We start from the raw sequence: 72,089 nt of genomic DNA on the forward strand, positions 1-72,089 counted from the left end.
AACGCTAGATTATTACTATTATGTCTCCTCGTCCATACAAGAAATGACCGTCGTAGGACCCCCCCCCCCCCCCCCCACCGCAGTCAACGGTAATAAGCACATACACCTAGACACAGATAGCTGTGATCGGGGTAGAAATAAATGTCAGATCAATGATCAAATTCATATATGATGTTCTTACCTTGTATCTGATGTAATGCAAAAGAGATAATCCAAATATCTTATTGCAATTCCAAATAATGCTTGAACACTACCGACCGTTTCACAATGACGGGCGGGCGGGCGGAGTTACTGATGCCATCGTTGTATAGAAGTGGCTCGCCTGAATATTTAAACCCGGCCCGCCCTGCTCAGATCGCCTCCTAAAAGACACAATCCCATTTTCAATGAGATGCAATAGCTCCGCCTGGCAGTAGAGGGCGGTGTTGACCGTCTGCCAGCTCAGACAGGGTCTGAAGACTATACCAGAGGCTGCAGCTATGAATTATGAATAGATATAGCGAATAAACTATATAACGATCCCAAAAACGAGTAAACTCATTATTGGCGTTATTCGATTGGTGGCCAATAATGAGTAAACTTGTTCTTGGCGGGGAATGTGTTAATGAGAGGATAACATTTTTTTTATTTACATTTCACCAAAAAATATACCTTAGCCACAAAGTAAAAGTCACAAACTCGCAAAACAAACACAACGTTCTTACATAATGAGAAAATCACAAGCTAAAGTCACAGTCTCACAGCGACAGCTGTTTATGTTTTATTATTAAGAGCACGTGTTTCTCTCTTTCTCCCACCAGAACTACATCCTAGCGGACGAGCTCCGTCGGGAGCTGCCCCCCGACCAGGCGGAGTACTGCATCGCCCGCATGGCTCCCTACACCGGGCCGGACGCCGCGCCCGACGCCCTCGACTACATGTCGTTCTCCACCGCTCTGTACGGAGAGAGTGACCTCTGAACACTCTGCCCCCCCCCCAGCCCCCCCCTCCCTGTCAGTCCTGACCCGGGACCACGCCCACCAGCCTACTCGCTCTCTCCTCCACCGCTGCCAGTTTGACTCCTCCTACTTCCCCTCCTCCCCCTTACTGCCCCCAGCACCGCAGACTTGCCCTACTACTACTACTACTACGCTCAAACGTGTTTTTGTACGTCTGGCCTTATCTTTTTACTGTCATAATCCTCTGTCTCTCCTCCTCGTCTCTCGAGAAACGGATGTGTCGTTTCTTTTTAAACATGCGTGGGTCTCTTCGAGGGGAAAAGGCGAAATTTGTGTCATTTTTCTTGACGCAAGTATTTTTTGTGTCGATTTGTTCTATTCCTTCGTGAGTGATGGGCTGAAAACTCACGTGGATAACTAGAAAAAGAGCCCTCTGTTTTGCACTCTTTCTGCTCCCAACACGCGGTTTACCTGAGGGCTCTTTCCGTCGGGTAAATTGATTACGTCGCTAGCAAACCTTCAACCCGAATTTGTGTTGAAAGTAACACAGGATTTGTGTTGTCGTTCCTAACGAGACACGCGGGGGATGTGCGGGAAAACGACACATCCGTCTTTAGACTCCTCCCACCTCTTCGCTCTAGCCCCGCCCCCCCCCAGCACTCCCTCACGCCGCGCGTCCGTTGTCTCCGCTTCCCCTCTGCAACGCAGCGACTCTCCGAAGGTTCCAAGGAGGGAGAGTAATACGTTTGTTTCAGTTTTTATTTTCTTGTTGTCATTGTTTTCTTCATAAAATGAATAAAGTTAACATATTTTATTATACAGAACGAAAAAAAAGAAAAAAAAAAGTATTTTTCTTCACCTGATTGAAAAAAAGAGAAAGATGGAAATTGTAATAAAGGAAAAAAATTGCAATCCTTTCCTCTCCTTACTAGCTGTTTGCCGTGTCAGAGATTCCTTCAAGGACCGAGATAAACGGCTCCCACCGCCTGCCTCACACCCCCGACCTCACATTAGGCTCAGTATGGGGCCCCTGGCGGCCCGCGGGGTCTTAAAACTCTTCGAGCAGACCGGGTACCATGGCAACCGCAAGTTCAGACCAAAAAAAGAATTGAGAAACGTCTAGATTGATGTTGATGAGATGAGGTCACGAGATGAGGTCACGGGGCAGTTGTCATGAACAGAGCTACAGCATTTTTTTTGGCAAATAGAGATAGAATCGAATAAAAAAAAAACATAATGCAATAAAATGTCCAAGCTCAGGAATTTCTATATACATGCCAACATATCCACAGAAATCAGCAAATAACCATGGATGTATTTAGGGATGTCCCGATCGGATTGGACAGATCAAATTCATATCATTTTTTTGTTAAAGCTGTGATGTAAGCTATTTATTTTTTCTTTAAGCTGAACTATTAATTTACCAAGCATATCTTACCTACATTGAAATTGTTTTACTAACTTTAATATACTTGAAGTGTGCTCTGTGCTGCTATGTGGCTTAAGAGTGGTCGTCTGGTAATCAGAAGGTTCCCGGTTCGACTCTGGCTCCTCCTGGCAGTGGGTCGAAGTGTCCTTGAGCAAAATCCTTAACCCCTAACTGCTCCCAGGATGAGCAGGTTGGCACCTTGCTTGGTCGCCTCTGCCGTTGGTGTGTGAGTGAATGGGTGAGTCAATGGGTGAAAAGCACTTTTGGACAGAAGTGCTACAGTAGTAATAATAATAATAAACTATTTGTATAGCACCTTTCATACAAGAATTGCAGCTCAAAGTGCTTCACAGCAGTAAAAAGACTGTGTATACAGTATTATGTAATTATACAGGATATAAATGCAGTCCATTTGCCATGTGTTGTGGAATTTCTTTTAAAGGAGCCAAGACAGTGAACTGTAGAAATGCAGATGAGTCAAATTGTATAAAAAAAACAGTTTTATTTCTGTGGCCACAGAAAAGTATCCTCGGTTTACATTCAGAGACGAGTGTAACACGAGCGTCTGACCAGAAAGTGAGAGAGAGAGCTCTGGTCAGACTTACAACAATTATACCAGCTGGGAATGACAAATGAAAACAAAGATGAAAAATGTAAAACAAAGATGGGTTTACGGGTTTTGTCGTGTCTCACACAAGACTGTGCGATTTTCGGCCAGTCGTGGCACCAAGACGCTGGTCGTACGTCGCACAGTGAGAGGTTCAAAGATGACCGACGTGCAAGTCTTGCGATCAAAGATGCCTGCGACAAATATCCGACAGTGCTTGATATCCTACGACCAGCGTCAACTACCAACCAATAGACCACTACACTTCCGCGTTACATTGAAATCGGGGAGGAGATTGCGGGGGGGGGGGGGGGGGGGGGCAAATGAATGAATGTGGATGAGAGCCTTGACATTAAGTGATTGCAGATACGGCTGTGGGGGTGCTAGAGACATGATCGAATAGACTTGTATGCGCCTGAATCTCCTGAACACGGCACGAGACATTCCTAATCGATCAGAACTAAATCGGCAGCGAAAAATACCGTTTTTAAGCATCGATTCCCCATGCACATGCGCAGATTGGCCACGGAGTGTGACGCAACGAACATCCACCCTGGAATGTTCCATTAGAGGGGGTGTTGTGTTGTGAGAATGATAAGATAGAATTAAATATACAGTAAAAGGAATACAGTACAAATATACAGAAGTCTACAGTAAGTGTAATATTGCACAGTGTTGTGCATTTATAATCAGTAGCTTAGGCTACATAGTAGGCTAATGACAGCCTATTCTAGTCTAGCAGGTGCTGGTATAGACGTATAATATATGACATACATGACATATATGAAATTTTTTGCCTAGATATACATAGATGACTGAAAATCAACATTACTAGTCTATACCAGCACCTGCTAGACTAGAATAGGCTGTCATTAGCCTACTATGTAGCCTAAGCTACTGATTATAAATGCACAACACTGTGCAATATTACACTTAATGTAGACTTCTGTATATTTGTACTGTATTCCTTTTACTGTATATTTAATTCTATATATATATTTTTTTTTATCCACTTTTTCTCCCATTTTCTATATTTTCTCCCATCCCAATTTCGTATCATCCAATTCAACCCTCCCCTGTCACGGACGCTGTTTCTTGCCTCCCACAAGCCGGCTGCAATGTGGACTAAGTCATACATAGCACAAGTCCCCTCCGGTACTTGAGGTAACAGCAGTCGCATCTTTTCACCTGCGCAGCTCGATCTCTCAGTGGCGAGGAGTAACGCGTGGGAGGCTCACGCTGCCCCCGACACTTCCTGATTCTACTGCGCAGGCGCACCAACCGACCTGTAGGAGTCGCTGTCCACAACGCCCGATCCCCACCCATCAGTTTCCCACCCCCTAATACGGCCAATGTGTATTAGTATGAACAACCAGCTAAACTGAAAGCAATGTGGAGCGCTGGGCTCGAACAGGCAAGCCCAGCGTCTCCGTCATTCGTGGCGAGCGCCTTGCCCACTACGCCACGTAGCCGCCCATATTTAATTCTATCTTATCATTCTCACAACACCCCCTCTAATGGAACATTCCAGGGTGGATGTGCGTTGTGTCACACTCCGTGGCCAATCTGCGCATGTGCATGGGGAATCGATGCTTAAAAACGGTCTTTTTCCCTGCCAATTTAGTTCTGATCGATTAGGAATGTCTCGCGCCGTGTTCAGGAGATTCAGGTGCATACAAGTCTATTCGATCATGTCTCTAGCACGCCCCACAGCCGTATCTGCAATCACTTATGTCAAGGCTCTCATCCACATTCATTCATTTGCCCCCCCCCCCCCCCCCAATCTCCTCCCCGATTTCAGAATCCCGGAAGTGTTGCGGTGGCATGATGACGTGTTATCAGTGCGACCGTACATGCCCGATAATGTGCGACCGTACAAATGCAATAATGCCACCTCGCAAAAGGAAGCAACTTGTGTGGGATCGTAACAAAGAGGAGAGGCTCGTTGAGTTGTGGCAACAGAAGCCTCGTCTGTACGACGTGTCCTCCAGCTGTTACCATGACCGCGGACAGAAGGACAAAGAATGGAAGGAAATAGCGGAGGAATTGCAGCTCCCGGGTGAGTAACGTTAGCGGCTAGCTAGCTAGCACACACACACACACTGATTATGCAAGTACAGTCTTGTTTCTGTCAGCCCACTTTCAGTGTACATGAATTAACGTAACACTGTTATTACGCTTCACAGTCGAACAGGTGGTAACGCATGCAGCGTCCCTGCGCACCCAATACTGGAAGCTATCGCATCCCAACCCCAGTGGAAGTGGAACAGAAGACCCAACCCAGCGACAGACATGGATACTGAAGTACCTAGACTTCCTCGAGCCTCATGTATTGCCTCGTCAGGCCTACAGCACCCTGGAGGTATGTGTATATTTGGAAATTGACAATATAATAACGTACTTACTGTACATACACTAAAGTTGGCAGACCGTTTATTTCTTAATAATGAATACTATTGTCTGTGGTGGTGGTCTTGACTTCTTAAATGTCTCTACTCTTAATTACACGTTTAAAATCAACTGGATAAACACGTTTCTCTGTAACCCAAATTCTATTTGGAATTTTATACCAAACTATATATTTTCTATATATATCTACAAACTATATACTCCGCTTCACGTCGTGGTAAAACACCCCCCCCCCCCCCCTAGCCGTTGTAAAATACCCTGTAACCCACTGCCTCTCGTGGTCTATTGCTTAATTATCACCTCTTTGTACTGTGTCCTACAGTTCACAGAAATGGTGTCACCTGCACAATCATTGTTGTGTGTGTATACAGTACTTGGTCAATAAAGATAAATCTGATCCTATATGTCCTTGTCCTTCGTCCAGCTAGATGATTCAATGCCAGTGACTGACAGCTGTGCTGACACTGCTGAACAAGATCCAGAGAGTGATGACCTCTCCAGTGATGAGAGTGATGACCTCTCCAGTGATGAGAGTGATGACTCAGCGGCGTCAGAATCCTCAGCACAGGACCCACCAACCCAAGTGTCCCGTAACCGTACATCCACACCCTCACCGGCGGGTGGTCAGGCAAAAGGGGTCCGGCGGCAAAGGAGCGAGACCAGGGAGAGAGGACTAAACCTTGAGAGAGAGAAAATTGAGATCCTCAAGCAAGCAGTTTCACAGTTTGACAACAATGACGATGAAGATGTGATATTTGGTAAGCTGGTGGGCAGTGAGATGCGTCACGTAACGGATCCTGCTGAGGGAATGCGAGTGAGACGGTCCATCATGAGGATGTTGTATGAAGCTCAGGACAGAAGCAAGTCAATACTCCAACAGACGGCAACCTACTCCCAGAGTCAAGCTGTCCTGGGCCTTGGTCGTTGTTAAGACTGTCACCCTAGTAGTGTCTGAGTAGCTGTACACTAGTTAAACTATATTAACTAGTCATGTCTGTACAGAGAATATGTATTTAACAGAGCTATGAACATGCTGTCTAGTTGGTACACTGTACACACTAATAGGCCCAGTAAGCTGTACAGATGATGTAATAGGATGAAACGTATAATATTTTCCATAACACGGGTTACAAATCTGATCGACAGATACTCAATATTAAATGACTTGGATCTGGATCGGGGGCAGAAAAACTTGATTGGGACGTAGTACAGGGTCACGGTGGAAAGCGTTATGCTAATTCAAAGGCAGTAGTAATGGTATTAATGGTAAGAGGAGAGGGATTGTGACCAGAAGGTTGCCGTTTGTAATCCTGTGATGTAATCCCTTGGACCAGCAGGGAAGTCCAGGAAGTCCCTCAACAACAACAACAACTACTACTGTTGAAGTGCTCTTGAAACCAGAACTGGTGATAATATACTCTAATCTCTGAAGACACACACAAATCAAATAAAAACTATTGTTACAACTCTTATGTTTTTTTTCTCGTTAATATACTGTAGATAGATTTTTTAATTGCCATTCGCCTACTTGTGAAATAAAAATAACATGTTGCTGTTCGTTATTGACTATATGCGGGCGGAACTCTGATTGTGAGTACAACGCACTCTGGAAGGATTTGCAGGAGGACCCAGTCAGGAAACGTCCCAGCTGTGACCTGTTAGCTCGCTAGCTATCATGAATATATATATATTTTTTATATTTAATGATAATTTATTTACATCAAACCAAACTTTCAGCTTATACGGCTCAGCTGCGACATTCTTTAAAAGCATTTGGAGGTTCTCTCCCTCACAGAAGACATTTGTATCGTCAGCAAAAATTACATTTTTCAATATTTTAGACCCATTACCTATATCATTTATATACAGTATGAATCGTTTCGGGCCCAGAATTGACCCTTGCGGCACACCACAGATTATGTTTGACTGAGTGGACCTGTACTCCCCCAACTGCACAAACTGTTGTCTTTGTTCTAAGTAACTCTTTAACCATTTGAGCCCTACTCTAATAATAATAATAATAGATCAAATTTATATAGCGCCTTTCATAGAACCCAAGGTCGCTTCACAATCAGGACAAAAATAGGGCAAGGAAAATAGGGGGGGAAGGGGGGATGAGGGAAGGTAAGGGATAATGGACCTAATCTAAACTAACTGATGGGGAAAATCCTTAGTGAAGAGGTGTGTTTTTAGAGCGGATTTGAAGGTGTCCAGGGTTGGGGCGTTGCGGATTTCGGGGGGGAGAGAGTTCCAGGGGGTAGGGGACGCCACGCTGAAGGCTCTGTCCCCAAAAGTCTAACCTGGTGCGATGGATGGAGAGGAGACCTAGATCAGAGGAGTGTACTGGTGGAGGAGATCAGACAGGTATCGGGGGGCGAGGGCATGGAGGGATTTGTAGGTGAGGAGCAGGAGTTTGAAGGTGATGCAGAACTTGACTGGAAGCCAGTGGATGAGGGTGGGGGTGATGTGCTGCCAGGGCTTGGCAGCACATACCTTTCCAGTTTTAGTAGCAGAATATCATGATGAGATGAGGTCACGATTAGCCCCCAGGGGCAGTTGTCATGAACAGAGCTACAGAAAAATGTTTGGCAAATAGAGATAGAATCAGATAAAAAAACAACATAATGCAATAAAATGTCCAAGCTCAGGAATTTCTATATACATGCCAACATATCCACAGAAATCAGCAAATAACCATGGATGTATTTAGGGATGTCCCGATCGGATTGGACAGATCAAATTCATATCCTTTTTTTGTTAAAGCTGTGATGTAAGCTATTTATTTTTCTTTAAGCTGAACTATTAATTTACCAAGCATATCTTACCTACATTGAAATTGTTTGACTAACTTTAATATACTTGAAGTGTGCTCTGTGCTGCTATGTGGCTTAAGAGTGGTCGTCTGGTAATCGGAAGGTTCCCGGTTCGACTCTGGCTCCTCCTGGCAGTGGGTCGAAGTGTCCTTGAGCAAAATCCTTAACCCCTAACTGCTCCCAGGATGAGCAGGTTGGCACCTTGCTTGGTCGCCTCTGCCGTTGGTGTGTGAGTGAATGGGTGAGTCAATGGGTGAAAAGCACTTTTGGACAGAAGTGCTACAGTAGTAATAATAATAATAAACTATTTGTATAGCACCGTTCATACAAGAATTGCAGCTCAAAGTGCTTCACAGCAGTAAAAATACTGTGTATACAGTATTATATACAGGATATAAATGCAGTCCATTTGCCATGTGTTGTGGAATTTCTTTTAAAGGAGCCAAGACAGTGAACTGTAGAAATTCAGATTAGTCAAATTGTATCAAAAGAACATAGTTTTATTTCTGTGGCCACAGAAAAGTATCCTCGGTTTACATTCAGAGACGAGTGTAACACGAGCGTCTGACCAGAAAGTGAGAGAGAGCTCTGGTCAGACTTACCAGCTGGGAATGACAAATGAAAACAAAGATGAAAAATGTAAAACAAAGATGGGTTTAGGGGTTTTGTCGTGGCTCACACAAGACTGCGATTTTCGGCCATGAATGAATGAATGAAAACTTTATTTAACAGATTGCAGAATGGGTACAATACAGTACGGCTCAATACATACAATTGTTAAGGGGATGCAGACCTGAGAAAGACGTTTGTCTTGTTTCCATCAGGGTCCCCCATTTTCAATTCATATAGACATTTATGACATACACAACATACATGACATTTATGGCATTGGGACATATAGGTATTTAGTACTGATACATTTGTGACAAGCGGTATTCAAATATACAGTACTGTTACCCCTAGATCCTGACAGAGTATATACATATGATGGGGAGGGGACTGTACATTAGGAGGGGGTGGGAGGGAAATATACATACAGCGGGGAGGGAATATATACATGCGGTGGGGAGGAGACTGTCTATTAGGAGGTGGTGGGGGTTTTGGGCATTTACGGTGGCCAGTTTCGAATTGCAGCCTCCCGTAGGTGCTCTTTAAGAGCGGTTTTGAATGTGGGCAGGGATTCACATTCCTTTACAGCTTTGGGTAGGGCGTTCCACATTGTTGTGGCATAATTGCGAAACGTGTTTAGTCCCTTGTTTGAGCCGAATCTGGGTTTAACATGATTTGTTGAGCTTCCTCTGGTGTAGTGGTTGTGGTATTCACTGACCTTTGGGAAGTATTTTGACATGTACATGGGCACCCCGGTCGTATAGTGTATCTTGTAGACCAGGCCCATTGCAAGTTGCTGTACTCTGTCGTCTACTCTAAGCCATCCTAGGTTGGCAAAGTGGGCAGGGGTGAGGTGGGTTCTGGGGTTCAGGTCAAGTAGTAGTCTGACCAGTTTGTTTTGTGATGTTTGTAATTTTGTTTTAAGCGCCTTTGAGGTGCTTTGGTACCATGAGGTGCACGCATAGTCATAGTACCCTTGAATGAGTGCTCCTGCCAGAGTCTTCAGGGTATTCTTGTTTACCAGAGAGGAGATCCGGTACAAGAATCTAGTTCGTTGGTTGACTTTTTTTATTACATTGGATGCCATTTTGTCACAGGAAAGATTTGCCTCTAGGATGGAACCCAGGTAGGTAATTTCGTCTTTCCTTGTGACAATATTGTCACCCACTGTAACTGAGAATCCGTCGGTCTTGCTGAGTTTGTTATTTGAACCGAAGAGAATGGACTCTGTTTTGCCCATGTGTAATGATAGTTTGTTATCAGCGAGCCATATGCAGATTTTGCCTAGTTCCGTGCTGAGGGTTTTTTCAACCTGCAATTTGTTCTTGTCAGAGACCAGCAGGGCTGAGTCGTCCGCAAACAGGAACAAGTTGCAGTCACAGGCTGACGACATGTCATTTGCATAAATTAGGAAGAGTAGCGGTCCTAGTATGCTTCCTTGTGGAACACCACAGCTCACTGTGAGGGGGGGGGATAGAGTACCGTTTACCTCTACCATCTGTTCTCTCCCCTCCAGGTAGGATTGCATCCAGCTCACTGATAAGCTATCAAAACCAATTGCTTTTATCTTGTCCATTAGAATGGAGTGATTGACAGTGTCGAAGGCCTTTTGTAGGTCCAGCATGACCATGCCGCAGTATTTGCCCGCGTCCACCTCTTGTTTGATGTGGTCGTTCAAATAGAGGAGGCATGTGTCAGTGGAGTGGGACGTTCTGAAGCCAGATTGGAATTCGTAGATTAGATTTTTTTTCCGCCAGGTACTTTTCGACCTGTTCGTAGACTATTTTCTCCATGACTTTCGAGATGGAGGTAAGAATAGAAACAGGGCGGTAGTTGCCTGGGTCTAATTTGCTGCCCTTTTTGTGTAGAGGGGTCACTCTCGCAATTTTGAAGTCCTTGGGGACGAGCCCCTGTTTTATAGAGAGGTTTATTATGTGTGTGATGACTGGGGTGATGGCGGCTGCTGCGTCTCTGAGGAATTTGGAGGGGATGTTGTCATGGCCAGTGGCCTTGTTAGGTTGGAGGGCGCTCAATTTTTTGAGTACCTCATCGGTTGTTACCATTTCAAGTTTGAAGTCGTCATTGTGGACCCCTAGGTTTTTGTAGTATGCTACTATGTGTTCTACCCCATAATGCCCTGAGTGGGAGGGTAGTTTGTTTACCAGTGTTGTGGCTATGTTTGTGAAGAAGATGTTTAAGTAATTGGCTACATCCAGCTTGTCTGTGATGAGCGTGTTGTCCGTCTTTATGTTTATGTTTGAGAATCTGGTTTTAAGTTTTTTACTGCAGCCTAGTTGATTATTGAGTAATTTCCAAAGTTCGCAGGGTTTGTTTTTGTTTTCCTCAGTTTTGTCGTTGATGAAATTTCTTTTTGCGGTTCTGATCATGGTGTTTACGTCATTTCTTAGTCTGTTTCTTTGGATTTTTAGTTCAACCACGTGGGCTTGGAGTTCACTGTTTGAGCTTTTGGAAAGCTTTGTCTGACTTTTATGAAGTTCAGAGCATTTTTTGTCTCTGGTTTTCATAGCGGCCAGTATTTCAGTGTGCATCCATGCCTCAGCGCGATTTTTAACCCTGGTGGTTCTTATCGGTGCCATGTTGTTGAGTATTGCTGTGAATTTGGTTTTGAATCCAAGCCATGTTTCTTCAACCTGTGTACCACTGAGTTCATCTGACCAGTCCAAGCTCCCCAGTTCTAGGTTAAAGGCCTCTCTAGAGTAAGTTTTGCGGTCTCTAGATGTGACTGTTTTGTGACAGCCGGCCTTCTGTTTTAGCTTTTTGCGGGTACAGAAAATCATATAATGATCACTTAACCCGCATGCTATCACCCCTTTATTGGAGATCATTGACTTGTCAGAGGTCAAAATGAGGTCAATGGTGGTTTGTGTCGAATCGCATACCCTTGTGGGTTGGGTGATTAGCTGGCTGAAACCGTGCAGATCAGAAAATCTACTGAAGGCCTTGAAGACGGGTGCTGATTTAAGCAGCATATCCGTGTTCCAGTCCCCAATAAGAATTGTTTCTACCCCCTCCACCCCAGCTAAACACCCATCAAGTGTGTCATAAAAGCCACTCTGTTCTGGTGGTCTATAGATTGTGCCTACTAGTACTGGTTTCGCCCTGTCTAATAAGATTTCAATCCAAACAGTTTCAATTTCATCATGGTTAAGGTCAGTACGGTTGATGTATTTGGTATCCTTGTGTATATACACACAGACGCCACCTCCATACTGGTTCCTATCCCTCCTGACTATTGAGTAGTTTTCAATTTCAATCTCTGGATCCTGTACAGATGAGTCTAATTTTGTTTCTGTGAAACACAATATGTTAGCCTTACCGTTTAAAAACAACTGTTTGATTTCAGCCAGTTTAGGTCTCAGGCTATTTGTATGAAGATGAAATATGTGAAGTCCATTTTTGCTGGTAATCAGATTGACGTCGTCACACTTGAGGTAACTCTGTTCATTTTTGTCCTGTCCTGTGGTGGGGGGAGGGGGGGCGTTGTTGCTGTTTGTGCCGTGGGTGGGGAGGGGGGGAGGGGGTGATGCTTTGTCCTTTGCTGGAGTCTGTATTCCTTTGTGTGAAAGCCCGCAATGTGGGGGGGGGGGGGGGGCTGGTTGTTTACAGATATGTCTGATTGTACTCCACTGTGGGGGAGGGGGGGTGCCTTTTGTCCTGGCCTCGGCCCGGGTAGTCTAGCTGGCATGGCGGGGCCAGCCAAGCTAACCGTCGGGTCCTTGGTGACCTTGATGTCCCGCGCGGCTCTCCCTTTAGCCTCTCGCCAAGTCTGCTGGGGCTTCCCAGACGAAAGATGACCAATCGTTTGATTGATTGATTGAAAACTTTATTAACAGATTGCAGAATGGGTACAATACAGTACAGCTCAATACACACAATTGTTAAGGGGATGCAGACCAGAGAAAGACTTTCGTCTTGTTTACATCAGGGTCCCCCATTTTCAATTCATCAGGACATATATGACATACATGACATACAGATACAGTACTGCTACATCTATTGATTGATTGATTGAAAAGTTTATTAACAGATTGCAGAATGGGTACAGTACAGTACAGCTCAATACATACAATTGTTAAGGGGATGCAGACCAGAGAAAGACTTTCGTCTTGTTTACATCAGGGTCCCCCATTTTCAATTCATCATAACATATGACACACACGACATACAGATAGACAGTACTGCTACATCTATACATTTATGACATACCAGATTTGCAAATATAGTACTGTTTGTGATACAAAAAGTGTCCAGAAAAAGAGTGTATACACATTTGACGTAGAAACTGTACATTAGAGGAGGTTGGGTAGGTGGGGTGGGGTTGGGTGGGTGGGGGGGACACTGTACACTGGAATACTGACAAAGCCATGCTTTCTTTTTTACTGTACAACTGGGTTAGGACATTTGTAGGGGCCAGTTTCGAAATGCAGTCTCCCGTAGGTGTTCTTTGAGTGTTTTTGAAAGTGGGTAGTGATTCACATTCCTTTACAGCTTTGGGTAGGGCGTTCCACATTGATGTGGCATAATTGCGAAACGTGTTTAGTCACTTGTTTGAGCCGAATCTGGGTTTAACATGATTTGTGGAGCTCCCTCTGGTGTTGTGATCATGGTATTCACTGACCTTTGGGAAGTATTTTGACATGTACATGGGTACCTTGGTCGTGTAGTGTATCTTGTAGACCAGGCCCATTGCAAGTTGCTGTACTCTGTCGTCTACTCTAAGCCATCCTAGGTTGTCAAAGTGGGCAGGGGTGAGGTGGGTTCTAGGAGTCAGGTCAAGCAGTAGTCTGACTAGTTTGTTTTGAGATGTTTGTAATTTGGTTTTTAGTGCCTTTGAGGTGCTTTGGTACCATGAGGTGCAAGCATAGTCGTAGTACCCTTGAATGAGTGCTCCTGCCAGAGTCTTCAGGGTATTCTTGTTTACCAGAGAGGAGATCCGGTACAAGAATCGGGTTCGTTGGTTGACTTTTTTTTATTACATTGGATGCCATTTTGTCACAGGAAAGATTAGCCTCTAGGATGGAACCCAGGTAGGTAATTTCATCTTTCCTTGTGACAATATTGTCACCCACTGTAACTGAGAAGCCGTCGGTCTTGCTGAGTTTGTAATGATCACTTAACCTGCATGCTATCACCCCTTTATTGGAGGTCATTGACTTGTCAGAGGTCAAAATGAGGTCAATGGTGGTTTGTGTCGAATCGCATACCCTTGTGGGTTGGGTGATTAGCTGGCTGAAACCGTGCAGATCAGAAAATCTACTGAAGGCCTTGAAGACGGGTGCTGATTTAAGCAGCATATCCGTGTTCCAGTCCCCAATAAGAATAGTTTCTACCCCCTCCACCCCAGCTAAACACCCATCAAGTGTGTCATAAAAGCCACTCTGTTCTGGTGGTCTATAGATTGTGCCTACTAGTACTGGTTTCGCCCTGTCTAATAAGATTTCAATCCAAACAGTTTCAATTTCATCATGGTTAAGGTCAGTACGGTTGATGTATTTGGTATCCTTGTGTATATACACACAGACGCCACCTCCATACTGGTTCCTATCCCTCCTGACTATTGAGTAGTTTTCAATTTCAATCTCTGGATCCTGTACAGATGAGTCTAATTTTGTTTCTGTGAAACACAATATGTTAGCCTTACCGTTTAAAAACAACTGTTTGATTTCAGCCAGTTTAGGTCTCAGGCTATTTGTATGAAGATGTCGTGGAAATATTATCATGTCATTATGGTTTTATCATTTTACAGACTGTTACACTAGGATCTGCGTAATGTGTGTGTGTCTCTTTAAAGGACACACAGAGTATTCTGTTATAAAGCCCAGCCATAACCCAAGGTTAGAGGATTCCCATTACACTGGTTAATGTGTGCATGTCTCTTTAACATCTTAGTCATAACAGAGTTGTTGTCTGTTTCTAGTTTCTGAGAAAACCATTCTGCTTACCTTAAGTCATCATATCTGATATATTGTTATGTCTGGCAACTGTGTATTTGACAGGCATGTGGACAGCGTTCTGGGTCAGTCCTCAGCCAAACGCTAATGGTGACATACCTGCCTCTGGCTTTGTGACTGCCCTTTCAACGTGGCCACGTGGAAATTACGTTTCTATATTATTTAAATCACCTTTCTATTATTATCTGTAAATTACTTTCCTATTATTATTTGTTAATCACTTTTCTATTATTATTTGTTAAATAAACCTTATCATTATCAAACGTGACTCAGAATGATTAATGTAAACGGCTCATCGTTTGTCCTTTAATAATTCCCATTACAAAGATGAAATATGTGAAGTCCATTTTTGCTGGTAATCAGATTGACGTCGTCACACTTGAGGTAACTCTGTTCATTTTTGTCCTGTCCTGTGGTGGGGGGAGGGGGGGCGTTGTTGCTGTTTGTGCCGTGGGTGGGGAGGGGGGAGGGGGTGATGCTTTGTCCTTTGCTGGAGTCTGTATTCCTTTGTGTGAAAGCCCGCGATGTGGGGGGGGGGGGGGGGGGGGCTGGTTGTTTACAGATATGTCTGATTGTACTCCACTGTGGGGGAGGGGGGGTGCCTTTTGTCCTGGCCTCGGCCCGGGTAGTCTAGCTGGCATGGCGGGGCCAGCCAAGCTAACCGTCGGGTCCTTGGTGACCTTGATGTCCCGCGCGGCTCTCCCTTTAGCCTCTCGCCAAGTCTGCTGGGGCTTCCCAGACGAAAGATGACCAATCGTTTGATTGATTGATTGAAAACTTTATTAACAGATTGCAGAATGGGTACAATACAGTACAGCTCAATACACACAATTGTTAAGGGGATGCAGACCAGAGAAAGACTTTCGTCTTGTTTACATCAGGGTCCCCCATTTTCAATTCATCAGGACATATATGACATACAGATACAGTACTGCTACATCTATACATTTATGACATACCAGATTTGCAAATACAGTACTGTTTTTGATACAAAAAGAGTCCAGAAAAGAGTATATACATTTGACGTAAAAACTGTACATTGGGGGAGGTTGGGTAGGTGGGGGGGGGGGGGCCTGTACATTGGAGGTGTGCTTGATATCCTACGACCAGCGTCAACTACCAACCAATAGAAATGCAGCATGATGACGTGTGATCAGTGCATATATATGAGTGCGACCGTACCTGCACGATAATGTGCGACCGTACAACAAATGCAATAATGCCACCTCGCAAAAGGACGCAACTTGTGTGGGATGATCGTAACAAAGAGGAGAGGCTCGTTGAGTTGTGGCAACAGAAGCCTTGTCTGTACGGTGTGTCCTCCAGCTGTTGTTACCATGACCGCGGACAGAAGGACAAAGAATGGAAGGAAATAGCGGAGGAATTGCAGCTCCCTGGTGAGTAACGTTAGCGGCTAGCTAGCTAGCACACACACACACACACACACACACACACACACACACACACATATTATGCAAGTACAGTCTTGTTTCTGTCAGCCCACTTTCAGTGTACATGAATTAACGTAACACTGTTATTACGCTTCACAGTCGAAGAGGTGGTAACGCATGCAGCGTCCCTGCGCACCCAATACTGGAAGCTATCGCATCCCAAACCCAGTGGAAGTGGGACAGAAGACCCAACCCAGCGACAGACATGGATACTGAAGTACCTAGACTTCCTCAAGCCTCATGTATTGCCTCGTCAGGCCTACAGCACCCTGGAGGTATGTGTATATTTGGAAATTGACTATATAATAACGTACTTACTGTACATACACTAAAGTTGGCAGACCGTTTATATCTTAATAATGAATACTATTGTCTGTGGTGGTGGCCTTGACTTCTTAAATGTCTCTACTCTTAATTACATGTTTAAAATCAACTGGATAAACACGTTTATCTATAACCCAAATTCTATTTGGAATTTTATACCAATCTATATATTTTCTATATATATCTACAAACTATATACGCCGCTTCGCGTCGTGGTAAAACGCCCCCTAGCCGTTGTAAAATACCCTGTAACCCACTGCCTCTCGTGGTTTATTGCTTAATTATCACCTCTTTGTACTGTGTCCTACAGTTCACAGAAATGGTGTCACCTGCACAATCATTGTGTGTATACAGTACTTGGTCAATGAAGATAATTCTGATCCTATATGTCCTTCATCCAGCTAGATGATTCAATGCCAGTGACGGACAGCTGTGCTGACACTGCTGAACAAGATCCAGAGAGTGATGACCTTGGGGAATCAGCGGCGTCAGAATCCTCAGCACAGGACCCACCAACCCAAGTGTCCCGTAACCGTACATCCACACCCTCACCCGCACCGGGTGGTCAGGCAAAAGGGGTCCGGCGGCAAAGGAGCAAGCCCTGGGAGAGAGGGCTAAACCTTGAGAGAGAGGAAATTGAGATCCTCAAGCAAGCAGTTTCAGCTGACAACAATGAAGATGAAGATGTGATATTTGGTAAGCTAGTGGCCAGTGAAGCTCAGGACAGAAGCAAGTCAATACTCCAACAGACAGCAACCTACTCCAGCCCGCACAAAACAGTCACATCTAGATACCTCAAAACTTACTCTAGAGAGGCCTTTAACCTAGAACTGGGGAGCTTGGACTGGTCAGATGAACTCAGTGGTACACAGGTTGAAGAAACATGGCTTGGATTCAAAACAAAATTCACAGCAATACTCAACAACATGGCACCCCTAAGAACCACCAGGGTTAAAAATCGCACTGAGCCATGGATGCACACTAAAATACTGGCCGCTATGAAAACCAGAGACGAAAAATGCTCTGAACTTAATAAAAGTCGGACAGAGCTTTCCAAAAGCCCAAACAGTGAACTCCAAGCCCACGTGGTTGAACTAAAAATTCAAAGAAACAGACTAAGAAATGACGTAAACACCATGGTCAAAACCGCAAAAAGAAATTTCATCAACGACAAAACTGAGGAAAACAAAAACAAACCCCGCGAACTTTGGAAATTACTCGATAATCAACTAGGCTTCTTCACAAACATAGCCACAACACTGGTAAACAAACTACCCTCCCACTCAGGGCATTATGGGGTAGAACACATAGTAGCATACTACAAAAACCTAGGGGTCCACAAAGACGACTTCAAACTTGAAATGGTAACGACCGATGAGGTACTCAAAAAATTGAGCGCCCTCCAACCTAACGAGGCCACTGGCCATGACAACATCCCCTCCAAATTCCTCAGAGACGCAGCAGCCGCCATCACCCCAGTCATCACTCGCATAATAAACCTCTCTATAAAACAGGGACACGTTCCCAAGGACTTCAAAAGAGGACTTGAGAGAGTGACCCCTCTGCACAAAAAGGGCAGCAAATTAGACCCAGGCAACTACCGCCCTGTTTCTATTCTTACCTCCATCTCGAAAGTCATGGAGAAAATAGTCTTCGAACAGGTCGAAAAGTACCTGGCGGAAAAAAATCTAATCTACGAATTCCAATCTGGCTTCAGAACGTCCCACTCCACTGACGCATGCCTCCTCTATTTGAACGACCACATCAAACAAGAGGTGGACGCGGGCAAATACTGCGGCATGGTCATGCTGGACCTACAAAAGGCCTTCGACACTGTCAATCACTCCATTCTGATTGACAAGCTAAAAGCAATTGGTTTTGATAGCTTATCAGTGAGCTGGATGCAATCCTACCTGGAGGGGAGAGAACAGATGGTAGAGGTAAATGGTACTCTATCCCCCCCCCTCACAGTGAGCTGTGGTGTTCCACAAGGAAGCATACTAGGACCGCTACTCTTCCTAATATATGCAAATGACATGTCGTCAGCCTGTGACTGCAACTTGTTCCTGTTTGCGGACGACTCAGCCCTGCTGGTCTCTGACAAGAACAAGTTGCAGGTTGAAAAAACCCTCAGCTCGGAACTAGGCAAAATATGCATATGGCTCGCTGATAACAAACTATCATACCACATGGGCAAAACAGAGTCCATTCTCTTCGGTTCAAATAACAAACTCGGCAAGACCGACGGCTTCTCAGTTGCAGTGGGTGATAATATTGTCACAAGGAAAGAGGAAATTACCTACCTGTGTTCCATCCTAGAGGCAAATCTTTCCTGTGACAAAATGGCATCCAATGTAATAAAAAAGTCAACCAACGAACTAGATTCTTGTACCGGATCTCCTCTCTGGTAAACAAGAATACCCTGAAGACTCTGGCAGGAGCACTCATTCAAGGGTACTACGACTATGCGTGCACCTCATGGTACCAAAGCACCTCAAAGGCGCTTAAAACAAAATTACAAACATCACAAAACAAACTGGTCAGACTACTACTTGACCTTACCCCCAGAACCCACCTCACCCCTGCCCACTTTGACAACCTAGGATGGCTTAGAGTAGACGACAGAGTACAGCAACTTGCAATGGGCCTGGTCTACAAGATACACTATACGACTAAGGTACCCATGTACATGTCAAAATACTTCCCAAAGGTCAGTGAATACCACAACCACTACACCAGAGGAAGCTCAACAAATCATGTTAAACCCAGATTCGGCTCAAACAAGGGACTAAATACGTTTCGCAATTATGCCACATCAATGTGGAACGCCCTACCCAAAGCTGTAAAGGAATGTGAATCCCTACCCACATTCAAAACCGCTCTTAAAGAGCACCTACGGGAGGCTGCAATTCGAAACTGGCCACCGTAAATGCCCAAAACCCCCACCACCTCCTAATACAGTCTCCTCCCCACTGCATGTATATATTCCCTCCCCTGCCGTATGTATATACTCTGTCAGGATCTAGGGGTAACAGTACTGTATATTTGAATACCGTTTGTCACAAATGTATCAGTACTAAATACCTATATGTCCCTATGCCATAAATGTCATGTATGTTGTGTATGTCATAAATGTCTATATTAATTGAAAATGGGCGACCCTGATGGAAACAAGACAAACGTCTTTCTCAGGTCTGCATCCCCTTAACAATTGTGTGTATTGAGCCGTACTGTATTGTACCCATTCTACAATCTGTTAAATAAAGTTTTCAATCATTCATTCATTCCCAGAGTCAAGCTGTCTTGGGCCTTGGTCGTTGTTAAGACTGTCACCCTTTGAGAAGAGATGGAGGTCAATTACTAGCTATCTTGGGTAGGCTTTGGACACACTGCTTTGAGACAGGATGGAGGGAAATGTACAAGTGTGTATTATGGGTATGTATATACAGAGAGGGAAATGTGTAGGTATATTTGAGTAGGCAGGAATGTTTTGGAGGAGGGACCCAATCAAGGTTAGTTATTTGTAAATCTTTACTTTATTTGATTATTTCCCCCCCCTTTTTTTCCCGTCTGTACTGTCATTGTATTGCTGTTGGCAATAAAGTAAAAAAAAAAAAAAAAAGACTAGTAGCTGTACACTAGTTAAACTATATTAACTAGTCATGGCTGTACAGATAATTTGTATTTAACTGAGCTATGAACATGCTGTCTAGTTAGTACACTGTACACACTAATAGGCCCAGTAAGCCGTACAGATGATGTAATAGGATGAAACGTATAATATTTTCCATAACACGGGCTACAAATCTGATCAGGACTCTATCGACAGATACTCAATATTAAATGACTTGGATCTGGATCGGGGACAGAAAAACTTGATTGGGACGTAGTACAGGGTCAGGGTGGAAAGCGTTATGCTAATTCAAAGGCAGTAGTAATGGTTTTAATGGTAAGAGGAGAGGGATCGTGACCAGAAGGTTGCCGTTTCAAATCCCTTGGACCAGCAGGGAAGTCCAGGAAGTCCCTCAACAACCGCAGAGGACTGGATGTGGAGCTATAGTTTCAAGTTTCAAGTTTCTTTAATAGTTGTCATACAGAAGTACAGAATACTTTTATACAAAATGCTTCTTACTGTTACGCTCCAGAGACTGTGCAAGACAAGATAAGTATGAAATAAAATAACATAGTATAGCATGTAAATTAGAAGTAAAAAAAAAAGAGGTCACAGTGTTCAGTATAGACATATGTACAATGTTCGATGCAGAGTAGACGTAACTGAGTTACCATATAATATACAATACTGTGTAGTGTACTAATATACAATACTATATAGTGCAAGGCAGAAATAGGATGAGGTGCAATTTAGGTACAATTTACAGTAGGTGTACGAGTTGTAGTGCAAACCTTTATCAATAAATATAAAGTGTGTTTGTGTGATCTAAAGTGTGGAGAGTGGGTGCTGCAGTGTGTTGTTTGTTTAAGTGTGTGGGTGTGTGTGCTGTGTGCATTTGATGGTTGTTGCATAGTGTTTATTGTTCGTTTAGCAGCCTGATGGCCTGGGGATAATTGTGTAGCCGGGTGTTTCTGAAAAAGCATGCATGCTCAGCAATTTTCCTCAGGATTAATAAAGGTAAGATTAATTGGATAATTAGTGATTTTTTTTTTTTATCCTCTTTTTCTCTGCCTGATTTTCTATGCTTTTCTCCCCATCCCAATTTAGTCGTTGTGCCAATCCCCCCCCTCCCCTACCTGGTTGTTGTGCGCATGTTCCCCCTACTGGTCGGTACAAGCAGGCATGCGTTCTTCATGGGACGGGGGTGCACTACGTGCAAGCCCAGATAAGTACTCGCTATTTGCATATCAATAGCGCCGGTCGTATTTAACACACCTGACGACCGGTGCTATTGATATGCAAATAGCGAGTGCAATCCCAGTTGATTTCAGGAACGCACCACTGTGTACAAGAACTGCCTCCGACACATGCAGAGACAGCCAGCGGCTCTCTTTTCACCTGGCAGCGAGGACTCTCATTGGTGAAGTGTAACGCGTGGGAGGTCACGCTGCCTTCACCACTTCCTGCCTTTCGCTGAGCAGGCGCCCAGACCTGACCTGTAGCTCTGTCCACAATGCCAGATTACCACCCACGACTTCCCTCCCGCTAACTCAGCCAAACAAGTTAGTATGACGACCGGCCCAAGCCGCAGGCAATGCTGACTCCGGGAGTCGAGACCGCAGCCTCTTGCATTGGTGACGAGCGCAATCTCCGCTACGCCACCGACCGCGATAATTAGTGATTTTAAGAGTAAAAGTAATCTGCCTACGTGCTCTTGAGCAAGGCACCGAAACCCCAAACTGCTCCAGGGGTGCACTCTGACCTCTCGGGTAAAATGCATATGTGGGGGACTGTGTTAGCATGTGTAACTTAAGCGGGATATGCAAAAAGACACAGGCAAATCTTTCCTGTGACAAAATGGGATCCAATGTAATAAAACTAAGTCAACCAACGAACTAGATTCCTGTACCGGATCTCCTCTCTGGTAAACAAGAATACCTTGAAGACTAACAGGAGCACTCATTCAAGGGTACTACGACTATGCTTGCACCTCATGGTACCAAAGCACCTCAAAGGCACTAAAAACAAGATTACAAACATCACAAAACTAACTGGTCAGACTACTGCTTGACCTTACTCCTAAAACCCAATCACTACCCACCTACAAAGCCACTCTCAAAAGAGCACCTACGGGAGACTGCAATTCGAAACTGGCCCCTGTAAATGTCCAAACCCAACCCCCTCCAATGTACACTTTCCCCACCCCGCCTACCCAACCCCGGGCCCCCACCCCAACCACCTCCAATTTACAGTTTCTTCCCCATCAAATGTATATACTCTCCTTTAAGACTTTTTTTGTACTCATAAACAGTACTGTATATTTGTAGATCTGGTATGTCATAAATGTCGAGATGTACAGTAACACTACTGTATCTGTATGGCATGTATGTCATATGATGAATTGAAAATGGGGGACCCTAATGTAAACAAGACGAAAGTATTTCTCTGGTCTGCATCCCCTTAACAATTGTGTGTATTGAGCTGTACCCATTCTGCAACCAGAATTGTCAATCAATCAATCAAACCAGAACTGGTGATAATATACTCTAATCTCCGAAGAGACACACAAATAAAATAAAACTATTGTTGGTTGATTGATTGATTGAAAACTTTAACAGATTGCAGAATGGGTACAATACAGTACAACTCATACGTTTTTTTTCTCGTTAATATACTGTAGATCGATTTTTAATTGCCATTCGCCTACTTGTGAAATAACATGTTGCTGTTCGTTATTGACTATATGCGGGCGGAACTCGGAATGTGAGTACAACGCACTCCGGAAGGATTAGCAGGAGGACCCAGTCAGGAAACGTCCCAGCTGTGACCTGTTAGCTCGCTAGCTAGCTGCTAAATCAATAACATGGAGCTGTGAGCTGGACAACAAGAGTCATGTTTAGTTCGAGGGCCTTTCGGAAAAATAAAACGCTCAGATATGGCGTCCCCATGCTGGTAAGTTACGTGTGCTACGTTTCAGACATGTAAATGACAACACTGTAACGGTTAGCTAACATTACTACTGTACTAGTAGCTACAGTACATACTTGGGTAGTCGGCAGCAAACATTTGTTACATTTTCTAACCATAGATTGAGTGGCGTTGTATGCGTGCTGCATGTCACCCTGTAAGAGCTACATGCAATCTAGCCATGCATGTTGAAAGTAAATGACGTATAATATATAATTCGTTAAACATAAACAACTGACTCCCAAAGCTAGGAACCAGACTGCCAACACTCATGTGGCTGATGAGGTCAGGTGACTAGAAACATATTTGTATCTTTCACTTCCAAATGAGCTTCATTTTAATAGTGTGTGAATAACCTACAAAGTACAAACAAGAAGATATTAACCTGTTATGCTGTTAAAAAACACTACTCTGGGCACTGTCACTGTGTGCTCATCATTATGTATGTCATAAATGTCCTGATGAATTGAAAATGGGGGACCCTGATGTAAACAAGACGAAAGTCTTTCTCTGGTCTGCATCCCCTTAACAATTGTATGTATTTAGCCGTACTGTATTGTACCAATTTTGCAATCTGTTAATACAATTTTTAATCAATTAAAGTTGGGGTCGGCACGGCAGTGATTCGGGAGGTAACTTGTTAAGAGAGCAGTCGTCTGGTAATCCCAAGGTTCCCGGTTCAATTCCCTTTCCCGCTCCTCCCAGGCAGCGTGTCGAAGTGTCCTGTCAAGACACTTATAAACCCCTAACTGCTCCCGATGAGCAGGTTGGCACCTTGCGCCATCTGTGTGTGAGTGAATGTGAGGAACAAAATTGTAAAGCGCTTTGGATAAAAGCTGTTATATAAATGCACCATTTACCATTAAAGCTGAAGTTCATCATTTTGGACCCGTAGCCCTATTTCCTATAGTCTACCAATGATGTCAATGGGTTCCTTTCTCAATCCATGCTGTTATTCATACTGGATGGATACTCACCGCTCAGACGTTTAGCCCTAACATTAAAGTCAATGGGGCCACGCTCTAGTCTCTACAAGGTCAATGGGGCCACGCTCTTGTCTCTACAAGGTCAATGGGGCCACGCTCTAGTCTCTACAGGGTCAATGGGGCCACGCTCTCGTCTCTACAAGCTCAATGGGGCCACGCTCTAGTCTCTACAAGGTCAATGGGGCCACGCTCTAGTCTCTACAAGGTCAATGGGGCCACGCTCTAGTCTCTACAGGGTCAATGGGGCCACGCTCTCGTCTCTACAAGCTCAATGGGGCCACGCTCTAGTCTCTACAGGGTCAATGGGGCCACGCTCTAGTCTCTACAGGGTCAATGGGGCCACGCTCTAGTCTACAGGGTCAATGGGGCCACGCTCTAGTCTCTACAGGGTCAATGGGGCCACGCTCTAGTCTCTACAAGGTCAATGGGGCCACGCTCTAGTCTCTACAGGGTCAATGGGGCCACGCTCTAGTCTCTACAGGGTCAATGGGGCCACGCTCTAGTCTCTACAGGGTCAATGGGGCCACGCTCTAGTCTACAGGGTCAATGGGGCCACGCTCTAGTCTACAGGGTCAATGGGGCCACGCTCTAGTCTCTACAGGGTCAATGGGGCCACGCTCTAGTCTCTACAGGGTCAATGGGGCCACGCTCTAGTCTCTACAGGGTCAATGGGGCCACGCTCTCTAGTCTCTACAGGTCAATGGGGCCACGCTCTAGTCTCTACAGGGTCAATGGGGCCACACTCTAGTCTACAGGGTCAATGGGGCCACGCTCTAGTCTCTACAGGGTCAATGGGGCCACGCTCTAGTCTCTACAGGGTCAATGGGGCCACGCTCTCTAGTCTCTACAGGTCAATGGGGCCACGCTCTAGTCTCTACAGGGTCAATGGGGCCACGCTCTAGTCTACAGGGTCAATGGGGCCACGCTCTAGTCTCTACAGGGTCAATGGGGCCACGCTCTAGTCTCTACAGGGTCAATGGGGCCACGCTCTCTAGTCTCTACAGGTCAATGGGGCCACGCTCTAGTCTCTACAGGGTCAATGGGGCCACGCTCTCTAGTCTCTACAGGTCAATGGGGCCACGCTCTCGTCTCTACAGGGTCAATGGGGCCACGCTCTCTAGTCTCTACAGGTCAATGGGGCCACGCTCTAGTCTCTACAAGGTCAATGGGGCCACGCTCTAGTCTCTACAGGGTCAATGGGGCCACGCTCTAGTCTCTACAAGGTCAATGGGGCCACGCTCTAGTCTCTACAGGGTCAATGGGGCCACGCTCTAGTCTCTACAAGGTCAATGGGGCCACGCTCTAGTCTCTACAGGGTCAATGGGGCCACGCTCTAGTCTCTACAAGCCTCCAAACAGAAGCTGAAACCTACGCTCTCACCTTTTTATGTAATATTTTTTATTTAAAATGTTCTCTACTAAAACTGTATTGTTTGTTTTTGTTCTGTAAAGTGTCTTTGAGCATTAGGAAAAGCGCTATACGAAATTTGATGTATTATTATTATTACGCTGGCTGCACCCGTGTGGATTAGGTTTCGTTTCGGTGTTAATTTCTGGGCTTGGTACAGACTCAACCATCTCTAGGGACCATCATCCCTAAATGTGTTTTGCATCGTCCCCCAGAGACACAGTTCTCATTGTTCCCGGGACGTTATTATAGCATCTCATATGTGGCAACAACCGGTAGTTTATTCAAAACATAAAACTGAAATAAAAACACAAACTGATCTGAAAATGTTGAATGAAAAGGTGAAACACTGGCTGAAACAAAAGCAAACCTGCTGCGATCACTGATCACTCATACGTACACTACACATGGACATATGACGAGGACCAGACACGCATAGAAAAACACACATACATACGATATACTGCATAAGACTACAGTACGTGCATGCATGCACACGGACACACACACACACACACCTATAAACATATATGCACATACAGGTATATTGCCATGAATCAGGGAACATGCACAGCACACATACACAACAACACATGTCAAATTACTGATGTGATGTAATTATTGTATGTAAATAATGTCACTATTAATGATGTGCTTATTTGAACTAATGTACCTTTGGTAATGATGATTGGTGATATGTAATGACCACTTTTAAGTAGAAAAGCCTAATTAATCAGCAAATTAGCCTTGGCTAGAAATCCTACATGAAATGCATCTGTATCACTATCTTGTTGTTGTAACTTGAAAACAACGTTTTCTTTTGCATCGTCCCTGACTGACACATAAACTACATGGTGCATTAATATAGCAGAGCTCTGAGCTTTCATCCAAATCGCTTTACAATTTTGATTCTCACATTCACCCATTCACTCACAGATTCACGCACCGACGGCGGAGACAACCATGCAAGGTGCCGACCTGCTCACCGGGAGCAGTTAGGGGTTAAGTGTCTTGCTCAAGGACACTTCAACACGCTGCCCGGGAGGAGCGGGAATCGAACCGGGAACCTTCCGATTACCAGACGACTGCTCTACCCTTTGAGCCACTGTCGCCCCGAACTAATAAATAAATAAATAACATTCCTATGATCTCTTTGTCCAATACTTTGTTATAGTTGTCATGGTGACACAGGGCAATATGACCCAACTATCAGATGACAGTATAACAATATATATATATAATATATATATGCAGACGTGCATATGAATAAGCGGTGGCCTAAAGGTTAGAGAACAGGGTTTGTGACCGGAAGGTCGCTGGTTCCCAGTGGTCAACGGTGTCAGGCTGTGGTTGTACTGGGCAGCTCCTAGTGGTCAACAGTGTCAGACTGTGGTTTTACTGGGCAGCTCCTAGTGGTCACCAGTGTCAGGCTGTGGTTGTACTGGGCAGCTCCTACTGGTCAACGGTGTCAGACTGTGGTTGTACTGGGCAGCTCCTACTGGTCAACGGTGTCAGACTGGTTGTACTGGGCAGCTCCTAGTGGTCACCAGTGTCAGGCTGTGGTTGTACTGGGCAGCTCCTAGTGGTCACCAGTGTCAGGCTGTGGTTGTACTGGGCAGCTCCTACTGGTCAACGGTGTCAGACTGTGGTTTTACTGGGCAGCTCCTAGTGGTCACCAGTGTCAGACTGTGGTTGTACTGGGCAGCTCCTAGTGGTCAACAGTGTCAGACTGGTTGTACTGGGCAGCTCCTAGTGGCCAACAGTGTCAGGCTGTGGTTGTACTAAGCAGCTCCTAGTGGTCAACAGTGTCAGACTGGTTGTACTGGGCAGCTCCTAGTGGCCAACAGTGTCAGGCTGTGGTTGTACTGGGCAGCTCCTAGTGGCCAACAGTGTCAGGCTGTGGTTGTACTGGGCAGCTCCTAGTGGTCAACAGTGTCAGACTGGTTGTACTGGGCAGCTCCTAGTGGCCAACAGTGTCAGGCTGTGGTTGTACTGGGCAGCTCCTAGTGGCCAACAGTGTCAGGCTGTGGTTGTACTGGGCAGCTCCTAGTGGTCAACAGTGTTTCAAGTTCAAGTTTCTTTAATAGTTGTCATACAGAAGTACAGAATACTTTTATACAAAATGCTTCTTACTGTTACGCTCCAGAGACTGTGCAAGACAAGATAAGTATGAAATAAAATAACATAGTATAGCATGTGAATTAGAAGTAAAAAAATGAGGTCACAGTGTTCAGTATAGACATATGTACAATGTTCGATGCAGAATAGATGTAACTGAGTTACCATATAATATACAATACTATATAGTGCAAGGCAGAAATGGGATGAGGTGCAATTTAGGTACAATTTACAGTAGATGTACGAGTTGTAGTGCAAATCCTTTATCAATAAATATAAAGTGTGTTTGTGTGATCTAAAGTGTGGAGAGTGGGTGCTGCAGTGTGTTTTTTACCATTTACCATTTACCATTTGTTGTTTGTTTAAGTGAGTGTGTGGGTGTGTGTGCTGTGTGCATTTGATGGTTGTTGCATAGTGTTTATTGTTCGTTTAGCAGCCTGATGGCCTGGGGATAGAAGCTTCTTCTGAGTTTTTCTGTGCTCGCCTTAAGACTCCGGTATCGCTTGCCTGACCGCAGCAGTTCAAAGAGGCAGTTGTTCGGGTGGCTGGAGTCCTTGATGATTCTCTTAGCCTTCCCCCTGCACCGCTTGTTGTAAATGTTCTGGAGGGTGGGAAGCCCCCCTCCAATTGTGCGTTCGGCTGAACGTGTCACTCTTTGTAGTCTGCTACGGTCTTGTGCAGTGCTATTCCCAAACCAGGAGGTGATGTTGCCAGTCAGGATGCTCTCTATTGTACATGAGTAGAAGTTCCTAAGGATCTTCTGACTGACTTGGAACTTCCTTAGGCGCCTGAGGAAGTAGAGGCGTTGTCAGAACAAGTGTCAGACTGTGGTTGTACTGGGCAGCTCCTAGTGGTCAACAGTGTCAGACTGTGGTTGTACTGGGCAGCTCCTAGTGGTCAATAGTGTCAGACTGCGGTTGTACTGGGCAGCTCCTAGTGGTCAACACTACAGTGTCAGACTGTGGTTGTACTGGGCAGCTCCTAGTGCATGGTCAGACTGTGGTTGTACTGGGCAGCTCCTAGTGGTCAACGGTGTCAGACTGTGGTTGTACTGGGCAGCTCCTAGTGGTTAACGGTGTCAGACTGTGGTTGTACTGGGCAGCTCCTAGATGTGAATGGAACTGTGTGAATGTGAAGCAGGGAGTTTCTGAAAAAGAGAAGCTAGCCTGGGTAAATAAAGGATACAAACAAAGAAAAAGGATATTACAAATTATTTTAAATGTCTTTTATCTTGTAATATAATTGTCACGGTTCTATTTAATTCAAAATAGTCTTTTGTTGTTAACCTAAGATTTACATAATTTATATGTACCTAATATATTTTTTACTATATAGTATAGGGTGTTGTACAATTCCATACCTTTGCATGGATCCATGACGGGATGAAACTCTTTTCTATGTAATTTCAGTTGCTGATTGTTGGAGGTTCTTTTGGACTGCGGGAGTTCACGCAGATCCGCTATGACGCTCAGAAGTACCAAAGAAGGGTGAGTAGTAGTGTGTTTGAGCGTGGCGCGCTCGTATCCATCTTCCTCCAGCCAGAGTTCACCCACCAATCGGTCGCTAGACAGAACTCCGAGCTGTGCCAACTAGCAACTCCTCCTACGCAGAGAGTTGGACGACGGTTTACCAAAGAGCATCAAGTGTAGGAAGAGATCACTGTTAGACTCAGGAATTAACACCATGTCTTGTTTGTTGACGGATGCAATTGTCTGTGGAATAGCAATCGACTGCTTGAATACCAGCCAATTTCGATGTTGTGAAAATATTTAACCCTTTAAGTTTCAGGCTGTGTGGCGTACGGACGTAGAAACCCTTTCAGGCTGTGTGACGTACGGACGTAGAAACCCTTTCAGGCTGTGTGGCGTACGGACGTAGAAACCCTTTCAGGCTGTGTGACGTACGGACGTAGAAACCCTTTCAGGCTGTGTGGCGTACAGACGTAGAAACCCTTTCAGGCTGTGTGGCGTACGGACGTAGAAACCCTTTCAGGCTGTGTGACGTAGGGGCGTAGAAACCCTTTCGGGCTGTGTGGCTGCATCATGTACATTACAACCTCTGCTCAGCAGTAGTCACTCACAACAGATATGGGTGTATTGCTCAGCCCTACTTGATAGCACTATAAAGTGTGAAACTACTCCTCCTAGTGGCGTGATGGAGCATTTCTCCTGAGAGAGTCACGACACTGGAACCACTGAGAAGATGGCATCACTCTCGATACTCAAAATGTATTTGTACTCTTATATAGTCAAGTATACACTGAGGTGTTAAATGTACTCTTATAGAGTGTAATACACACATGTGGTGTTAAATGCACTCTTAATATAGTCAAATACACACTGAGCTGGTATTAAATGTACTTTTGTAGAGTCAAATACACACAGAGGTGTTAAATGTACTCTTTATAGAGTTGCTTCTAGGCCACACTGTGTGATTCATGCGGAGAGACGTATAATAAATATCGTTTTGTCTCCACTCTTTATAGTAAAGTTGTTGAAGACACAGACTGCTCCCCCAAACGCATTGTCAGGGTTTCCTAACCTGATTAGGAGTGAACAGGGACGGAACAAGAAGGGGAGAACGAGCCCTAATAACTCACCCAAACGACAGCTCTAATTCATTAAAATGACAGAAGAGAAGACCCACCCTGTATTAGAAGAAGCCATTACAATGTGATGAGCCGGCCTAGCGTTTGTGTGCGCGCGCGAGCGTGTGTGTGTGTGAGGCAAGTGGCTGTTTTATTTTACCGTGACAAATGCAGACGCACGTCACCTGGGCGAGTTCCAGATGGCAGGCCTTCTCTTCTTATTACTGTCCCTGTGAGCTGACGCTGTGGAGTGCGGAGGCACCGAGCCCCCGGCACCGACACTGTGTGCTCCGCGCAGCTGACCCCCCCCCCCCCCCCCCCGCATCCCCACCACAACCCCCCTCGCCCCCACCACAAGCCCCCCCGCATCCCCACCACAACCCCCCTCGGACGACGAGTCAAGTGTTCCTTTATTAATCCCCTTGGCGAAATTCAAGTGTCATAGGAGCATGGGGAGGTGTGTGTGTGTGTGTGTGTGTGTGTGTGTGGCACAGTTAGGATAGATGGTAATAATAATAGAACAAAGTGCAAACAGTAATAATTAGATAATCATTTGTTGTCATTATACAGCACAAGTACAGTGCAACGAAAAGACATATGGCATCCAACCAGAGTGCAAATGTAATAGTAATATACAACATACTGATACAGGTGATTAAACTGGTTATAAAATAATATAAATCAGTACTAGTACTGAGTAATAGTGCTAATCAGATGTATGCACACAGTTGTAGTATAATAATGGTAATAGTGATAACAGTAGTAGTGAACAGTAGTGAGTGTCGGGATTCAATCAGACAGTACTAATAGTGATGATGGTATACATGGTCCAAAACCTCCCTCTTATTATTAATTTTTAAGAGCGAGAGAGAGAGGGGAGTGCAACAAAGGACATAGTGAACTGTGTGTCTTAAGTAGTTAAAGGAACATGCCAACATTGTGGGAAATGCACTCACCGCCTTCTCCAGAGTCGGACAACAAGATAGATACCAACGTCCACTCTGTGCGTTCAGGAGAAAGCTATCCGGCTGCAAGCTAGCCTAGCTTACGCATGAACGGAAGCGGACATGGCCGGGGCGGTTAGCCTTCGGGAGAGGTGTTAGTTGGACGATGCCTGGGCTAACCGGCCATGTCCTGTGTCATACAGACCACTAGCCTCGCTTAAAACTCCGGGAGAGGTGTTTTTGGCCAACAACTATAGGCTAGCTGGTCTGTATCCGCTTCCATTGTTTTGTGCTAAGCTAGGCTAGCTTGCAGCCGGTATAGCTTTCTACTAAATTCACACACGAGAGCGGAAATATCTTCTCGTCTCACTCTGGAGAAGACGGTACAGCTCCGTGTTCCTTTTTAAATGTGTGTATATATGTACTTACAGTACTTGTAATAACATACTAGTGAAGAAATTTTTAGGCGGTTTGGTTAATTGTTAAAGTTTCAAGTTCAAGTTTCTTTATTAGTTGTCATACAGAAGTACAGAATATTTTTTATACAAAATGCTTCTTTCTGTTTCGCTCCAGAGACTGTGCTAGGCAAAAATAGATAATAAAATAAGTATAGCAAGTATAAAATAGAAGTCAAGTACGTAGACAAAAATGTTCAGTATATACAATGCTCTATGTAGAGTAGAAGTAACTGAGTTACCATACAATATACTATACAGTGCAAAGCAGAAGTGGGATGAGGTACAATTTAGGTACAATATAATTTACAGTAAGGTGTAATGAGGTATGGGTTGTAGTGCAAATTCTTTACCGACAGGTGTGACTGGTGTGACATGCAGTGGTGAGGGTTCTCACAAGTATAGTATTACAGAATGGAGTGTGCGCATGTGAAAGTAGAGGTGTGTGTCTGGTGTCATGAGTTTCCTGCAAGCGTTAGCGGAGCAGACATCAAAACGCATGCTGTTGAAGCAGCTCTTGGCACTCCCACTTTGAATCCGTTATCTAACCAGCTGCTTCCACCTCCGTCCTCTGAGATATTGACCCACTTAAGTCTTTAAAACCACTGTCTGATAATTAAGTCACTGTATGACCCAGTTTGCGTTTTTCATCCTCTATGAATCAATTCAGCCCGGAGACGAGAGCGAGGGCTCCTCCCCTTTCAGCCAACTCTCTCTCTAGACTCACTTCCCTCTCTAGACTCACTTCCCTCTCTAGACTCACTTCCCTCTCTAGACTCACTTCCCTCTCTAGACTCACTTCCCTCTCTACTCACTTCCCTCTCTAGACTCACTTCCCTCTCTAGACTCACTTCCCCCTCTAGACTCACTTCCCTCTCTAGACTCACTTCCCTCTCTAGACTCACTTCCCTCTCTAGACTCACTTCCCTCTCTAGACTCACTTCCCTCTCTAGACTCACTTCCCTCTCTAGACTCACTTCCCTCTCTAGACTCACTTCCCTCTCTAGACTCACTTCCCTCTCTAGACTCACTTCCCTCTCTAGACTCACTTCCCTCTCTAGACTCACTTCCCTCTCTAGACTCACTTCCCTCTCTAGACTCACTTCCCTCTCTAGACTCACTTCCCTCTCTCCCTCTCTAGACTCACTTCCCTCTCTCGATTCGGCGCTGGAGGAAGGACTTGCTTCAGTACATATTGCACCAGAATTTAAAACAGAAGAGGTTCCAACAGTCTGCTGCTATATGGCTCTTGAATTCTTATTATATAATATGGGTATACTGGGCAGCTCCTAGTGGTCAACAGTGTCCGACTGTGGTTGTACTGGGCAGCTCCTAGTGGTCAACAGTGTCAGACTGTGGTTGTACTGGGCAGCTCCTAGTGGTCAACACAGTGTCAGACTGTGGTTGTACTGGGCAGCTCCTAGTGGTCAACAGTGTCAGACTGTGGTTGTACTGGGCAGCTCCTAGTGGTCAACAGTGTCAGACTGTGGTTGTACTGGGCAGCTCCTAGTGGTCAACAGTGTCAGACTGTGGTTGTACTGGGCAGCTCCTAGTGGTCAACAGTGTCAGACGGTGGTTGTACTGGGCAGCTCCTAGTGGTCAACAGTGTCAGACTGTGGTTGTACCGGGCAGCTCCTAGTGGTCAACAGTGTCAGACTGTGGTTGTACTGGGCAGCTCCTAGTGGTCAACAGTGTCAGACTGTGGTTGTACTGGGCAGCTCCTAGTGGTCAACATTGTCATTGTTAACATGTTTAACTAAATGTAGGTTTTCCTCACTGGTAATGGGATCTCTGGAACATTTGAGGGGCTTATCCCAGACGTGGGGAAGTGGGGGGACTGATCGGATCAGTACTTGGTGTCGGCCGATACCGAAAGTTTAATAAGAGTCGGTATCGGTGGTGAAAGAGTGGTATCTGTGCATCTCTTTTTTTAATTTTTTTATTCTATTTATTTTTTGGCTTTTTTTTAACAAATGTTTTTTATTTTCCCTTTTTTAGCATTAAACTAGACAAACAATACAGTAACAGTAATAATCAATGATAAATCACAGGACAATGACAGAAATGACTAATGACAGTCCAGTAATTAAATAAAAATAAATGTAGATTAAAAGACATAAAAATAATAAATACAATACATGTGCTCTTGCTCGCTCTCTTTCCTTCCCCTTCCCTCCCCCTCCACCCCCCCCCTCAGGACCCCCACTTGGACTATACATCCACTATTTCATTTAACATCAGAAAATTACAAGTTTATATGCTACCCTTTATCTTCTCCACCACAGCTACCCAGACTGCTATGCTGGCTTCATTAACACCACATTTTTTTGGGCTTTTCTGTATTTCTCACCCATCCCAATTTAGTCGTTATGCCAATTCCCTTCCTGGTCATTGCGCGCATTGCCCCACTGTCGGTCTGGGGAGGGTGTAGACTACCACATGCCTCCTCCGATACATGTGGAGTCAGCCAGCCTCTTCTTTTCACCTGACAGCGAGGAGTTTCACTGGGGAAACGTAACACGTGCGGAGGTTCACACTATTCCCCCCTGATCCCCTCCCTGCTGAACAGGCACCTCGACCGACCAGTAGGAGTCGCACTTTACAACGACCAGGACTTATACCCCACCGGCTTCCCACCTGCTAACACTGCCAATTGTGTTAGTAGGGACGACTGACCAAGCCGGAGGCACCGCTGACAGCCGCCCCCTGTATCTGTGCATCTCTAAACAGACTGTTGGTCCCTTTAGGGCCCAGTGATACATTTATACCTAGTTTCAGTTCATTTCAAACCTTTATTTAAACTCGAAAGGCAACTGAGGTTTCCCCTCATTTACAGTCATGTCGAGTGTACATAGAAATAAGCCAAAGAAAAAGCATATAAAATCACACACGGCATATAAAATCATAACAAAAAGGCAAAAAGCAAGGATAACCAATCAATTAAAACACGCACAACTTGATTGACGAAGGTAACGGAGATAACGTTTTTAATAGTAGGTGTACTTATTAAGTGCGACAGTGGCTCAGGAGGTAGAGCATTTGTCTGGCAATCTATCTTTGGATAAAAGTGCTATATAAATGCACCCTTTACCATTTATACAAAGAAGTGTCTTCTTGGCTTACGTTTAGTTTACACAGCCTCTAGATTTAGTTGCTTGTGATCTAAGATAAAAGATGGACCTAAAAAAAGAAAAAATATAAGACTTCAAATGGTTGTCTGGGTGGTTTTTCTTCCCCCAAAACACCCAGTTTGATGTAATATACATGAGATATATCATTGGAGCTAGTGATGCACCGATGTGAAAATTGTGGCCGATACCGATATTAATATTGCTGTTCTGGCCGATACCGATATTTACCGATGCCGATATCTCTGTATAGAAAACACTTTTTTATGATAATCAAATCAAAGAGCTATTTTCCAAAACGCATTTCTTTTTTTTTCTTTTTACTTTTGTAACTTATTTTCAGAAATTACTGATATTTTTAAACTATTTGACCAAAACAATTTTTTTTAAATATCGGCCCTATCTTGATATCGGACCGATACGATGTGTAAAGAAATTACCATATCGGCTGATATTATATCTGCGGCCGATATATCGTGCATCTGGAGCTCCTCCTCCTCTTTCTCTCTTTCCACTAGTTATTGTGGAGATGCAGGCTAGCGGTGGTAGGAACAGCACGGATACTGCTGGTCCCAACACAGTGAATGACAATCACACTATTGGCTGTGGATCACGAGTGTACTTGAGGCTAGGGCTGAGCCCAAACGTTCTAACCTTTGTTCGTTACGTTGGCATTCGAATTATAAATCAACATTTGAATTTAATTTTTTTTTATACATTTCTTTTTTTTTCTTTTTTTTCATTCTGGTTTTTCTTCACAGTTGCAGATAAAGATTAGGCTACACTAATATTATAGTATTAAAAGAAACTGAGTTATATTCATTAAAAAAGAAAGTTGATTAAATTGATTTAGTTGGGCTGGGGCTTCTCCCTGGGCTGGGGCTGGAAAGTTGATTTAATAAAAATAAAAAAATACTCTTAATCAGATTAATCACTTTATTCAAATTGAGGATTTAGTTTGAGGATATTTATTAAAAAATAAATGTATAAAAAAAAATTGGGGGCGGCTGGGTAGCGCAGCGGACTAAGCGCCTGCCTACCACCGCAGAGACACTGGTATCGAATCCAGCTGTCAGCGGTACCTCCGGCTTGGTCGGTCGTCCCTACTGACACAATTGGCAGTGTTAGCGGGTGGGAAGCCGGTGGGGTGTGTATGCTGGTCGTTGTAAACAGCGACTCCTACAGGTCAGTCGGGGCGCCTGTCGCTCAGTGAGGAAGGGAAGTAGTGTGAGCCTCCCACGCATTACGCTCCCCCAGTGAGAGTCCTCGCTGTCAGGTGAAAAGAAGTGGCTGGCTGACTCCACATGTATCGGAGGGGACATGTGATAGTATCCATCAACCCTCCCTAGACGGGGGGGGGGCAGGTGGCGCACGGAGATTACGTTCGTCACCAACACCGGGAGACACTAGGATTCGCCTGTTCGAATCCAGCTCCCGGCGTTGCTATCAGCTTGGCTGGCCTCTCACACTGATACAATTGGCTGTATCAGGGGGTGGGAAAAGCTGAAGGGTGGGTCCTGGGCGTTGTGGACAGCGACCCCTATAGTTCGGTCGGGGCGCCTGCTCAGCGAGGGTTGGAACTGAGGAGAGATAGTGTGGCCTCCCACACGCTACACTCTCCCCGGTGAGAACCTGCGCGGCCAGGTTGGCCTGCCCCAGGCTGCACATGCGTCGGAGGAAAGCATGTGACAGTCTCCGGTCTCCCGGACCAACAGTAGGGGAAAGTACGCAACAACCAGGAAGGGTGGGATGGGAGAAAAATCGGGGAAAAAGGAGGGGAAGAAAGATAAAAAAGAAAGAAAAAAAAACTCCCTAGACCGGCAAGTGGGGGGCAAATGCGCGCAACGACCAGGAAGGGAGGGAAGGGAATTGGCATAACGACTAAATTGAGATGGGAGAAAAATACAGAAAAAGGGGGAGAAAAAGTAGATAATAAAAAAGAAATGTGATTTTTTTTTTAACCATTTTTTTTTAAATTAAAAGCGACTGTTCGAACCCTGACTAAGTTCGAATCCCAAAAACAGGCTTCGGGGACAGCCTTACTTGAGGCCGCGTAATAATATCCCTCCCTTGTAGTAGTTACTTTAATACTTTGTAGTCGCCTCCGTAGGCTACATCGTTATTTTGCACACTGCGCACTGCGGTAATAATAAAGCCTAGATCTAATTACACATCAATCATTTAGCCAGCCACTAGAGTAATTCTAGCATTATTGCACTGCAATATTACACATAATTAAAAGTACTAATGGATTCAGAATAGGATTCCTTTCAGACGTATGCTACAGTAGGACAGAATCTATTTGAATTGCAAAGCGATGGTAGAGCGCAGCTGAATTTCTCTGTGAATAATATCCAAAGATCTCCCCTCACAGAACCTGACCGGCTGCAAATGGCCTTTACTTGTGTACAGGGTTGTTTCATTGATTACAAGGAATCTATAAATTGCAGACTGTTTCAGCTTGACCACTATAAACATTCTTCCTGTTGTAGTGTTTGTTAATCCACACTCCTACGCAGAGCTCTCTCTACGCCTGTACGTCACAGCCTGCTAAACACTACCGTCTCTACGCCTGTATGTCACAGCCTGCTAAACAGCTCTGTCTCTACGCCTGTACGTCACAGCCTGCTAAACACTACCGTCTCTATGCCTGTACGTCACAGCCTGCTAAACACCTCTGTCTCTACGCCTGTACGTCACAGCCTGCTAAACACCTCTGTCTCTACGCCTGTACGTCACAGCCTGCTAAACACCACTGTCTCTACGCCTGTACGTCACAGCCTGCTAAACACCACTGTCTCTACGCCTGTACGTCACAGCCTGCTAAACACCTCTGTCTCTATGCCTGTACGTCACAGCCTACTAAACACCACTGTCTCTACGCCTGTATGTCACAGCCTGCTAAACACCTCTGTCTCTACGCCTGTACGTCACAGCCTGCTAAACACCTCTGTCTCTACGCCTGTACGTCACAGCCTGCTAAACACTTCTGTCTCTACATCACAGCCTGCTAAACAGTTCTGTCTCTACGCCTGCACGTCACAGCCTGCTAAACAGTTCTGTCTCTACGCCTGTACGCCACAGCCTGCTAAACACCTCTGTCTCTACGCCTGTACGTCACAGCCTGCTAAACACCTGTCTCTACTCCTGCACATCAGTCTGCTAAACAGCTGTCTCTCTACGCATGTACGTCACAGCCTGTTAAACAGCTCTGTCTCTACTCCTGTATGTCACAGCCTGTTAAACAGCTCTGTCTCTACTCCTGTATGTCACAGCCTGCTAAACAGCTCTGCCCAAGAGAGCACAAATTTGTACCAAATCAGGACATCTGCGACCAAATTAGTTAGAAAATACGTCTATAACGTTGAATTGGGTGCATACAGAGCATCGCTAATAAGCAAACATTAAGCTTGTATGAACATTTGAGTTATGCAGTGATAGTTATCAGAAAAGTAAACATACTATAGTTCTGTCTTTTCTGCGTAAGAAACCCATACCTTTATGGCTGCGTCCATCGTCGTTTCCATGGACACAGTGAATAAACAAGGCTGAATAGATGACGTGAAATTTCAATCATTTAAAATGTTTCTTTCTTATTTATAAAAGAGACTAGAAAATATGGTGGACTGCAAAGCTCTCGAGTGGATACGTATCCACTTCCATTAATTTCTACTAAGCTAGGCTAGCTTGCAGCCGAATAGCTTTCTACTGAACGCACAGAGAGGAAATTGTTATCTACTATCTATCTTATTTTCTGACTCTGGAGAAGATGGTAAGCACATTTTCTGTAATGTTGCCGTGTTCCTTTAAGCAGAAATATCAACACATCCACTGAAAAAAGGCATACAGTAGATTAAAATATCAATCTTGCGATTTTAAGAATGGATTCAAATTATATACGACCCCGCCCCCCCCCCCCCCCCCTACATTTGACCCTGACCCCAAGTCCTGAGTGCTCATCTCTTCTATCCAAGCTCAACTATCTCTCCCCTCTGCAGATGCTATGATTTATACATTAAAGAAATAATGCATGAAGGAGGGCAGAGATGCCACCTGAAGCTCAATAAACACACAACACAAGCCCCCTTCCCGTCTCCCATGCCCTACTAAATAGGGGTGTAACACATTTACAGACTCAACGTGAATTTTTATTTTGAGGTCACGATTTCAATCTTTATTTGTGATTTGTTTATATGCGTTTGAATGGTATTCATGAGCTCTAATTGTAGATTATATTCATGAGATCTAATTGTAGATTATATTCATGAGATCTAATTGTAGATTATATTCATGAGATCTAATTGTAGATTATATTCATGAGCTCTAATAGTAGATTACGTGATATAGGATACGGCACAGCTTGGTTTGGCTCAGAAAGACACTACGTTTTATTTAAACGCTGTAAACAATGAAAATGAGCTTTAAACATTATGCTAATAGCAGTAGCCATACCAACCATACCACCAGTTAAACGGAGAGAAAAATGTAAACCTTTTGAGTTTTCTATTCTGTATTGAGATTGTTACTCGTTAAATCTTTTGCTGCTCTCTAATCTGATTGATTGCTGGTGATAGTAATAGTAATGGAAGGCTACTTGTCATTGCACCCTGCATGATAATAAGGTTGGTTGGCCGAGAGACGTAATAAACATTGTTATTCACCATTTAAACATTGGTCAAATTCCATTTGTATGCGGATGATACTATCATTTATTGTATTGCTGACTAGTAGGGCTGTCAATGAATATTCTATAGTCTAATTAATAACCAACTTGTAAAACAAAAAAAACATACATTGTGAAAATTCATGTTCTCTCGTGGGCCTGGATGACTGACAGGAGACATGCAACGTCACTTTCATTGAGCAGAGCTGACGAACGTGCCGATAACAACAACAACAACAACAACCGCATGGCGTAGAGTTCAGAACCCAACACGGTTCACGAAGACGGTGATTTGCACTCGGAGCTCAATCTAAAAAGACCTTGTTTGGAAAATGGAAATACTTCAGAATTTTATCAACTTGTGGAACCTCGAGACAAAGTTGTATGCAAGCTATGTAAACTACAGCTGGCTAACGCTATTTTGGGAGCTCTAGCATCAATAATGTAAGTAGTCTACTTTTCAGTTTTTTTAATAGCACTTTATTGTAAATCATCCCTCAGGGTAAAACTTCTGGATATTGAATAATGAATAGACACAAAAGGGCAGGTCCCCAATGGTTTCATTACTATTCCCCGTTTTGTGTCAAGGATAAGATATTGTTCCCATGTTTATCACACCTCACACCTCGCTCTGAGCCTGAGGCACGTTGCTGTGTATGAATGTTCGTTCTATATACCGTAAACTCTCGCTTATTTGATCTCACTCCGATAGACGGACCGTTCGAGAGACGGAATACATTATTCTATGTGTATGCTGGTATGTTGATCTTAACCCTTTTCACTACCACATTACAGACGGTTATCAGTCTGTAGTGTGGTTGTGAAAATGTTAACCCTTTGTCGTGTGGTAGTGAAAGGTTAACCGTCTGTAGTGTGGTTGTGAAAGGGTTAACCTTCTGTAGTGTGGTAGTGAAAGGGTTAACCCTTTGTCGTGTGGCAGTGAAAAGGGTTAACCTTCTGTATTGTCGCAGTGAAAGGGTTAAAGGTAATAACGGATAACCTCCAACATTCCCGCGAGGCTGTGCAGGAAGCTCTCAAGCTTAAACTGGTGCTGAACGCTAGTCAAATGAAACGTATGCTATTTTCCAGATACAGAAACATAGATTATAATTGTTTTTACATATATCTACTCTAAATGGATCCACTATTTGAGAGGGTCACTGAATATAATTATCTTTGCATTTGGCTTGATGAAAGATATTACTTTTAAATACCACATAGTCTCACTAGCAAACCAAGAGAAAATGTAATTATTTTACAGAAATAAATCCAGCTTCCCTATATGATTCACAGAAAGAGGATTGTTGAAGCAGTCTTTATGTCAGTTTTGGATTATGGTGTAATTTATAGAAACGCTGCCCGTTCCACTCTTTCACCCCCTAGACACGTCTATCATTCTGCTCTTAGATTCATAACTGTGGTGATTGCATCCTGTATGATAAGGTGGGTTGGTCGTGAAATAGGCATTGGTATCTGTTCATCTTTAACACTTTCAGAGCTGGCCGTGTTTTCCTTTTTACCCCCTTGAATGCCACCATCCACTTCAATGTTAGCTTAAAAACGCCTAATCTATGTTTTAAATTATGGCTATGTGTCTAATCTGCCCGGCGCTTTATCAATGACTCGTTTGCAGTCAACATTGTCGAAGCGGATTGTTTTTTTATCGGTTCATTTTCGTTTTATAGCATTTTGAAAAGCCCTCGTTTTCAAGGAAAATATAAAGATTCCATGATAAAAGTGGGCTTTTAGTGTGTGTTTAGAGTGCTCCAAAAACACATGGGCTGGTCTTCAACACACTCTGTAGATCCGCTCTCAGTCAGGACAGATCTTCAACACACCCTGTAGATCCACTCTCAGTCAGGAGGACAGATCTTCAACACACCCTGTAGATCCGCTCTCAGTCAGGAGGACAGATCTTCAACACACCCTGTAGATCCACTCTCAGTCAGGACAGATCTTCAACACACCCTGTAGATCCACTCTCAGTCAGGAGGACAGATCTTCAACACACCCTGAAGATCTGCTCTCAGTCAGGACAGATCTTCAACACACCCTGAAGATCCACTCACAGTCAGGACAGATCTTCAACACACCCTGAAGATCCACTCTCAGTCAGGACAGATCTTCAACACACCCTGAAGATCCACTCTCTCAGTCAGGACAGATCTTCAACACACCCTGAAGATCCACTCTCACAGTCGGGACAGATCTTCAACACACCCTGAAGATGGGCGGCTACGTGGCGTAGTGGGCAAGGCGCTCGCCACGAATGCGGAGACGCTGGGCTCGTCAGTTCGAGCCCAGCGCTCCACATTGCTTTCAGTTTAGCTGGTCGTTCATACCAATACACATTGGCCGTATTAGGGGGTGGGAAACTGATGGGTGGGGATTGGGCGTTGTGGACAGCGACTCCTACAGGTCGGTTGGTGCGCCTGCGCAGTAGAATCAGGAAGTGTCGGGGGCAGCGTGAGCCTCCCACGCGTTACTCCTCGCCACTGAGAGATCGAGCTGTGCAGGTGAAAAGATGCGACTGCTGTTACCTCAAGTACCGGAGGGGACTTGTGCTATGTATAGGGATGGGAATTGATCAGATTTTATCGATACGATTCCATTATCGATTCTGCTTATCGATCCGATTCTTTATCGATTCCCTTATCGGTTCCTGATACATTTATAATTTAAATAAATAAATTAAAAAAACTAAGCTGGTTAGAATAACAACATGCAACTTGACATTTCTGATTGTCATTTATCATTTATTGTTGAGCCCCCATGTCAGAAAAATACAAAAACTGTAAAAATCTTTATTAACTATACACTTAAATAATCTATTGAACTGTAGTTGCATTCAACAGGTCGTTATTGCAAAAGAGAATTTGTTAGCAACATGCGTGGCGCTAACGTTATTGTTTTTTAATGCGCAACTGTCGGAAAAACATGGCATCGATAAGAGGAATTGGTAGTCACGGAGGCATGCGATTCCAGGAATCAGACAATTAGGAACCGGTTCCCAATCGATTCCGATTCTCGATTCCCATCCCTAGCTATGTATGACTTAGTCCACATTGCAGCCGGCTTGTGGGAGGCAAGAAACAACGTTCGTGACAGGGGAGGGTTGAATTGGATGATACGAAATTGGGATGGGAGAAAATATAGAAAATGGGAGAAAAAGTGGATAAAAAAAAACACACCCTGAAGATCTGCTCTCACAGTCAGGACAGATCTTCAACACACCCTGAAGATCCACTCTCTCAGTCAGGACAGATCTTCAACACACCCTGTAGATCCACTCTCTCAGTCAGGACAGATCTTCAACACACTCTGTAGATCCACTCTCTCAGTCAGGACAGATCTTCAACACACCCTGTAGATCCACTCTCTCAGTCAGGACAGATCTTCAACACACCCTGTAGATCCACTCTCACAGTCAGGACAGATCTTCAACACACCCTGTAGATCCACTCTCACAGTCAGGACAGATCTTCAACACACCCTGAAGATCCACTCTCTGTCAGGACAGATCTTCAACACACCCTGAAGATCCACTCTCAGTCAGGACAGATCTTCAACACACCCTGTAGATCCACTCTCTCAGTCAGGACAGATCTTCAACACACCCTGAAGATCCACTCTCTGTCAGGACAGATCTTCAACACACCCTGTAGATCCGCTCTCACAGTCAGGACAGATCTTCAACACACCCTGAAGATCTGCTCTCAGTCAGGACAGATCTTCAACACACCCTGAAGATCTGCTCTCAGTCAGGACAGATCTTCAACACACCCTGAAGATCCACTCTCTCAGTCAGGACAGATCTTCAACACACCCTGTAGATCCTTCAACACACTGTGCCGAGCCTGGTGGTGTTCAGGCTCGATACGGTCCAAAACAAATCAATTTCCACACAAGCACAGTTTCAATAAAGAAAAGATATTTATTGATTAATAGCGCAAAAGTCCGATGGGCAATTAGAGTAGTCGAATAACAGTCCAGGGTCAAAACACGTATCAGGCTCTCGTACAAAAAGGGAAGGTTCAATACTCTGGGTTTGTCGTCCGGTCCAGGGTCAGTTTCACAAGGGGGTTTCTCAGCCAGTCCAGGGTCCAACACCTTCTCCAACACCTTCTCGCTTTCTCCTCTCCTTACAACTACCTCTCACCTCACAAACTCCGTATCACACTCTCTCTGCTCTCTGCTCCTTCCTCACCTCCACTCAACCTTTCTCTGTCTCTCCTCAGGCTTTAATCTATGGGTGTCTCTGTGTGTGTGTGTGGGATGTGGGTGATAACGTGGTGCACAGGTGTGTTCCATCAGCCCTAATCAACTCCCTAATTAACTCTCCTCTGCCCGTGGCAGTAGTATAATCTCCCTTCCTCCACGTAGCCATGGTGGGACGGGGGATGATATCTGCCACAACACCCTGAAGATCTGCTCTCACAGTCGGGGCGGTTAGTTGGACAGAAAGAGGCGACATCGGCTCAGTCAGGAGGTAGCGCTGCCGTCTGGTAATCTGAATGTTCCTGGACGGATGCCGGCTCCCCCCCGGCAGTGTGTCGGAAGTGTCCTTGAGCAAAGACACTTAACCCCCTAATTGCTCCCGATGAGCAGGTTGGCTTCTTGCATGGCTGCCTCCGCTGTCGCTGTGTGAATGTGAGGCCTAAGTTGTAAAGTGCTTTGGATAAAAACGCTATATATACTGCATTTATTTATATATATATATATATATATATATATATATATATATATATATATATATATTTAAGCATTACATCACGCGCAGGAGTGGTTTGTGACCAATAAACCATGCCTAGGGGTGGTCGTTAGGCCCGAGGCGCAGCCGAGGGTAGTTAGACCCCCCCTAGGCATGGTTTATTGGTCACAAATCACGACTACAAGTGGTGTAAAGCTTTTATACAACTGCCAGATTCATCCAACCTTATTTCTATACAATAAACACACATTAATCGAAGATTTATTGAAAAAACCATCCGCCAGAAAAAGTAGTTCCCACAACTACAAAAAAGACAAGTTGCCTCCATGTGGAAGCAGCTTGAAGTGCATCCAACCAAACTAACACATCCAACTGTGTATTATTGGAATGATTGAGAGAAGTTGCCTCATGTGGAAGCAGCTTGAAGTGCATCCAACCAACTAACACATCCAACTGTGTATTATTGGAATGATTGATTGAAAATTTTATTACCAGATGCAGAATGGGTACAATACAGTACGGCTCAATACACACAATTGTTAAGGGAATGCAGACCTACTTTCCATAGAACTTCATTCTTAGATGCTTCTATATAAAGTAGGTAAAACAAATTAAAACGTTTTCTTTGCCCTATAGGAAAAAAAACGTTTTCTTCGCCCTATTTTTTTATTTATTTCTTTTAGCCTAAACTTAACCAGTTGGAAACCAGGGGTACAGTAATAAAATTAGCAATCAACCAATCAATCAATTCAATAGACCATGCTCACTTAAAACAGCGCTGCTTCTCTCTCAGTCTGACTCCCCCGCTGTTGCAGACAGGAGTGTGTGTGTGTGTGTGTGTGTCACAGTGTGTGTGTGTGTGTGTGTGTGTGTGTGTGTGTGTGTGTGTTTGTGGGTACGCCAGCGTCGGACAGTGTGAGAGTGAACGCTGCAGTCAGTGGGAAGGAAGTAGAAATTTCAATCAATCAATCCGCGATTTTCTTTTGTTCTAGATTGACTCAAGACCCATCAATTACATCATCCAACATTGTTTAAAGGACTAACACATTCCCCTTGACAGAATCGCTTCATATTTAGTCGTTATGGTGCTATCAACATATCCATTTGTTGTCCGCGATCTTGTTTTCTCCCGGAGTGAGCCGGGGAGTGATATGTGATTCGGTTGTGGGCGGGTCCTGAGCCCAGGACCGTGGATTGTTGCCAATAAAGACGTGTAAATGGCCAATCAGAATCGAGAAATTTGCATGCCGTTGTATAAATATATATATAGTCCATTTACCATTACAGAACCATGATCACAAACCTCTCCGTTTCAATGTGTAATTGTTTCAAGCTGATTATTCTTTCTTTATATTGTTTTATCTTGTATATTTTAACTTGTCTGTAGCTTGATGTCAGTTTAAACGAGGGTAACCTCAGTTATCAGGTGTTGAATGAATGAGTGAATCGCTCTCTCTCTCACAGAGAACCTCCTCTTATCTTATCTTTAACCACTCTGTCCGTCTGTCACTCAGTCTTCCTCTTCCTCACTGGCTCCGCCTCTCTCTTCCTGTGGGAGTGTTTCATGTGCCTGAGTGACAACCGTCTGGCCTCAGTCTCAGCTGTGATATTATAGATAGCCAGGCCGTGTGGAGGATGGAGACGAGGAGCTATACATCCTTAACCCTTCCACTGCCGCACTACCAAAATGGTTAACTCTTTCACCGCGACAACACACAGAAGGTTAACCCTTTCACTGCCACACAACAGCCGACCGTCGGTTGTGTGATAGTAAAGGGTTAACCTTCTGTCGTGTGGCAGTGAAAGGGTTAAAGGACCTTGAGCCATGAACCCAACACCTGTCTCTGGGATTATATGAACCTCTTCTTGTATGTAAAATGGAATTGGTACTACATTTAGAATAAAGCAGTTGAGAGATAGTTGAGCTTGTTTTGCTTGTGTCTATTTTTGTGGACATGAATAAACCATTTAAAGCCCGTTGGTCACCGTCCCCCTGGATATCAACAAAATCGAGTCATTTCAGATATCCAATCTGCTTCCTCGATGATATTGCATAATATACTCCGCTTACTCTGATTGGCCGATCAATACTGTCAAGCCACTGATATTCCTTCTGACTTTAGAAGACGATTTTTAGATGCCTTCGCACGCAATTGCACAACAACCAACAAGAGACACACACACACACACACACACACACACACACACACACACACAGCCGATGTCAGACACAGAGGGAGAGACAGAGAACTCTTTGCTCTCTGGTAACGATGTCTGATGAACCAGGTCTGCATAAGGCAGCAGCACCACTTCAGAGACAGAGAGATGAAAGGACGAGAGAGATGCTGAGCTCCTGTTTGAACCAGCAATTCTGTGTGTGATTGGATGACGAAATATACATTTTAGTAATTTTAGACATGATGGAGGATGTCTGGGTTTTCCAGCTCATCCAGCCGATCGTCTCGGAGGTCCTTTTTTGAGATCGACTGGTAATCGAAATCACTTGGTTGCTGACCTCTGACCTAATGATGAACAGAAGGCCACGACCCCTCATCAGCCTACTGAGCGTTGGCTGTGCTCCGAGAGGGTGACCTAGTAAAAACACTTAATCAAGTGATACAAAAATGATACTCGTGACATTAACATTCCACAATAAGCAATGTATGACCATATTAAAATATCATCCTACTGGATCTTTAATATGCTGTGTGCCATGCTGCTAACTCTCCCCTGCTCTCTCTCTCTCTCTCTCTCTCTCTTAGTTGGACCCCTCACTGGAGGCCAAGGTGAACGTTGAGAAACAGCCGGTTATGCTGGAGGAGCAGTACCAGGTAAACACAGACAGGTTCAGGGGTTTACTGGAGGAATAGAATAGAATAGAAATACTTTTTTTTGGGGCGGCTACGTGGCGTAGTGGGCAAGGCGCTCGCCACGAATGACGGAGACGCTGGGCTTGCCTGTTCGAGCCCAGCGCTCCTCATTGCTTTCAGTTTAGCTGGCCGTCCATACTAATACACATTGGCCGTATTAGGGGGTGGGAAACTGATGGGTGGAGATCGGGCGTTGTGGACAGCGACTCCTACAGGTCGGTTGGTGCGCCTGCGCAGTAGAATCAGGAAGTGTCGGGGGCAGCGTGAGCCTCCCACGCGTTACTCCTCGCCACTGAGAGATCGAGCTGCGCAGGTGAAAAGATGCGACTGCCGTTACCTCAAGTACCGGAGGGGACTTGTGCTATGTATGACTTAGTCCACATTGCAGCCGGCTTGTGGGAGGCAAGAAACAGCGTTCGTGACATGGGAGGGTTGAATTGGATGATACGAAATTGGGATGGGAGAAAATATAGAAAATGGGAGAAAAAGTGGAAAAAAAAATTACTTTTATTATCCCGAGGGACACTGCAAATCGCTCAACATTAAACATTTAGACTGAACAGGTCACGAATCAGAATAACAACCAATCAAATTGCCTAAGAATAGAATAAAATATAAGAATAGAATGGAATAAAAATGGAATAAAAGATACAGTAAATAAATACAGTAAAAAATATACTGAAGTACAGTAGGTGAAATATTATACAGTGCTGTTTCAAAAGTAAGAGTCCAGGAAGATGGTAACTGTCCCTCTGTGCTCAGTGATGCAGTGAGGCACAGTGATGCATTGTATAGTCTGATGGCTGTCGGAATGAAGGACTTCCTGTGCCGCATTCAGTGCTGCATTTAGGGAGTGTGAGCCTGGCACTGAACATGCTCCTCCTGTCCGCCAAGTCTGTGTATAGTGGGTGGGAGACACAGACGGTAGGTTTTACTGGAGGAGCAGTACCAGGTAAACACAGACAGTAGGTTTTTACTGGAGGAGCAGTACCAGGTAAGCAGGTCTAGGGACCCTGAGGAGGCTGAATGGATGAAGGATGATGTGCTGGTGGTCAGGCTCTCTGTCTGGTGAGGCTCTTCAAATAATAACAGGTTGAAAAACAAAGTGTCTGAGTAAAAGATACAGGAGGTGTTTCCCCCTGAAATATATAAAACAGGTGAGTTCCCTTTCTACACAGTGTGGCCTCGTTTCTACCTGTCTGAGGAGAATTGTTCAGATATTGTGAGTTGATGCGAGCTGATGTTTGGGTAGTGTGAGTTGATGTTTGGATAGTGTGAGTTGATGTTTGGATAGTGTGAGTTGATGTTTGGATAGTGTGAGTTGATGTTTGGGTAGTAGTGTGAGTTGATGTTTGGGTAGTAGTGTGAGTTGATGTTTCGGTACTGTGAGTTGATGTTTGGATAGTGTGAGTTGATGTTTGGATAGTGTGAGTTGATGTTTGGATATTGTGAGCTGATGTTTGGATAGTGTGAGTTGATGTTTGGATAGTGTGAGTTGATGTTTGGGTAGGGTGAGTTGATGTTTGGGTAGGGTGAGTGGATGTTTGGGTAGTGTGAGTTGATGTTTGGATAGTGTGAGTTGATGTTTGGATATTGTGAGTTGATGTTTGGATAGTGTGAGTTGATGTTTGGGTAGTGTGAGTTGATGTGACATTTGCTCTTGAATTTAGTCCGGCGTTGGTACTAAAAATGCTTCCCTGTCCTCTTGTCCTCTGCAGAAGCTGAAGGAGGTGAACCTGGACGAATGGCGGAACATCCGCGGGCCTCGTCCGTGGGAGGACTCCAAGGAGTACCAGGAGCAGCAGCGCGTCCGGCTGGAGAAGGAGGCCTGATGCCCAGGGAGAGGGAGCCTCACTAACGGACTGAACAACAGCTCACAGGAGGAGGGGCTGGGTGAGAGAGTGGAGGACTCTGTTCTGTAGCACCACCCCCACCCCCACCACCAACTACACCCCCGAGAGCCAATTATCCTGGACACTGCCAGCCCAGGGCACAGACTCTTCAGAGCCACGTTCAGCCTGCAGACGAAAGTGGCTCAAATCTGATTTCTTTCCTTCATAATGTGACTCGGATCTGATTCTTTCACGACAGTGTGTGAACGGCACAAATCACATGGAATCTGATCTTTTCAAATTCTGATTTGGGCCACTTTCGTATGTTGTCCTAAATCAGATACAGGTCAGATTTTTTTTGCAATGCTCTGAACAGTCATGTGACTTTCATGCGACTTTTACGTCACTCTTGATTGACATTTGTACATCTTTATTTAATGTCCATCTTCTTTATTGTTCATTTGCGCATGCCGGTCAATTCAGGAGCGTGACCGGCTCACACTGGAATCTGATATTGGCCAGATAAAAAAAAAAATAATAATAATAATAATAATGAATAATTATAATGTGAACAGCCAAACACAAATAAATCAGATCTAAGCAATAAATCAGAATTGAGCAGTCGGACTTGCAGTGTGAACGTAGCCTTACTTGTTTTTGTTTCGTCTTCTTGGCTCCATCGTGGATCCTCTTCTCTCACACTGTAACGGTGCATCACTTCTCCTGTGATACGTGTTATAATGCCTACCTGTGGGGGAAAATGACGTCACATAAACGTAAAACTCGTAGAAACTATTTTGTGGTCGGTGTTCTAGACTGTTTCATCTCGACAACATAAACATTCTAAATGGACCGCATTGATTTAGTGTCAGTTGTTGATATTAGTGAGTGAGCACTGCAGCAGGGGGCATCAACTGCAGTCCCAGCTGTTCCCTAGCAACGCAAATCCACCGAAACGGTCCATAAGTTCAACTGTAGTATCGAATAACACCGTTTTCTATGTAAAGCATATGGACGGTTTCAAAGTGACAACAATAACACTCTAAAAGTGACCCCCGTTTATTCCCCGGTGCGATGTTCGACAGGAAATACAAACGGGAAATACAAACTGTTGCCTAGCAACAGAATTCCAGCGAAACCGTCTACATCACGCCCCATCTACAGTCGACAACGTGTGTGTTATATTTATTATTATGGATGGGGACGGCCAGGTGGTGGTTAAATGTGTCCAGTAGGTGGCACATCGGAGCACCATGCCTTGTGGATGAACAGGTAGAATGGAGGAGAGAGAGGGAGAGAGAGATGTCTATCAGTGTGTGACTTTCACAGACGAATAAAATAATGTAATATTAATACGAAGAAGAGGCTCTTGTAGTTTGTGTTTTCTCAGCCTCTCTTGGGAACGGAAGGTTGTGGTTTACGACCGTGTTGAGTTGATGTACCTGTTGTGGAAACTCTGCAGGTATAAATAACAGCGGCTCCATCGGCCTCCGCGGTGATCTGTTTCCCTGACAGTTATTACTTTGCCATGTCGCTGGATTTATTGTGTTTTATTATAGAGATGGTATTATTTTTTGCTTCCATACAAACTAAAAAAGTACTTTTTGCACCACGCCGCCCTTGACGGTCACACATTTTTAGAGAGCCTGTTCTTTTGACTCGGCTCACTAAAGAGCCATCTTGTCCGGCTCCCAAGATCTTTTGTTTGCTTAAATACATTTATTACCAAAAAATTATGTGTAAAATGAATTACTAATGTAAAAAACATACATTATATCAAATGTTTATTATTTATATGGCTTTTATTTACATACTCAACATGAAGCAGTGCTACAAAACATTTAAAGAAATCTGCTCCAAATCAGGAGCCGGCTCCCGTCGTTCTTCTTCAAAGAGCCGACTCTAAGAGCCGTTTAGTTCACGACCGACGCATCGCTAACATGCATAATGTACATGTCTCGAGCGAGAGCAACGCCTGCGTCGGTTATTGGGTTTGAAATGTTCTCACGGCTTCAAATCAAAAGTGCTTCAAAATGAACGTCATCTGTCACAGGATTACATCGGCTCTGTTCATATCGGCCGGCCATCCTTTTTTTTTATGATGTGTGGAAGGGATCCTTCTTGAGAAGCCGTATCTGATTTGTCACAAACTGGGAGTCATGTCAGTCCATCCAACAACACACAGAAAAAGCACACGCGTCAGTTTTTCTTTTTTTTAGATATTGGAAGCGGAAAATGTTAGTATTTGTTGGCAGCGCGCTATACGCCCGTCAGGAGAAATCAATGGAGGGGGAGCGTGACACATGAATACTGCTGAGCTACACCATTTGGAATGTTTGATCCCCCTATTGACTTCACTATAGCAGGGGTTGGGAGTCTATGGCTCTTTCCCAGACATTATCTGGCTCGCCAAGAATTCTTTTTATAAAATAAAAACTTTAAATGCCATACCATAATATTCGTTAATGAATAATTGTCGTCGTGTAATATTAAGCTTTTAAAAACACACTTGTCCATCTTTTGCTGCCTTGACATTTGCTGTGTATGGGGGTGGAAATCTTTTAAAGCTTTTAATTATGACCCGCATCAATTCCAGGTCAGGCTAATCAACTGGCTCGTTTTCAAGCAGTCGCTATAGCTTCCTATTACATCAGATGGCAAAATGTGCAACTTTGGTGCACATAAACTTTGAACAGGTAAATGTTGTCTACTGTTGTCTATGACGTGCACTTTTCTTTGCTGTACGGTGGCCTTGCAAACAAAGAGTGGTAACTAATGTTCTATAACTTTTTAGAGTGTTTTTCAGTACAGTAGTTAATTCATAAGAATCCAAATGTCTAACATATCCAAGTGTAAACTTGCTGTGGCTCTTCCAAAGAGCGTGCGTGCGTGCGTGTGTGTGTGTGTGTGTGTGTCAATCATACTACGACAGATCAGCCTGTGCTTGGGTGCAGAAAGTCACAGGATGAGTGGGTGGGAATAATGTTTCAAAGAGGCAAAGAGAAGTATTTTTTTTCAACGCAAGAGGGCGACCACAACAAATCAAATGCTGCAACCAAGATTACTTTCATTGCCTGCTAAGTAACGGTAGGTCTTGCTGGAGGGATGCTGTCCTTATGTGTAGCAGCTGCTAACTTAGCATTAGCTGTCTTGTATGTTTGTTACTCCACACTTGGTACATTAGCATTAGCTAGCAAGTATAACCAGTTAACATTGGGTCATTGGCAGCTTGGTCTGAATGCGCTCTGAACAGCTCTGACTCTGAATATTTAACTGTTAGCTGGACAATGCTACAGTGATTTTTTTTAACACAATACTACAGTGATTTTTTTAACACGTGTAATCATTTTTGTATTTGCCCTTTAATCCTGCTCAGAAAAAGTTTAATTCTGTGTGACAACTGTTCTTTCACTGAAACCATTTATGTGAAATGCAAAGAGACACATGGGCGTTGGGGAAACACTTAATTTAGGCCACATCCTGCTATGTTGCATGACTTATATCTTTTATTTTGTACCTGCTGCATTGTAATGGTAAAACTGCCTGTTGTCAGGGCAACACAGGAAGCTTGCTTCCTGTTGGAAAATCTGTTTGCATTTGACATAGTACAGACATGACTGTCTGAATCCTAGTATTAACATACGAAGCGCAGCTCCTTAGAAAATATTTGAGCCCCCCCCCGTTATCCTGTTTGCTTTCAGCTATGTAAACTCTGAGACTGCACATAAACTACATTTATCTTATCAGCTTCTATCCTTGATTCAAGTAATCATTCTTTCACAGTTCCAACTGGGTCATTGTTAAATAAATTCCCACCACACACAGCATCAGAACCAAGTGGTCACACTAACGTTAGCATACTGATACTATGTATTTTGGCTACTAAGCACTGGAGCTACCATGCTACCATTAGCTGTACAGAAAATATTTAATATTTAATGTACCCCATAGTCCTGTCTCACTAACTGCACACCATGCAGCTTCCAGTCCATGCTGGCTTAGCTATGTTACGTTACTGTATATTGTCCTGTCCTAGAGGTGTATATATAAAACATCCCAGCTGTCACCGCTCTCACTAGCAGAGCTAAATATACTGTACATTATGCAGAATTGTTATGATTAGCAATAACAAGAAGTGTAAGATCGATAGGAAGTTAGGAACAAATGTATGACTTTATGTATAATGACATGCTTAGGCCATGGTTCCAAGGCCAAGTTCGGTAGCTAAGCCGTGATAGACTGATGATGGACCAAACAATTCTGCATATTGAACTGGTTTGGGTAGAGGGCATTGGAGTCTTGCCTTTTGCTATGTCCACATCGTAGTGATAATGATCATTGCAATTCTGGTAATCCAATCTAGACACAGTTTGAACTGCCTTGGTTGGAATAATTTTTACAGCTAGTGTGGTGCATACATACACTCCATGAAGCCAGGGGTCCTGGGGAGGAGACACGGCAGCAGAAGACATGAAATTAATATATACATGTAACACCATCCTCTCTACACCACCTACATGTAACACCATCCTCTCTACACCACCTACATGTAACACCATCCTCTCTACACCACCTACATGTAACACCATCCTCTCTACACCACCTACATGTAACATCATCCTCTCTACACCACCTACATGTAACATCATCCTCTCTACATCAACATGTAACACCATCCTCTCTACACCACCTACATGTAACATCATCCTCTCTACATCAACATGTAACACCATCCTCTCTACACCACCTACACTAACATGCATGCCCACATGCCAAACATTTTTGGATGTGTTCCACTCCAGACTTAATTTGTAGATAATTCTGCTAGTTAATCTTGGATTTTAGCAGCCAAACTAGCAGCTGATGCTGTGTAGAGAGAGCTGAACGGATCCCAGAGCTGGTCGTAGCCTTCATTCATTGGGGGGGGGGGGGGGGGGGGGGATTTTAGAACAAATAACACTACTGCCCATTTGCACTTGACGAAAGTTGAGAAACCATATGATCTGCAATGTAAATACGCATTCAGTAGCGAGTATAGTAGGGTTGGCCCCTTCCTACCTGACCGACCTACTCCACCCCTACACTCCAGCACGAGGCCTCCGCTCCTCTAACTCCGACCTCCTCACCATCCCCCGCACCAGCCATTCCACACTGGGAGGCTGAGCTTTCTCCGCAGCTGCCCCCAGGCTGTGGAACTCCCTCTCCCCCTTCATCCGAGGCTCTGACACCATCAACCTCTAAAAACACACCTGTTCACACTTGCCTTCGCGCAACACGGCCCTGCTCCCAAGTAGCTTACCCCCTGACTCTTTTCTTTTAAGCTACCGATTGGACAGCACCTTGCTTCCTTTTAAAAAAAATTATTTTTATTTTTCCTGTTACTATACGTATATATATATATATATTCATATTTTTTACCCTCTCTTTTATATAGTTTCTCTCTTTGTAAAGTGTCCTTGAGTCCGAGAAGGGCGCTTCTCTCTATAAATCCAATTCATTATTATACTGGCAAACATTTGTGCTCTACTGAGCACACTTTCTAGTTATTGTATGAGACTGTTCTACTGTAGTGTGGGACTGTTCTATCTAGTGGAGCTGTCCATATTTTAAAGTGTCAAATAAATTAAATCAAAACCAAAACACTTTGTGATGAATCAGATAGGGATCATAATATCCTAAAACCCAATCTTTCCTTGACACAATTTAGGCTTGTTTTAGTTTTGGGATTCATGATGGTGTCATGTAGCCATCAGCTTACATATGAAGATTATTTTTCAAACACCGGTTGTACAAATCTGTCTCTTACCCGCTACATTGCTTTGACATTAGTTGGTTGTGTGTTTTAGGCTGAGTTTACCGTCCACTGGCAATCCCTTGTAATCCACCTAATAGAACAGAATGACAAAAATTTGGATATTGTAGCTGGATTAATAGATCAAAATCAAGGCGTTATTGTTATTCTATGGCAAAAGGAAAATCCTTATACCTCTGAAGAAACTAAACGGAGTCACCTCATGTTGGAGAATCTATAATCCTCCCGGTAATAAGCTCACACTCGGGATTCTCCCTGGGAAACTCCTGGGCTGCTCTTCATTAGATGTACTGTCTGAGCATCAGAAATATGCTGCGACGCCGACGATGACCAGATCCTTTCTAACTCCAGGAAACAACAGGTACTTAAAGGAACACGCCAACATTATGGGAAATGTGCTTATAGCGTCTTCTCCAGAGTCAGACAAGAAGATAAGATACCAATTTCCTCTCTGTGCGTTCAGTAGAAACTAGAAAGCTATCCGGTTGCAAGCTAGCCTAGCTTAGCATGAATGAGCTGAAGTGGATACGGACCACTAGCCTAGCTTAAAACTCCGGGAGAGGTGTTTTTGGCCAACAGCTAGGGGTAACTGGTCCGTATCCACTCCCATTAATTTGCACTAAGAGTAAATTGGTATCTTACCGATTCTGGAGAAGACGGTAGGCCTAAGCGCATTTCCCATATACGCTTCTCAAACCTTTTTATGTCAAGGACCCTCTAATTGATTATTAGACTGACCCTCATTTGATAGGTTTTTTAGTTGTTAAGCTGTGATTATGTCCAGAATTCCTTGTACTTTATGTGGGGGAGAAAGGAGAGAAGACTGTGATCAGAATAGTCATTGTTATACATTCTTTTGCTATACTAATTTCTAGTGAATGAAATAGTAAAATGTAACTATTCCCCATTCTTCTAGGGAACCCCCTGGACTCCCTCAAGGGCCCCTGTGGGTCCGTGGACCCCACGTTGAGAACCATTGGTCTTAATTAACTGAACTTCATTTACATTTTGTGAACAACAAGTCAGCAGGAGGGGTACAACTCTGGCAGCCAAGGGTCAGTGGCCTTTTTGTCAAATAGCACGAGTGCATAGTAGTATAGACATTAGCATGATAGGTAGTAATTAAGTATAATAGCATAGCAGTAAGGGAAGGTTATTTATTATTATATATATATTTTTTCAGATATTGTTTGAAGAGGTGTGTTTTTAGTCGACGGCGAAGAATTTGCCTGGTTTCAGCTGTCCTGACTGTGGTGCGGAGGACTGAGAATAGCCTGCGTCGCTTTGATGGCTGCAGTATGTGGAGTTATGCCATTCATGTTGTATATGGTAGGGTATAATGTCAAATGATTATATATTGATTGTAGATAAATGAGGGTTCGGTGCATCAGTAGAGACAGTAGGTTTGTGCTTGAAGACCAGGCACCCGCTCTCCTCCTTCCAGTGGAAGCCCTTCACGTGACCGACTGGCCACTAGGTGGCGCTGCACAGGAACTGATGACAACTCTCCCCCAAAGAGGTTGGAATAAATAGGAAGAGGGAAGACAGGCGGGAAAATTAATGGGAGCTCGAACTGATGACGACTCTCCTCATCCGTTCGGACATCTCTGCTCCATCAGCATCACGTTTTCTTCACATGCTTTGTCTTTTCTTTTTAGTCCACCTTCCAGAATCGAAGATGCCGTGCGTAGACTTCCATGTGACCCCCCTCCCCCCTCACCGCTGTGTATAGGAACGTAGGAAGGCTCACTTATCTCTACACCTCATCCTCTGTTGAGAAAAGCCCAGTGGTTAAGTCACTGACACAATAGCACAGTTGATACACATTACGTCCCCCTGCTCCATAATCTTCATTTAACTACTTATACAAAAAAAAATCGAAATAATAAGAAGTATTATTCCCCTTTTTATTGTACTTAATCCCTTTTTTATATGTCTTGATCCTCGAGAAAGTGTATAGTGGATTTAGATTATACATTCATTTGGCCTCTGTGTGTTGTGCGTGTGCATTTGTGCATGCATGTATAAGCCATCTGTGACCTGGCTAATTGTACAACAAGCCATTGAGTCTTCCGCTCGCTAGAGCTCGTTTCAAGGACACTTGACTGAGGCGGAGCGGGAGCCACAATGGAGGCGGAGCGGGAGCCACAATGGAGGCGTCGCACGGAACCCCTCTGTTGTTCTCTCCCTTCCAGCATGGCCGCCCCTAACCGTCGGTAACCACTTTCGAAAGAAAACGCCTCATTTCTGTGCAGCGGTAGAGCCGCTAAACCACTGGAAAAGACGGTGGGATCGAATCCAGCTGTGGTGCCTCCACAATTGGCAGTGTTAGCGGGTGGGAAACCCGGCGAGGGTGGGTCCTGGTCGTTGTAAACAGTGACTCCTACAGTTCGGTCGGGGCGCCTGCACAGCAAGGGAAGGTACACCTTCCACACCTTCCACACGTTACACTCTCCCAGTGAGAGTCCGCGCTGCCAGGTGAAAAGAAGCTGTGGGCTGGGTACACATGTGTCGGAGGAAGCATGTGATAGTCTCCGCCCTCCCAGACCGACGGTAGGGGGTAGAGTGTGCAGCGACCAGGAAGGGGATTGGGAATTGGCATAACGACTAACATTGGGATGGGAGAAAAACGGAAAAAGAAGGGGGGAAAAAGATAATAAAAAAAATATATATATATATACGGTACTATGTAAGAAAGAGAGAACATCATAAAAAATTGAAATCAGAAGGGGGAGAAGATGTACCCCCCGACCTCCTAAAGTCCACAATCATCACTAGTCGAGTCACTAAATCTCGAGTCCGAGTTGAGTCTCGAGTGCCCAGTGTTCGAGTCACCAAAGAAGAGCCCGAGTCGAGTCCCCATTACCTTAGTCCAAGTCATGTCATTTTAATGTTCAAAGCGCACGATTCAGGGGTCTCTTTAGGCATCTTTTAAGTACTGAACATGAGGGTATCGACGTGAATCAGCATGTAGGTGGAACACACGTGTCTGCCCTTACACGAAATTAAATAATGTTACGGTATTAATAGAGCCATCAATATCTTATGCCAAATGATTAGGGCCTATTAAAAAAATGTCTTTATAAAAAAAGAACTGTAAATGGCTGCATTTATATAGCGCTATAAATGAGGGTAACGGCGGTGTCTTACGAGTTGAAATAAAGGTTTGAAATTAAATTAAATGAAAATATATCATCACACGGCAACCGGCGTCCCCGTTGCCGTGTACAAGAAGAACAACGGTTGCTATGTCACAGGCAGCCATGCTGGAAGAGAAAGCACTACGCCAACATGCCGTGCGAGGCCTCTATTACGGCACGGCGCCCGGCTTCCAGTTTTAGAACCACGGCTCTGGGTGACGGCAGTCAAAACACAAAGTGGGTCAACCCGGGCGAGACGGCTATCTCCCAACGTGCACGGTCAGCGCGGGGCCCCAATTCGAGGATGGACCACGCCCCCCCCTTGTCACGTGCACGTTCAATTTTTCATCTCAAAATGCAGGAAAACGCCATGAAATATTCATAGGACGAGGCTAAGAAAAGACGGAATCCAATTCAATATTTACTACACCGTTCCCACGACTGGGAGGACTAATTAAGTCTGAGAGGCGAGAGCCAAGTTGGCTCCCGGTGTTGTAGCGGGACGCTGCCAGCTCCTTACAGCTCTGCTGTGGGAAGCGTAACCGACTCCGGCTACAGTTAAGCCCTCTCCGTAGCACTTCCCACCACCGTGTAATAATAACATAGACGTTAACCGGGAATTACCAGGTGAGATCTGGTAACGACGAGTAGTTATTTGTAATAATAGGACGAGTGTTTTCTCGGGTAGACCTAAAGCATTCGCCTCGAGTCCCCAGTGTTCGAGTCCAAGTCCGAGTCACCAAAGAAGAGCCAGAGTGGAGTCTCCATTACCCTAGTAGTCCAAGTCATGTCATTTTAATTTAGGCATCTTAATAAGTACTGAACATGAGGGTATCGACGTGAATCCGCAGGTATAGGTGGAACACACGTGTCTGCCCTTGCATGAGATTAAATAATGTTACGGTATTAATATAGCCATCAATATCTTAGATGCCAAATGATTAGGGCCTATTACACTTTTCTTTTTAATAAGAAATAACTATTTATCAATTAACAAGTGATTGATTTGATTTGATTTTATGTTTATTTGCGAAGGGACAGTCGACGAGTGTTTTCTCGGGTAGACCGTCCTAAAGCATTCGTCCGTGATTACTAAGTGATCCATTTATTACTTTTACGCCTACTCATAGTACTGTATATATTAATATAAAATTCTTTATTGCCTATATTTATTGTAATGTATAATATAACGGATAGGGCATACAGACCCTCATCTGCACCTTTGTTTACACTATATTTTTCTCATATTTTTATATTCGGATCAAATTTTATTGCCTATATTTATGTCTTTCTACTATTACCCTTCCCATACCTGTGCCTCCCCTCCCCCTCCCCATGCTGCTATGACTCAAGGGGATCAATAAAGGAATATATCTTATTACAAATGTATTACGACGAGTAATAGTGTAGTTATTTCTACGTTATTACACAGTAATGTTTTTTTTTCTTTTTTTATCCACTTTTTCTCCCATTTTTTCTATATTTTCTCCCATCCCAATTTCGTATCATCCAATTCAACCCTCCCCTGTCACGGACGCTGTTTCTTGCCTCCCACAAGCCGGCTGCAATGTGGACTAAGTCATACATAGCACAAGTCCCCTCCGGTACTTGAGGTAACAGCAGTCGCATCTTTTCACCTGCGCAGCTCGATCTCTCAGTGGCGAGGAGTAACGCGTGGGAGGCTCACGCTGCCCCCGACACTTCCTGATTCTACTGCGCAGGCGCACCAACCGACCTGTAGGAGTCGCTGTCCACAACGCCCGATCCCCACCCATCAGTTTCCCACCCCCTAATACGGCCAATGTGTATTAGTACGGACGACCAGCCAAACTGAAAGCAAATGTGGAGCGCTGGGCTCAAACAGGCAAGCCCAGTGTCTCCAGATTTCGTGGCGAGTGCCTTGCCCACTACGCCACGTAGCCACCCATACAGTAATGGTTATTTCTATGTTATTAGACAGTATTTGGACCACATGACTTACCTCTCGCTCACTGACCCCCCCCCCCCGCCCCCTCCTCCAGCGATGGATGCGCTTATAGGCTGATGATAAACATGCAATTATAGCTCGTGGGGTCCAGAGTTCCAAAACAATTGTGGTGGAAGAGGATGAGAGCAGCGTCCGCAGCGTGGAGCCCGTCATCAAACAGACTCATCATCTCCTCGCTGAGTGACACACAGGAGGTTTATATATAGCGGCTGTATGTTCGACGATGGGTCTCTCTTTGTACGGCACATGAAAGCATGCACACATCTACGAATGAACGTATACGGATACGCTCTTAAAATAGACGCGTTGAAACGACAACACAATATGCGCCGTCTCTTAAACACGAGTGTATCGGGTAAAAAGAACAACACAACTTAATAGCAATACACATCATCATGTGCTCCGTTAAGGACGCCACCGTTCTGTGTCATTTCAACACAGCCCTTTTAAGAGTGTATTTGTTGTCTTCTTTCCCTTGTTGTCCCAGAAAGGGTTTAAAAAAAAAAAAAAAGTAGCCTACTGGCTGTTTTTTTAACACAAAACACACACTCTGGGCATCCCCCTGTGCCCACGGGCGCTCCTCTCACAGGAAGGAAGACAGGAAGTCGAGTGGTGGACGACTGGCAACAGACACAAAAAACGTAGAGAGAGAGAGAGAGAGAGAGACAGACCGAGAGAGAGAGAGAGAGAGAGCCAACAGAATCGAACAACAACAACAAAGAAAAACGGTCCAATTCCATACGGACCCGAAGAAGCGGAGGAATGGCCCCCTTCTTCTCTGTTTATTTTATTTAGGTTCCCTCGTCTCCCCCGCTCCCCCGAGCTTCTATAAATAGCCGGGCGCCTGGCAGCTGAGGGGGGGGAGTCCACGCAGAACAAATGCACCCCGTGGCTGTTTCACTTCATCCCCCTCCTCCTCACATAATGAGGCAGGCGCAGCGTGGCCAGATCGCCCCCGTCACTTCCACTCTCCCCGGGACGCGGCCAGGGCCACACCGTTACCATGGAGACGTGGCTGTGGGCACAGCGGGCTGGGCACCGCACGGGCGCATCTCCTCTCCAGACCCTCTTTATGGACAAACTGACCCCTATGTGTCTGTCTGTCTCTCTCTCTCTGTCTCTGTCTGTCTCTCTGCCTGTTTTGGTCGGTGTCTCCCCGTTTTCATCACTCGTTTTCTTTCTTTCTGTCTCTATCTCTCTGTGTGTGTCTCTCTCCGTGTGTCTCTCTCTCTCTCTGTGTCTCTCTCTCTCTGTGTGTCTCACTCTCTCTGTGTGTCCTCTCTCTCTCTCTCTGTGTGTCTCTCTCTCTCTCTGTGTGTCTCTCTCTGTGTGTCTCTCTCTCTCTCTGTGTGTGTGTATGTCTGTCTCTCTCTGTCTCCCTCTCTATCTATCTCTGTGTGTATGTCTCTCTCTCTCTCTCTCTCTCTCTCTCTCTCTCTCTCTGTGTCTGTCTCTCTCTATCTCTCTGTGTGTCTCTCTCTGTCTCTCTCTCTCTCCATCTTGGTCGTTGTCTCTCCCTGTTTTCATCACTCATTCTCTTTCTGTCTCTCCTTCCTCACACTCATTCGTCGCCATGAATCATGTCATTTAAAATTTGACATTGATTGTTTTGGAGTGTGTGTGTGTGTGTGTGTGTGTGTGGAAGGAGTTAGTACATTAATTTAAGTATGGAATGTCCCCACAACGCATGAAAATGTGTGTGTGTGTGTGTGTGTGTGTGATCCAGTGGCCTACACTCCCGTACATCGCCTCTGATGTAATATATAACTCATCTTCCTCTGCAAATACATTCCGGACCAGTAAACCGCTGAACGCTCTGCTCCGATCGCCACTCCTCTCTGTGTGGAGGAGGGAGCGTACAGCCAGTAGCTGCTGCTGCTGCATGTGTGTGTGTGTGTGGATGTGGTCTGTGGTGGATGTGGTCTCTCCACGGAGGCTGTTTCCAAGCCAAAAGAACACATCAGTATCAGGGCTCTCAGCACACCGGGTCCCCTGCCATCTGTGATGCACTGGCTTCTTCTAAATGGTAGATTTATATGTAATGCCTGTGCTTGATTTGAAGACAAATTAACCCCCATCTGGATGACATTTAAGTATAGGGCAGGAAGACTTGTGCACCTACCTCTATATCCGGACATGGAATAGACTGCTGCAGTCGTTTCACCGCTCTGTAGTAGCCAGAGTCCTCCTTTTTGCCATTGTATGCTGGGGGGGGGGGGGGGGGGGGGGTGACTATTTCAACAACTTCGGGGTAAGTATTTGACAAATAAGTGGCCCAGATTTGATGTTTTAAGTGATATAAAATGCTTCTGAGAAGGTAAAAGGTGAAATTGCATGACACACCGGGGGAGATCTAAAGTTAATTTCACTCTATGTTCCTTTGCCCGGTTGTGATATGAAGCGAGCAGAGGAACGCAGCATACAGCCGGGGACCAGCGAACCCTTCTACCGGCCTGGAAGCATCGATGCATACGGTATACAACATGAGGGTGGATCACACTTACCCCACATCCTCGCTGTACACCCACATGTTCAGCTACCACAACACTACACGTATATCAGCGACACAGCATTTCAATCTGCTGCTCAATCCAACGGTGGACTATGCATCTTTTATACTGGAGGGCCCCCAAGGGCCAACGCTGCTGCTTCTCTCTGCATCCTCTCTCTCTCTTTCTCTTTCTCTCTCACTTTCTCTTTCTCCCCCTCCCCCTCTCTTTCTCACTCTCACTTTCTCCCCATCTCTCTTTCTCTCTCACTTGCTCTTTCTCTCACTTTCTCTTTCTCCCCCTCCCCCTCTTTCTCACTCTCACTTTCTCCCCATCTCTCTTTCTCTTTCACTTGCTCTTTCTCTCTCACTTGCTCTTTCTCCCCCTCTCTCTTTCTCTCACTCTCTTTCTCTCTTTTTCTTTCTCTCTCGGTCTCTTTCTCTCTCTCCCTTTCTCTTTCTTTATCCCTCTCTCTCCCCCTCCCTTATCTCTCTCTTTCTCTCTCCCTCCCTTCTCTCTCTCTCTTTCTCCCTCTCTTTCTATTTCTCTCTCTCCCTCCCTTATCTCTCTCTTTCTCTCTCCCTCCCTCTCTCTCTCTCTCCCTCCCTCCCTTCTATCTCTCTCTCTCACCGTGTGAATGGGGGAGCTCCCTCCTCCTCCTCCTCCTCCTCCTCCTCCTCCTCCTCCTCCTCCAGCCTTGAGGTGTGTGCGTCGGGTCGTGATGTGAAGTGACTCTCGCTACCTTTTCTAATTTCCCAACCTCACAATTCATTACCGGTCGGCAGCGAGCGAACGTGGCCCGCGGGTGACGTTGGTGAGACCAGACGGCTGTGATGCGTTCATGTGGCGACCGCGACTCTGTCGTCGGTGTGTGACCGTGTGAATGTGTGAGTGAACGTGTGAATGTGAGGAACAAAATTGTAAAGTGCTTTCGATAAAAGCTGCTATATAAATGCACCATTTTACCATTTTTTACAGTACAATAATCCTAGTGTGTGGGTGTAATGAGTCTTAAGTTACTCAGGTACTGTACCTAAAGCACAATTCTGAGGTACTTATTGTACTTACTTATTGTAAGGAGATATTGTGGTTTTTACTCCACTACATGTAATGGAGTACATGGTGCCGTGGAGCAGAGCGGTCATCGGAGACGGGAAGGAGCCGAGCCCCTCTAGCTGCTTCCACCACCAGCTCTGGGGAAGGAGCCGAGCCCCTCTAGCTGCTTCCACCACCAGCTCTGGGGAAGGAGCCGAGCCCCTCTAGCTGCTTCCACCACCAGCTCTGGGGAAGGAGCCGAGCCCCTCTAGCTGCTTCCACCACCAGCTCTGGGGAAGGAGCCGAGCCCCTCTAGCTGCTTCCACCACCAGCTCTGGGGAAGGAGCCGAGCCCCTCTAGCTGCTTCCACCTCCAGCTCTGGGGAAGGAGCCGAGCCCCTCTAGCTGCTTCCACCACCAGCTCTGGGGAAGGAGCCGAGCCCCTCTAGCTGCTTCCACCACCAGCTCTGTGGAAGGAGCCGAGCCCCTCTAGCTGCTTCCACCACCAGCTCTGGGGAAGGAGCCGAGCCCCTCTAGCTGCTTCCACCACCAGCTCTGGGGTGCTCTAGCTGCTTCCACCACCAGCTCTGGGGAAATAAGCAGACCAGGGACTCCGCGAGATGAATGGAATGAATTGTAAAATTGCTGATACCAGTAAAAGTAGAGGAGGCTTATTTGGTTGAGCGACAGATTTGCCATGTCTTAGGGTCTTAGAAATATATTGACATTTTAAACTTGCAATGTCATTCAGCTGATTTTTTTATTTTTTTTAAGTTTTTTTTTTATATATATATATTCTGTGTGTACCGATGACGTATTCCACTTTTTTTTGACACTTTACAAAAAAAAATTTGTTAAACTAGGCTAACGACTTGGCTAGTTTTGGCATCAAATTGAGAAAATATTTAATTTACAATATTGAAATTTACATTCCTGATATTTATTAAGCAGTTGGTTGCTATTCAGCACAATTCAGTTTCACTAATGATGTGAATGACATGTGTTGAGTTCCCAGTGATGACATCACCTCCTGTTCATTTCCCCGCCCCCGTCTTCCCTCTTCCTGTGTCCAGCCTCTTCGGTGTCACATGACCCACGTTCTCTAGCCTCCATGAGCTAGAGTGACCAGGAACTTGTGAACATGCCTTTAAAATAATTTAAGATAATTTTAAGATAATTTAAGATGAACATCCTCCCTCATTTGGCAGGTGGATTTGCGATGTAATGTACCATTTAAAAGTTGAAAAGATTAAATATACTTTACGGGGATCAAGTGGGAAATTTGATGTGGTGTGGCAACCTTTTATCTCGTATGTGGAACGGTTGACTACATCTCTCACCTCCTGAAACAAGGACACTGTATAGGAACGACTCTGTAACACGAAATACTCTGAGAACTTTTTATTTTTTGATCTTTTTTTATTTATATATATATATATACATATATTTTTTTTTTTTTTTAATTTTTTTTTACCATTATTATATATATATATATATATATTTCTTTCTACATATTTTTTGGTGTTGGTCTGTTTTTATTTTTGTCGATAAGTGTATGTATGTCACGTTCGTATTGTCTACTGTAATGTCTAAAAAAAACGAATAAAAATATCAAATATATATAAAAAAAATAATAATAATAATAATTTAAGATAAAAAAAATGATTTCAAGTCACATCCCCTTAACTTTTTATCACTGTTTAATATATGTACCCTAGGCTTAACATAAGACCTATACAGTATTTATGAAGCGTGTTAAGACATATTCCAAGCCATCAAGCAGACAACTCATCAGGCAGACACTCATCTTCGCCGATGACACCCCTGTGTCTATATCCCTGGCCGTCACTAATTGAGCGTTTTAACAGTATATTACAACCGTCTGTCTTTTAATCAGGTATGACTCGTGAAAGACCCTAGACAACCCGAGGCTCTTGAAGTGTTGAATTCCCTTTGTCTGTTTATTGATGAGCGTATACGTCTCACATTGCTAACTCATCTTTTGTCATTTTGTCACATTTATTTCAACTCGTAAGACACCGAAGTTACCCTGATTTACAGCGACGATGAGCTTACAAAGCAAGACGTGGTGTATTAGCTTTTTCATACATATATTGGCACAATGAATAAGAATAGCAACGATAAGAAATCGGCTAAGACGGTTATAAGTCAACACACAGTGGTCGGAGATCATACTTTTAAATTCAACAAAGGAAGGAAAAACCTTCAGCTTCAGAGTCAGCCGGAGGGCATTCCAGGTGTTGGAAGCATCAAGGGGGAAAAGCAGTTTATCCTAGTTCAGAGCAAACTGGAGGATCCCCAAGAACATTTGAACGTGTAGAATAGGTTCCAAGATTCCACTCCAACAGTGTTGTGATGTAAGAGAGATATAGTCAATGATGCCATAGAAGACACAACCTTATTAGACAAGTGTGGAGCGGAGATGCATGTTGTCTCACTTATAGAATGACACAGAGTCCCCAAAGAACACGGAGAACGGTCCTTAAGAGACTGCGATTCATCTATTTCCGTTCCCCTAACTGGGTTAGGAAACGTGTATCAGGTGGTGACCGTGATGAAGGGACATCAATCCAACACACGTGTTCTCCAACCGCTAACTTGACCCAAATCGTCACAGAACAGGTGCATCCAACTGTGATGTTATAGAAAACGGTCGTGGATAGACATGTCTCCTGTCGTTCTCCGTTCCCTGAGATAAAAATGTATAAAATGTTATTTTTAATTTGATCTTTTTTTTAAGACTAACCTTCTTCTTCTTCTTCTTCTTCTTCTTCTTCTTCTTCTTCTTCTTCTTCTTCTTCTTCTTCTTCTTCTTCTTCTTCTTCTTCTTCTTCTTCTTCTTCTTCTTCTTCTTCTTCTTCTTCTTCTTCTTCTTCTTCTTCTTCTTCTTCTTCTTCTTCTTCTTCTTCTTCTTCTTCTTCTTCTTCTTCTTCTTCTTCTTCTTCTTCTTCTTCTTCTTCTTCTTCTTCTTCTTCTTCTTCTTCTTCTTCTTCTTCTTCTTCTTCTTCTTCTTCTTCTTCTTCTTCTTCCTCTTCCTCTTCCTCTTCCTCTTCCTCTTCCTCTTCCTCTTCCTCTTCCTCTTCCTCTTCCTCTTCCTCTTACTGTCTTCTACTACCACGCACTCTTCAAGTTTTGTTTTATTTGTCACATATAAGGTACACGTACATTACAGTGAAATGGTTGGTTCTGCATGAGCCCCCTGAGATTGTGCTTCATGCAGTAAAAAAAAAACATAAAAAAGAATAAAGACCAAACGCTATACAAAATATACAATTTAATATACAAACTAAAGTTTCCACTAAATAATCTTCCTTGCTTATATTACTACCTACTGTACTAATATGTCTCTAGTACTGTACTCTGCACTCAACAGTGCAGCACCCAAGTTTCAACACTGTTTGAAGAACATTGTTACTTGTTGTACAGGACTTTTAAGTCTTTTGATAAAAGTGTCAACTAAATGACTAAATGTTATAGGACCGGAGATGGTGCACATCCCCCCCCCCCCCCCCCCCCATGTCCTCTGGTTATGTGGACTCTGTATCGCCTTGTACTATAATTCTAGAGTTTAAGTAAACATACAAAGGGGTAATAAAAATATAAAAATGCTAAAATGATCAAATTTAGCATGGTAGCATTCATTAAAGCAGGTATATGTAAAGAGCAAAAATAAGTCTTCCCGATATAGACTCTTTGGCTAGCATCACGTGATTGACGTAACTAACGATTACATACTTGATTGTATTCTTGATGACATACTTTTAAAGATTAGATACTTTTTAAACTAACTAAGATGATGGTAATCTTCTTGCTTCCGCACCATAATAGGACCTGTCAGGGACGGGGTCACGGCTGCAGCTGCAGGGAGGGAGGCCCCGCCCCCTGTGGCTTATCGCCCCCCCCCCCCCCACGCGCTGAAGGTCTGTCCTTATCTGTGGTGCCATCAGGCACGTCGCTGCAGCTCCATCCACCGCTGTTGCAACAACTTCAGTCTATATATATATTCAAATCTCAAGGCTCTACAGTGTAAAAGAACATAAAAACTAGTAAAAGAGTAAAAAGAACATGAAATGTGTGGAGCTAAAACAAAATGGAAATCAACAAAAGGCTCTATTAAAAAGATGTGTTTTGAGGCCCTTTTTAAAAGCAGGAGGAGGATACATTATTGTACGTTGTGTTTATAGCCAACTATTTACTAAATGTACAATGTGTACATATTACAAATAAGTAATATATTGATATATTTATGTATTTACAAATAAGTACATATATTACATATTCAAAAATGTTTAACTTTTAAAGTTTTCAGAAAACTCTTGAGTTCCCCTGCTGGGGAACAAACCAGGGACGCTCACCTCAAGACTACCAAGACACATTTTTCTCATAGCCATGCCCAAACCCTAACCCTAACCACACTGTTACCTTAAACTAACCATAACCATAAATATAACCCTAACTTTCTATCTTAACCATAACCGTTAAAACTAATCATCATCATCATGATGTTGGTATTGCTGTGTTTGCATCAGGGTGGGCGGGTGTCTTATTAGTCTAGTGGTGAGCATACTTGGCCGTGACCACAAGCATTGTTAGTTAGACTGCCGGTCACACTGTTTGTTTTAGATTTTTTTTGCTGATACAAAATGTAAATACATCAATATATTACTTATGGCTATAACTTAACTTACATTATGTTCCTTTTTTCCTGTGGGGTCGATTAGCACTTCTTCTTTTTTTACATTTCTAGTTGTGTGTGTGGGGGGGGGGTTGTGGGGAGGGGGGGGATGAATAACAAAGGTCAAGGAGGTGAGGAAGACAGAAGGCGATGTGGGAGGGAGGAGGAAGGGAAGGAGGAGGGAGGAGGAAGTGGTGTGAACAGAGACCTCAGAGAAAAACCTCCACAAACTTAAATATGAAAGGCTGGTGCTTTAAATATCAAATGCTTTTCTACTTGCAATTTACAATTGAGTCATTTAGCTGACGCTTTCATCCAGAGCGACGTGCAGATTGTGTACAACATGTCAGCAGGAGGGGTCCATCTGGCAGCTAAAGGGTCAGCAGAGCTACTGTTCGTCAAATAATATACAGTAGAGCATCTTACAGTCTGAGTGCAATAGACACATTAGCAAGATAGGTAGTAGTAGCATAGCATTAGGGTACATAATAGTAAAAAGGCCATAAGTAAGAGGGTTATTTATTTATTTTTATTTATTTTGTATTTATATTTTTACTTAAACTTTTACTTAAATAGAATTTTTAATGGAGTACTTTTACTTTTAATAATAATACATTTTATTTGGGGGGCGCCTTTCAAGACACTCAAGGTCACCTTACAGGTCATAAAAACAAAGTAAGACAGTCAAAGTAAAAAGAAATAGTGGTCTTGGCAAGTCAAAGTTAAAAACAAAACAAACATCAGGAAGTATAAGACAGTGACGTTAGAAAACAAACAAACAACAGTGACACACAGGTTATAGTGAATTATGCCAGTTGCCAGAACAGATGGGTTTTTAGTTGGGATTTAAATGTTGACATGGAGTCAAACTGTCGGACATGTGGGGGCGGGGAGTTCCAGCCCAGCAGCTGAAGGCTTGAGCACCCACGTGCTGAGGCGTGAGCAGGGGATGGAGAGGAGTCCAGTAGTAGAGGATGAGTGGAGGGAGCACCCACGGTGCTGAGGCGTGAGCTGGGGATGGAGAGGAGTCCAGTAGTAGAGGATGAGCGGCGGGAGCACCCACGGTGCTGAGGCGTGAGCTGGGGATGGAGAGGAGTCCAGTAGTAGAGGATGAGTGGAGGGAGCACCCACGGTGCTGAGGCGTGAGCTGGGGATGGAGAGGAGTCCAGTAGTAGAGGATGAGTGGAGGGAGCACCCACGGTGCTGAGGCGTGAGCTGGGGATGGAGAGGAGTCCAGTAGTAGAGGATGAGTGGAGGGAGCACCCACGGTGCTGAGGCGTGAGCTGGGGATGGAGAGGAGTCCAGTAGTAGAGGATGAGTGGAGGGAGCACCCACGGTGCTGAGGCGTGAGCTGGGGATGGAGAGGAGTCCAGTAGTAGAGGATGAGTGGAGGGAGCACCCACGGTGCTGAGGCGTGAGCTGGGGATGGAGAGGAGTCCAGTAGTAGAGGATGAGTGGAGGGAGCACCCACGGTGCTGAGGCGTGAGCTGGGGATGGAGAGGAGTCCAGTAGAGGATGAGTGGAGGGAGCACCCACGGTGCTGAGGCGTGAGCTGGGGATGGAGAGGAGTCCAGTAGTAGAGGATGAGTGGAGGGAGCACCCACGGTGCTGAGGCGTGAGCTGGGGATGGAGAGGAGTCCAGTAGTAGAGGATGAGCGGCGGGAGCACCCACGGTGCTGAGGCGTGAGCTGGGGATGGAGAGGAGTCCAGTAGTAGAGGATGAGTGGAGGGAGCACCCACGGTGCTGAGGCGTGAGCTGGGGATGGAGAGGAGTCCAGTAGTAGAGGATGAGAGGAGGGAGCACCCACGGTGCTGAGGCGTGAGCTGGGGATGGAGAGGAGTCCAGTAGTAGAGGATGAGAGGAGGGAGCACCCACGGTGCTGAGGCGTGAGCTGGGGATGGAGAGGAGTCCAGTAGAGGATGAGTGGAGGGAGCACCAATGGTGCTGAGGCGTGAGCTGGGGATGGAGAGGAGTCCAGTAGAGGATGAGCGGCGGGAGCACCCACGGTGCTGAGGCGTGAGCTGGGGATGGAGAGGAGTCCAGTAGTAGAGGATGAGTGGAGGAAGCACCCACGGTGCTGAGGCGTGAGCTGGGGATGGAGAGGAGTCCAGTAGAGGATGAGTGGAGGGTGCGCGGGAGGGAGGGGGTGTACTCCTGGAGGAGGTCAGTTACCAGAGTACTACTTTATCTGGGTATTTCTACTTTTCCACAGATTACGTTGTTGTCAATGACCCCCCCCCCCCCCCCCCCCACACACACACACACACACCTAAGTCCTAAATTGTCTCAATTTAGGCCTACAAATTATCAGTGTGTGCAGAGTGCAGCAAGGGGGGAATACAAATCACAAAATGCAAGTGCAGCAGTATTCTCTCTCTCTCTCTCTCTCTCTCTCTCTCTCTCTCTCTCTCTCTCTCTCTCTCTCTCTCTCTCTCTCTCTCTCTCTCTCTCTCTCTCTCTCTCATCTACTGTATCGCTCCCTGCTCCAGATTCACTGCTGCCGCTGCTGCATGCCAGGCGTTTTAATGACAGCGGTCCAGGGGCTGCGGCTGACATCAAGAGCGCCGCGGCAGCAGAGTGTGAGAGTTACACCAAGTCATTTGAAGAAGGAGGGGGGGGGGGGGTCCTCTTTTTGTTAAAGGCGTATTGTTGGTGACCCTGATCTATAGACGGTTTCCAAAGTGGCGACGATAACATCCTAGAGAGGACCCAAGTTTATGTCCCGTTGCGATGTTTGCTAAATGCGATAGTTTGGCGGGAAATACACTTGGGTCCGAACTGTCCCCGGCCTATAGCAACAGATTTCTATAGTGAAACCGTCCGTAGATAGACTATGGATTAAATGGTAATAAATGGTGCATTTATATAGTGCATTTATATATTATCCACAATTTTGTTCCTCACATTCACCCATTCACTCACACATTCAAGTTCAAGAATCAAGAATCAAGAGGTTTATTTGTCACATACATACCAGGGCATACAGTGAAATGCGGGTGGTCATGCCCACAATGATTGTGCAAAATACAATAATAAAAATAGGCATAGAAAAAAATAAAAATAGGTAAGACACAAGATATGCATGATTAAAAAAAGACATGCTAAGTTCCTGAGAAACTGGTTCCTATGTACACTATACTATACAATATACAATTTACAATTTTAACTCTTAATGTATCTCAACTATACTATACAATACCTCCTTTCTTTAAAGTGACTTTTCCATTATTTAAAGTGACATTTTGTTTAAAGTGATTGTGATTGGTTGCCGCATGAGTGTTGTGTGTGTGTCTGTGTGTGTTCATGTGTACTTGTGAGTGGAGTGTTCAGTGTTCTGATGGCCTGGGGGAAGAAGCTGAGCCGGAGTCTCTCTGTTCTCGCAGCGTGTGTACGTAGGCGCTTGCCTGACCGCAGCAGCTTGAACAGGCTGTTGTTGGGGTGGTGGGGGTCTTTCATTATTCTGCAGGCTCTGGATTTGCACCTCTTGTTATATAAGTCCTGCAGGGGTGGTAGTGCAATACCCGTAGTACGCTCTGCTGAGCGCACCACTCTCTGGAGTGCCTTCCTGTCCTGTGCCGTGCTGTTTCCAAACCAGGCAGTGATGTTTCCAGTCAGAATGCTCTCTACAGCCCCGGAATAGAAGGAGTGGAGTATCTTCCCAGATACTCTGAACTTCCTTAGCTGTCTCAGGTGATAGAGGCGCTGTTTTGCCTTTTTCACCACAGAATCTATGTGTGTTGACCATGTCAGGTCCTCTGTGATGTGGACTCCCAGGTACTTGAAACTGCTCACCCTGTCCACGGTAGCCCCGTTTATCCACAGTGGCGTGTGTGTCCCCTGCTGTATTCTCCTAAAATCCACGATCAGCTCTTTGGTTTTACCAATGTTCAGGAGTAGGCTGTTATCCCGGCACCAGCGTGCCAGTTCATCAACCTCCTCCCGATAGGCCTTCTCGTCATTGTTAGAGATCAGCCCCACCACCACTGTGTCGTCCGCAAACTTCACTATGGAGTTAGAGCTGAACCTGGCCACACAGTCATGTGTGTGCAGTGAATACAGCAGGGGGTTCAGAATGCAGTAGATTGAAATAAAGGTGT

At 44.6% G+C, this 72,089-nt stretch overlaps 3 protein-coding genes and 1 long non-coding RNA gene across 6 annotated transcripts in view; all 4 read left to right on the plus strand.

The window, feature by feature from the left end:
* Positions 1 to 1,844, plus strand: part of actn1 (actinin, alpha 1) — a 135,576-nt gene extending 133,732 nt beyond the window's left edge. For all 3 annotated transcript variants that reach the window (XM_084309673.1, XM_084309671.1, XM_084309672.1), the window contains one exon: positions 801 to 1,844. In XM_084309673.1, the coding sequence (XP_084165799.1) occupies positions 801 to 959 (159 nt within the window). In that variant the 3' untranslated portion in view covers positions 960 to 1,844. The remainder of the gene's footprint in view (positions 1 to 800) is intronic.
* A 2,991-nt stretch (positions 1,845 to 4,835) lies between these two features.
* On the plus strand, positions 4,836 to 6,840 carry LOC311225439 (uncharacterized protein). The gene is made up of 3 exons (XM_084310718.1): positions 4,836 to 5,033; positions 5,161 to 5,336; positions 5,808 to 6,840. The coding sequence occupies exons 1-3, from the start codon at positions 4,838 to 4,840 to the stop codon at positions 6,312 to 6,314; spliced, it is 879 nt and encodes a 292-aa protein (XP_084166844.1). The 5' UTR covers positions 4,836 to 4,837; the 3' UTR covers positions 6,315 to 6,840.
* Positions 6,841 to 15,989: 9,149 nt separating this feature from the next.
* Positions 15,990 to 20,115, plus strand: LOC311225289. Its single transcript, XR_014619497.1, has 3 exons — positions 15,990 to 16,174; positions 16,328 to 16,503; positions 16,954 to 20,115. It is a non-coding gene; the product is annotated as an uncharacterized lncRNA (long non-coding RNA).
* Positions 20,116 to 22,972: 2,857 nt separating this feature from the next.
* Positions 22,973 to 50,903, plus strand: cox16 (cytochrome c oxidase assembly factor COX16). Its single transcript, XM_084309956.1, has 4 exons — positions 22,973 to 23,117; positions 29,053 to 29,130; positions 46,894 to 46,962; positions 48,720 to 50,903. Exons 1-4 carry the CDS (start codon positions 23,058 to 23,060, stop codon positions 48,831 to 48,833), a joined length of 321 nt encoding a protein of 106 aa, XP_084166082.1. The 5' UTR covers positions 22,973 to 23,057; the 3' UTR covers positions 48,834 to 50,903.
* The last annotated feature ends 21,186 nt before the right edge of the window (positions 50,904 to 72,089 follow it).

The sequence above is a fragment of the Notolepis coatsorum genome, assembly GCF_963971535.1.
Source record: "Notolepis coatsorum genome assembly, chromosome: 3".
In the NCBI taxonomy this organism is placed as follows: Eukaryota; Metazoa; Chordata; class Actinopteri; order Aulopiformes; family Paralepididae; genus Notolepis; species Notolepis coatsorum.

Coding starts and splice junctions, on each gene's coding strand:
- cox16 (XM_084309956.1), top strand. CDS start 23,058: ATGTTTAGTTCGAGGGCCTTTCGGAAAAATAAAACGCTCAGATATGGC. Junction 23,118..29,052: donor GATATGGCGTCCCCATGCTG/GTAAGTTACGTG, acceptor ATGTAATTTCAG/TTGCTGATTGTTGGAGGTTC. Junction 29,131..46,893: donor CTCAGAAGTACCAAAGAAGG/GTGAGTAGTAGT, acceptor TCTCTCTCTTAG/TTGGACCCCTCACTGGAGGC.
- LOC311225439 (XM_084310718.1), top strand. CDS start 4,838: ATGTGCGACCGTACAAATGCAATAATGCCACCTCGCAAAAGGAAGCAA. Junction 5,034..5,160: donor GGAGGAATTGCAGCTCCCGG/GTGAGTAACGTT, acceptor TACGCTTCACAG/TCGAACAGGTGGTAACGCAT. Junction 5,337..5,807: donor AGGCCTACAGCACCCTGGAG/GTATGTGTATAT, acceptor TCCTTCGTCCAG/CTAGATGATTCAATGCCAGT.